This window comes from Rattus norvegicus, chromosome 3 (genome assembly GCF_021556685.1).
Source record: "Rattus norvegicus strain SHRSP/BbbUtx chromosome 3, alternate assembly SHRSP_T2T, whole genome shotgun sequence".
NCBI lineage: Eukaryota > Metazoa > Chordata > Mammalia > Rodentia > Muridae > Rattus > Rattus norvegicus.
The window spans coordinates 84,622,468-84,694,556 of NC_141536.1; positions in this window are offsets into that span (position 1 = coordinate 84,622,468).

Genomic DNA, 72,089 nt, shown 5'->3' on the forward strand with positions numbered 1-72,089 from the left:
GTCATGTTCCATCTATTAGAAAGAATTGACACCTGTACTATGAAAATCTCCCCTTCTAAAATATACTGCACTATTGCTATAGTTTATAGGCTGAATATCTCCAGAGGTCCATAGGTTGAAAACATGCTCATCAGGATGTCCCTATTTGGAAATTGTGGATAATTCAGAAGATGTGGTCTAATGAGAGGTTCCTTGGGCTCATGGGAAGTATCCTTGAAGAGAGTTTGGGAGCCTGGCTTATTTTCTTTTTTGGATTTCCTTCCCATGATGTCAGTGCTTCTGTATATCATATGATCCCAACTTTTGATGATAGCTTGCTGCATGCCTAAATCCAAGGAGACAAACTATTTCAATCTGATACTTAGAAAACTATAATTCAAACAAAATTTCTTTGTACGTTGATCATTTCTTATGTTTTGTTTTAATAGTATAAAGCTGACATTACTACTTCTGTACAAAAATGTGCATAGGCACAAACTTGAACTCTTTCAATATGTTATACTTCATTCTAATTGCAAATTCCTGTTCCCACATTTAAGCTTTTGTTACTGTTTAATATACCTATTATATTCAAGCTCCCCCTCTGAATCTACTATCAAAGTAATTTCCACTTTATCTGCTTCTCAAAAAATTAACACACTAGATTGATTTAAGGTGACATGGTGGCAGATGGCATCAACGTGACCATGGAGACCCTCGGAGGAGCCTGTGAGATCCAGGGTGGTTTCTAGAGGACGTGGCAGGACGAGCTGTCAGTGCTGCAAGTCATGCTGCTACCTTTGCTGGGAAAAGGAGAGTGCAAAACTCCATACTGCCTTAAGGCAGCAAGCATGATTGTCATGAGAAGTGTATAGCACATGAATCCTGACCCTGCCACAGATCACCCCAACTCTGGGCAACAATCAGATATATGAGCCTCATCAATAGTATGGTATTTTAACTAAAACCTTGAGACATACAAATGATTTATTGCAATAACTATCTGTACATAAAACTATTTGGACAAACAATTATATCATGTGACATACATTAGTATCCAATGCCACTTTAATAAATAAATATGTGATAGAGAGGTGGGAAAGATTACAAAATGGAACTTTGGGCACAAGGGAGTGACAGAACTAGAGATGTGGAAATGAAGACAGGTAAAGGGCGCATTGCTGTGACAGACAAAGGAGCATGTGGTTTCTGAGTAGGGAGGGCCGGGAGATAAGCAACAGCCTGGAGCTTGTACAGACAGATACCAGATCACCTTGTATTCTGAGAAACAGCATGTTATCCAAGATGAAAAACTATTCACTTTTTGGATAAAGCCTGCACACACACACACACACACACACACACACACACACACACACACACACGTCAGTGTTAGTGATCCATGCTGCTACTGCAGAATGTGTTGATGCCCATTATCTGTGATGCCACTAGAGGATATGCTGATTTCTGTGGTCCAAGTAGCCATTTTGATGTTCCTGGTATGAACTGCCTACTGAGGCCAGTTGATGTTTGACATCTGTCTTCCTGCTGGAGGCTATGTTGATGTACATGATCAGCATTGTCTGAGGAGACCATGTTGATATCTGATTCTTGCTGGCACTGGAAGCCATGTGAGTGTCCATTGTCTGTACTTCTGCTAAAACCCATGTGGACATCTATGATCTATGTTGCTGTCACTGTTAAAGGCAAAGAAGCTTCTTGTGCAGTCACATTGATGCCTGCAGACTCATAATTGAGAATATGCAACTTTGAAAGGTTTTCTGCCCCAAGAAGAAACATTCTAGACAGGAAGCTATTGAAGAGAGTGCTCAAAAACTGAGACAAAGACACTGAAGTGTAGCTCATCATAGTTGATGGCTTCAGGCAAGGGGTAGTAAAAAACTCAGGTTTTCTAAGGGTCTGGCCACTGGGAGTTTGACCATTCTCCAATGAGTATAAGGGCAACTTAAACTGGACTTCGTCTACTTTCTTTCGTTCCTTCCTTCCTTTTTCCTCCCTCCCTTCCTTCCTTTCATCTTCCTTCCATCCTTCCATCTTTCCTTTTTCCTTCAGAATAGAGGGGACCTGGGAAGAATGGGAAGTAGCAACTGTGATCAGGATTCATGGCTTGAAATTTCCAAATAAACTATAGGGATATTATTACTGTTTTGAAAAAATGAAGAAAAATGAATGACACTTATGTAGCAAATAACACATATACCCATACACACATACATATAAACACATAAACATATACACAAAAACATATGAACACAGACACATGAACAGACACACATAAACAAATAGACATGGATGTGTGCATACACATAAGCAGACATATAGGATACATAAAAACACAGATACAGACACATATATACATCAAGAGACATAGACAGAAAGATAGGCACAGACGCAGATGCACACACACATATACACATACATATATACATACATAAGCAGGTGAACAGACACATACAGAGACACACAGACATGCAAACAAAGACATAGACAGACATAAATGCTCAAACATAGACACAAGTAAGCAGATTAGCAAACACTGACTTGTCTTGGATAAGCAAATGAAGGTTTAATATTTTAACCCAAGGTACATTGTCTTTTGTAGCCAAGAACCAAATTGAACTGGTAGAAGTGTAGGGCTGACTTTGAAGCTGTAGTCACTGTTCATAGTATGAACCAGAAGTATTCTGTTTTTTTAAGATATGGATAATTTTCCCAAAAGGTCTGTGAAAAACCTACTTACTTTTTAACACATCTAATAACTGACCAAAATTATTACCTGTATAAATCATAAAATACAAAAGATATCATATTCATATATCAAGTGTTTATTTTATATATTTCTCTGACATTTCCTTAATGTATATTACTATGATGAGTGATTTGCCACTGTTAGCATATATATATATATATATATATTCATATTTCATAACTCTCATTTACACAGTGTTATATTAAGTATAATACAGGAAGAGACTTGTTGAAATTTTGGAATTAAATTATAAATACAGAGAACTCATAGCAGTCCTTTGAAAAAATGTACATTACTATACATATGATACCTGCAGTATGGACTGGGTTATTTTATAAATTTTGTTGTTTTTTTTTTTCATTGTATTTTAGGAAGAGGAAAAATGCAATTGTTAATATAATATGAAATATTTGTATTTTTGACATTTGAGTATGACATTTTCATCTAAATTTTATTCAAGTAGTATTATATGCTGATTAAAGAGTAACATAGTAAATAACTGAACTGAAGATAAAAACAGCTTGCTCATATTTAGTAACATTGCTTTTGTTTTCTTTTTTCTATTTGATATTTTAAAATTATTTACATTTAAAATGTAATTCCCTTTCCCAGTTTCCTGACCTTAAACTACCAATCCCCCTTCTTCTACTAGCATGCTCCCCCACCTATCCACTTACCCCTGCCTGTCTTCATACCCAGACATTCCCCTATAGTGGGGGGGGTCAAGCCTTGGCAGGACCAAAGTCTTCTCTACCTATTGGTGCCCAAGAAGACCATCCTCTGCTACATATGCAGCTGGAGCCATGGGTTTGTCCATGTTTACTCTTTGGATGGTCATTTAATTCCTGGGAGCTCTGATTGGTTGCTATCATTTCTTATTCCTTTCCCTACTTCTTCATATTTTAAATCTACTTTCCAGATTTAAGTACTATACAATGTAGAGTTAATTTTAAGTGTCAATTTCACTTGACTACAATTCAGTTATCTTGTAACATTATTCTATCTATCTAGAATAAATATGTATTGGTGTATGATATAAGTCATTAAATCAATGACCTTTCAGTTAAGTAAATTGTCTTCCCTAATGTATGAAGGATGTATCTTTTTAATTTGTTGATGGCCCTATTAATGATCTTCCTCAGAAGAAAGGGAATTCTGACCACAGGCTTCCTTTGAACTTGAACTTTCTTTTTGTATTGTCTCTATTCACTGACGGCTTATTCTAGAAAAGTTTCACTTGCCAATGGTCACAACAAGTGAGCTGAATCAATGTATCTATACATCTATCTACCAATTCACCTACTATAATCACTTTCAAAGTCAGAAAGCAAAAGTATAATTCAAGGTTTCTTAATCTCCCATCTAGTAAATAATTTCTTAACAGTCTTTCTAATATACTTATACCAATTTTAAGTCTAAATCTATAGGTTTGAACATGAATTCAATGCTACCTTGCTATTGTAGTACATAATTAACAGTAATTATGCTTTCACTATGACACAGGGAAGACTCCACCTACTAGTAAATGTCACAGTCTGGTTTTTGTTTTCACTTAGAAAGATTATGAGTTAGCATAGTTCCAAATAGGAAGTATTTCAACAATTTCTTACAAAATATTGGACATCAACAAAATAGAGCAGAAATGTCCTTAGACTATTGTGGATTTTCAAAACATCTTTACTGTCAAGTCAGTCATAAAAAGATAAATATATTAGCAATAGAAAAGGACACTTCATATTCATCAAAGAAAAACTCCACCAAGGTGAACTCTCAATCCTAAATATCTATGCTCTAAGTGAAAGGGCACCTAAATTCATAAAAGAAACCTTACTAAAGCTCAAAGCACACATTACACATCACACAATAATAGTAGGAGTTATCAACACGCCACTCTCATTAATGGACAAATCATGGAAACAGAAATTAAACAGAGCTATAGAGAAACTAACAGAAGCTATGAAACAAATGGCCTTAACAGATATTTATAAAACATTTCATCCTAAAACAAAAGGGTATAACTCCTTTTCAGCACCTCCTGGTATTTTCTCCAAGATTGACAATATAATCCACCACAAAACAGATCTCAACAGGTACAGGAGGATAGAAATAATCCCATGAATCCTATCAGATCACAACAGATTAAGGGTGATCTTCAACAGGAACAAAAACGGCCAAAAGCCCACATATACATGGAAGTTGAACAACACTCTACTCAATGATTAGTTGGTCAAGGAAGAAATAAAGAAAAAAATTAAAGGCATCTTGGAATATAATAAAAATGAAAGCACAACATACCCAAACTTATGGAGCATAATGAAAACAGTGCTAAAAGGAAAACTTATATCTCTGAGTGCCTCCAAAAAGAAGCAGAAGACAGGATACATTAGCAGCCTAATAGCACACGAAAAAATTCTAAAACAAATAGAAGCAAATAGACACAAGAGGAATAGAAGGCAGGAAGTAATCAAACTCAGGGCTGAAATCAACCAAGTAGAAACAAAAATGACTATACAAAGAATCAACCAAACCAGGAGCTGGTTCTTTGAGAAAATCAAAAAGATAAATAAACCCTTAGCCAGACTTACCAGAGGGCACAGACAGTGTATCCAAATTAACAAAATCAGAAATGCAAAGGGAGACATAATAACAGAATCAGAGAAAATTTTAAAAAATCATCACATTCTACTACAAAAGCCAATATTCAAAAGAACTGGAAAATCTGGAGGAAATGAACAATTTTCTAGACAAATATGAGGTATCCAAGTTAAATCAGGAACAGATAAACTATCTAATCAACCCATAATTCCTAAAGAAATAGAAGCAGATTTTAAAAGTCTCCCAACCAAAAGGATGCCAAGACCTGATGTGTTTATTGCATCTCAGAAGATGGATAGACCTCCCCTGCTCATGGACTGGCAGGATTGATATAGTAAAAATGTCCATTTTTGTCAAAAGGTATCTACTGTTTCAATGCAATACCAATCAAATTTCCAACTCAACTGTACATAGAGGTAGAAAGAGCAATTTGTAAATTCATTTGGAATAACAAAAAACCCAGGATTGTGAAAACTATTCTCAACAATAAAAGAATGTCTTGGGGAATCACCATCCCTGACTTCAAGCAGTATTAACGAGCCATAGTGATAAAAACTGTATGGTATTAGTACAGAGACAGTCACTTTGATCAGTGGAATAGAATTGAAGACCAAGGAATGTACCCACACACCTGTGGTCACTTGATATTGAAAAGGGAGCAAAACCATGCAATGGAAAAAGAGTATTTTCAATAAATGGTACTGGTTCAACTGGAGGTCAGCATGTAGACGAATGTAATTTAATCCATTCTTATTGCCCTGTACAAAGCTTAATTCCAAGTGGATAAAGGACCTCCACATTAAACAAGATACACTGAAACTAATAGCAGAAAAAGTGGAGAAGTGTCTCAATCATATAGGCACTCTGGAACATTTCCTGAACAAAACACCAGTGACGTATGCTATAAAATCAAGAATCAACAAGTGGGACCTCATAAAACTACAAAGCTTCTGTAAGGCAAAGGAAACTATCATTAAGACAAAATGGCAACCAACAAACTGGGAAAAGATCTTTACCAATCCTACATCAGATAGAGGACTAATATCCAAAGTATACAAAGAACTCAAGAAGGTAGACTCCAGAGAGCCAAATAAAATATGGGGTGCAGAGCTAAACAAAACATTCTCAGCTAGGGAATGTGAAATTCCCAAGAAGTACCTAACGGAATCCTCAACATACTTAGTCATCAGGGAAATGCAAATCAAACAACTCTGAGATTCTACCTCATACCAGTCAGAATGGCTAAGATCAAAAACTCAGGCGACAGCAGATGCTGGCAAGAATGTGGAGAAAGGGGGTTGGGGATTTAGCTCAGTGGTAGAGTGCTTGCCTAGCAAGCGCAAGGCCCTGGGTTCAGTCCCCAGCTCCAAAAAAAAAAAAAAAAAAGAAAGAAAAAGAAAAAAAAGAAAAAGAAAAAGAAAAAGAAACTATGTGGAGAAAGAGGAACACTCCTCCATTGTGGTGGGATTGCAAACTGGTACAACCACTCTGAAAATCAGTCTTGAGGTTTCTCAGAAAATTGGACATTCCACTACTAGGACCCAGGTATACCTCTCCTGGGCATATACCCATAAGATGCTCCAAAATACAACAAAGAAAGACACATGCTCCACTATGTTCATAGCATCCTTATTTATAATAGCCAGAAGCTGGAAAGAACCCACATGCTCTTCAATAGAGGAATGGATACAACGTGGTACATCTACACAATGGAGTACTACTCAGCTATCAAAAACAATGACTTCATGAAATTCACAGGCAAATGGATTGAATTAGAAAATATTAAGCTGAGTGAGATAACCCAATCACAGAAAAACATTATGCTATGAACTCACTGATTAGTGGATATTAGCCAAAAGCTTAAATTACCCAAGATACAATCCTCAGACCACATGAAGCTCAAGAAGAAGAATGACCAAAGTGCAGATGCTTCACTCCTTCTTAAAAGGGGTAACAAAGTATTCATAGGAGGGGATATGGAGGCAAAGTTTGGAGCAAATACTGAAGGGATGGCCATTCAGAGCCGGCCCCATATGTAGCCCATATAATAACTAGATAACATTGACGACGCTAAGAAGTGCATGCTGATAGGATCCAGGTATAGATGTCTCCTGAGAGAGCCAGAGTATGTCAAATGCAGAGGTGAATGCTAGCAGCAAACCATTGAACTGAGAACAGTGTACCCCCTCTGAGGGAATTAGAGGAAGGATCAAAAGAACTGAAGGGGCTTGCAGCCCCATAAGAACAACAATGCCAACCAACCAGAGCTTCTAGGGACTAAATCATTACCCAAAGACTATACATGGACTGACCTATGGCTCCAAGTTCATATGTAGCAGAGGGTGGCCTTGCTGTGCAACCATGGAAAGAGAAGCCCTTGGTCCTGCCAAGATCGGACTCCCAGTGTAGGGGAATGTTGGGGGTGGCAGGAAGGGGGTAGATGTGTAGGGGAACACCTTTATAGAGGAAGGGGAGAGGGATGTGATAGGGGGCTTATGTCTAGGAAAGGGAATAACATTTGAAATGTGAAAAATAAACCAATAAAAGAAAAAATCAAACAAAAATCAAAAATTAAATGCTGAATTTGGGTGCCTTGAACCCTGCAACTTGGGTCCTCAATATCGGGCTAGGAAGGTCGAGGTGAAGAAAGGACAACACACAGCAATGAACATGGCATCGTGTAAAGGTTTCTAGACACCAAAACCAAGAAGCTCTGCTTCTATTAGATACATCACAGGGTGAATGATTAGTTGTTTTTCATAGAATATCGATGTTGGCAAGCAGTATCAGGCAGTAAACATTCAGGAGGATGAAGAATCTGCATTAGTTAGTTCTGAAAAACTAACTAATTATCCATAGTTATAATCTAATTTCTGGAGAAAGTTTTGCAATTTCTCCTGAGCCTGGCCCATATGCATAACAGTTTTGCAAAATTCCTATGGACTTGTTAGTGTTGGGAGTGCTCGACTCTTTTTACTAATTCAAACTATGCATTCACTCAAGACTTCACTCAGTGTTTCCTTCTACATCTGAGTATTCACAATGGACAGAACTTTTAATCTTCTTCATTAATCTATATTAATTTAAAAAACACACATTCATTCATAATGTATCAACATATATTTGTTAAAAGATGAGTCTTTCTGAGGGAATGACCAACTAATGACCAGCTTATCTTAAGACATATTTCATTGGCACACACTAATCTTTCCACTATTAATGATACTCTGATATGCTTACAGAGGAAAGCCTTGTATAACCGTCTTCTGAGAAACTCCATCCAGCAATGGATCTAAACAGATGCATAGACCCACAGACAAATATTGCATAGAGCTGTCAGAGTCCTGTAAAAGAGTTGAGGAAAGGATTTAGTGACCCAGAGAGAATAGATACTTCACAGGAATAGAATACTCCATAGCATCAACTGTCAACTATCCTGGAACTTCAGAGACTTTCAGAGACTCAACAATCATAACAAAGAGCATGCGTGGACTGAACCTAGTCCCCTCCCCTGCAAATATCTAGCAGATGTACAACTCAGTCTTTATGTGGCTCTCTCAACAACTGGAGCAGGAGCTGACCCTAAATCTGTTGCTTGTCTGTGGATCCTGTCCCCCAAACTGGTTTGCCTTCTCTGGACTCAGTGAGAGAAGATGTGCCAAAATTGGGGCCATTCCTTCTTGGAAAAGAAGAAGTTTGGGACGGGAGAAGGGGCTGTGTGAGATAGGCTTGGAGGATATGGTTGGCTGCAATCAGGATGTAAGGGAATAAATAAATAAATAAATAAATAAATAAATAAATAAATGGATAGTGATTTCAAAAACTCCCAAATACACATGAATTAATAAAAATATTAAACACTCATGGTCTCATTTAGGGAATGATATCTACAGAAGGGAAAAAAGAAGTAAGCATACAATTATTTTGTTTGAAAGAATGTGCATCATTCAATATTAATAAATGAGTTTTAATGTATTTCAAATAAAATCCCTGAAAAACATTAGTTCCTGATCATTTACAAACCCTGAATAGATCAGTAACTTGTATGTTGTATTGATCCCTACATATAGAAAATATGTGGAATATCATTTATATGCTATTTAAAATGTATACAAGTTGTTTTCCTTTATCTACTATAATTGAACATACACACATAATACCTTACAGAATACAAATTTGATTAACTTCAGTGATATTTTGAACAGTTGCTGCTTTTTACTAAAGTGAAATTCTAATTATTTTTTTATGTGAAGAGAAATAAAAAAGACCATAATAATACATCATAGATTTTATGTGCATTCATGTTAAATTGTCTAACAGTTCTCTGAGTAGGTGATAATTCATATATATAATATATAAAATCTGAATGAAGTACTAGCATCATGTGGAGATATTATGTGGAGTTCTACAAGTTGAGTGGGTTCTTCGTTACAGATAAAGGGCACACATTTAAAAATAAGGATTGTTGGGGTTGGAGATTTAGCTCAGCGGTAGAGCGCTTACCTAGGGAGCGCAAGTCCCTGGGTTCGGTCCCCAGCTCTGAAAAAAAAATAAGGATTGCCTTGTAAAATGACTGTTGAGCCTACACTTGCAACAGTCAACTCTATTAAAATATTACTGAAGGACAGTGTCAGTTGATAGCAGCTGTTCCTTTCCTGGCCATAAGGGGGTCAAACTAGGTATAAACTCAAAGCTAAGTTTGCATATTACAGTTCATACCATGAACACATTCTACAGACTCACATTTCTTTCCCTTTTATTTAATCATTAATCCTTTTTATTTGTTAAAAAAAGGCTTTCATCCTGCCTGTTTATAAAATGAATTTCCATAGAACCATACTAAATAACAAAGGTGTGTTTAAATTCCGATATTATAATAATGATAATGATGGTCATAATCATGGCAGCAATTACCACAATTAGGATAATTACAAATCAGATAGGATATAATGAATATACTGATTGTGAAAGCAGCCTCAAAGTTTTAAGTGTTTACCTTGTTCATTGTAGAGGATATAAAGAAATCCTTTACTATATCAGATAATTTATAGAAAAATAGCACACACGAGCAGGTATTACAATACCATTTACAATCATTCTTTCTGTACTATCAACATCACTAAGTTCATTATGTAATGAATCATTTGTTCATTCAACTAGGTACTTCTAAGGGATAAGCAAGTTGCTAGAAGAGTTTGGCAAGAATCCACAACATAGCCAACATAGACACATTAATAGAACACATAGAATCTGTTTCTACAAAACTATTAGAAATATATGTGCATTAATACTGTGTCTGAAAGAAGAATGATGCTATAAGTGGTATGAAATGAAATGCTGTAAAAATGAAGACACAAACCACTCATCTGATGTGAAACAAAAGACATTTTGTATTTTTGGCTAACATCCATTTTTCAGTAAGTACATTCTATTCATGTGGTTTTGGACCTGGGTTTCACTGCTAAGGATGTTATTTTCTAGCTCCATCCATTTGCCTGCAGAAAAAAAAAGGATGTCCTCATTTTTCATAGCTGCATAGTTTTCCATTGTGTAAATGAACCACATTTTCTGAATCTAGTCTTCAGTTGAGGGACAACTGGATTGTTTCCAGCTTCTGGCTGTTAGGAATAAGGTTGCTACGAACATAGTACAGCTCATGTCCTTGTGATATGGTGGAAACTCTTTTGGGTATATGCCCAGGAGTGTTATAGCTGGGCTTTCAGGTAGAAATATTTCAAATTTTCTGTGGAACTGCAAGAGTGGTTGTACCAGTTTGCAATTCCATCATAATTAGAGGAATTTTCATCTATCCCTACATCCTTGCCAGTATCTGCAGTTGACTTAGTTTCTAATCTTCGCCATTCTGAATGGTGTATGGTAGAGTCTCAGGTTCATTTTTATTTGAATTTCCCTGATGTTTAAGGATATTGAGTACTTCTTTATGTGCTTCTTACCTATTTAAAATTCCTCTATTGAGATTCTCTGTTTAGCTCTGTACCCATTTTTAATAGAGTTATTTGGATTTGTAGTCTAATTCCTTGAGTTCTTCATATATTTTGCGTATTAGCCCTTCATCTGATATAGGTTTAGTGAAGATCTTTTCCCAATTTATAGGCTGCAGTTTCATCCTCTTTTTTTTTCCGGAGCTGGGGACCGAACCCAGGGTCTTGCGCTTGCTAGGCAAGCGCTCTACCACTGAGCTAAATCCCCAACCCCAGTTTCATCCTCTTAACAGTGCCCTTTGCCTTCCAAAAGCTTTTCAGTTTCATGTGATCCCATTTGTCAGTTGTTGATCTTAGAGCCTGAACCAGGAAACTTTTCCCTCTGCCAATGAGTTTGAGTCCATTTACCACATTCTCTTCTATTAGTTTCAGTGTATATGATTTTATGTTGAGGTCTTTGATGCACTTGGACTTGAAACACTAGGAAAATGATATAGATATGGCTGAAATCCATAGCACATTATGCAGAGAAAGTGGAAGAGATTTACTCCACAGAAAAGAAGAGTGGTAAGTAGAAAGGACAGAAGAAGAGCCATGCACCATGTTAGGAGAAACATGCCTTGGTCAAGTTCAAGTCACTTCAACTAGGAGACTTTCTGAAATATCAGGTGGAAGGAGACATAGTTACTTTCTGACAATCAAAACATATTAATTTCCAAAGGAGGAAGGGGGTTTCAGGATGTAACTCACTTGATACAGTGTATCCCAAGCATCCACAAACAACTGTATTTTATCCTCAGCACCACATAAATCAAATCAGTGTTTGGTGAAAAAGGTGAATCACTGGGAGATGGGGGCAGGAGGACCAGAAGATCAATATCTTAAGGTTCATAGGAAGCTTGAAGCAAGTCTATATTACAGACACTGTCTCAAAAACAGAAATACTAAATAAATAAATAAATAAATAAATAAATAAATAAATAAACAAACAAACACAGCCTTACTTTTATCATTGTCTATGCTATTGCAATAGGATATTAAATTAGAAGAATAAAATTACTTAGTGACAGAATTTGAATAAAATAAACAATGTTAATCGTGTTAACTCTCAGTATGTTATTTTCATGTCTCATTGTTAATTACAGGCTGCAGCCAAATGGGCCAAACTGATTTTGGATGAATGGCCTTTCCTTCCTGCAGTTTGTTACCATTTACCAATTCTTGTCTATCTATCTCTGAGGCCTATCCAAGTGCCCCCATGAGTGCTGAAATTCAAGGATATTTCTATTTTCCTAAGAAGGAGGTTTATCTTGTATGTTTCTACAACACAATGACTTATACAAATTTTCAAATAAATTTCTAGAATTCCTAAATTGCTTTGTGAGGTTTTTACCATATGCATCAATTTTGATTTATTTTAATGATACTTTGGTAATATTCTCTGTGCTTATAAATAAAATATTTTATCATTATATGATCATTAGAAGACATATCCAGTTTGACCTACTACTAAGGATATAAACAAACCTGGAAATCATGGAGATGAGACAGAAAGGAGATCCAGGATAAGAGTTCATTCCACAGAGAAGACATCAGCATAGGATGTTCTGTTAAAATAAAATCCTTCCTGGGTTTAGAAAATGTTATTCATTCAATTACATGCACTTTGATCATACTTCGATCATACTGTAATTGTAAACTTACATAAAGCAGCAGGCAGTAAATTCAAGTACAAAGAAAGCAGAAAAAGTGTGCATAAAGCAACGTTATGCTCCGCCTTAACAAACTTCAGTCAGTTCTCATTGTACTTAGAATAAAATCCACTGTCCTTATTGGTTATAATTATCCATGTACAGAGATGCCAGGGAATCATCCCCATCTACACTTTCTTATCTTATCATTGTATTTCATCTAAACTAAATTTTCTCAACTTTACAAATATAGTCCACTAATTTCTGAATAGAATTCTAGCTGTTTAAAGGTTTTACACTCTAAACCTTTCTTATCATGGAGCCCCAGTGTCTTATTTATGTCTGTGATGAAATATGAACTTCTGAGGATGGTTTATCAAAACTTTCTTCAAAACTGTCTCCAGGGCTGGAGAGATGGCTCAGCAGTTAAGAGGACTGACTACTCTTCCAGAATTCCTGAGTTCGATTCCCAGCAAGGATATGGTGGTTCACATCATAGGATCTGATGCCCTCTTCTGGTGTGTTTGAAAACAGCTATGGTGTACTCACATAAAATAAATAAACAAATCTAAAAAAAGAAAATGAAAACCTTCTCCAAACTCCCAGTCACCATCTATTATCTTATACTTAGTTATACTTCTGTTTCTGTAATAAACTATTATAACCACAGTAAGTTATAGGCAACTCACTATTTTTAATTATATTTTTAACTGTCTTATAATCTGGTAAGAACCAGTAAAGCAGAAAATCTGTCTCTCTGGTTCACTATTCTACTCACAGAAAACAGAATATTACCTCCCATCGTTCAATTACTCAATAGATATTGTAAGATAAGGGAGAGATTGAATGAATATCTAAATCACATCCAGAATAATCAGCCTTCCAAGGCCTCCTCTTTTCCTCTGGGACAAAGCAGCAGCAGACACAAGATTATAGATTCTTTAGTTGACAGAATTCATAATGCTAATATTACTTTTCAACTTTCTATTACAGTTGTCCAGAGACAGCTATGTGAAATTTTATGTCATTACCTGATAAGAAAAAAGAATTAAATAACATGAAATAATAACAATTTTACCACAATGGGACTTAAACCAATATCAATATTTTTCAAGTAAATCTTTTTTCTTTTATTCTTGTAAATAGATTCTTTTTCATACAATACATTTCCACCAGTCTCCTTCCCTTCATTTCTCTCATATCCCTAGCACCTCCCTTTTCCTATGAATCACTTCCATTCTGTGTCCTTTCAGTAAACAACAGACCTCCAAGAGACAGCATTCAAATATAACATACATAATACAATAAGACGAGACAAAAGCTCAAGAAGGCTGGAAAAGGAAATCCAAAACAAGAATATTCCAACTCAGGTAAGTACAGAAGATGCACCCACTCCCAAGCTTGGATTTCCCTCAAAACACCAAGCTAACATCCACAACATATGCACAGCAAACTTGGTATTAATCCCTGCATACCCTGTGCTGCCCACTTTAATGTTTTGTGAACCAATAGGCCTCCTATTTCCTTTATTCATATGTCTTTGTTCTTCTGCTATTCTCCATGTCCCCTGACCCCTATAAAATTTCTGTCTCTTCTTCTATGGGATTTTTCCAGATCCAAGGGGATAGATCCAAGCGAGGCCTCCATTTAGAATCTATGTAATATTTGGTGGTTGGTTAGAGTATACATTATTATCTGCTGGCAGGTGCTCTCTGATGATTACTGGACAAGTTATACATCTCTGAGTATAATAGAATAAAATTATGAACCTTTTCTTTTTTTCATGTGTGTTTGCTTGTTTGTTTGTTTGTTTGTTGTTGTTGTTGTTGTCTTTTAGATCAGTTATGGTTGGTTCTTTACTAGGTAACTGGGCTACCCAGTCTCCAGTTCCCGGACAGTTCCAGCAGTGTCTGGAATGGGAACCCTCTCAGAAAGAGAGCCTCAAGTTAAAGCAGATGTGGGTTGTCAAATACCACAAGGTCTATGCATTGTACCAACACATCTTGCAGAAAGGACTTATTGTGAGTCAAGTTTGGTGGCTAGGTTGGTGTATACCTTTTCCTTTCAGTAGCTTTCAGAATACCTTCTCTCACGAAAGACACAAAAACACAGTGATGAAGGCTGCAGGAAAGTACCAACTCAACTTCATAAAGTTCAGTGTGTCCCGTGGAAATTGTCCTCAGGGATGGTGCTGTGCTGCTGTCAGTTTGAGAACAATTTTATGTATAAGCATCAACCTGATTTCTTTGGTATTCTCCCTGGTATGCCTTAGGCCAGCAACTGAACCAAATGTAACCCAGTTATTTCACTGGAAGGCTTATCTGACTTCAAGAGATGGCCAGTTAATACTATTTATCACCCATTATTATTTATCATCCATGCATGTCCTTCATGCATTTCCCCTACATTTACACACATCTGACATCTGATCTTTTCAAATTCAAAACCCCACTTACACACAGTCTAGCTTCAAAATGTATTATATTGGCTTTCTAGGGAGATCCTTATATTTCCACTGAAGTTCTTCTCTTTATCTAATCTATTTGGGTCCATAAATTGTGGCATTGTTATCATTTACTTAACAGCTAATATCTACTGATAAGTGAATACATAGCATATTTGTCTTCCTGGGTCTGTGTTACTAAGGATTTTTTAATTCTAGTTTCATCCATTTGTTTTCAAACTTCATGATGCCATGTTTTAAGACAACTGAATAATATTCCATATATAACTCATCATATATTCTTTATCCATTTTCTTTGTTGTTGAGGAACATCATAGTGGGTTTCAATTCTGCCTATTATGAAAAAGCCACTTTGAGAATAGTTGAGCAAATAAACTTGTGTTAGGATGCATTGTTTTGGGGCTATACCCAAGAGTGTTTTAGTTGTATCTATAGGAAGAATGATCCCCAATTTTCTGTGGAACCAACATTCTGATTTCTACAGTGGCTGTACACATTTGCTCTCTTACCAGCAATGGAGGAATGTTTCCCTTACTCTATTTCCTCACCTTGATGATCTGTCACTTGTTTTATTGATGTTAGCTATTCTGACAGAATAAGTTTGAATCCTAAAGTGGGTTTCATTTTGCATTTTCATGATGACTAACAATATTTCTTAGGCATTTGAGATTCCTGTATTGAGTATTCAAAGCTTTAGATCTGAACACCATTGATAATTAGATTATTTGGTTTTTTGATATCTAACTTCTTGAGTTCTTTACATATTGGGATATTACTCCTCTATCAGATGTGGAGTTGGCAACATGTATTCTCACTTTGTAGGCTGCCATTTTGTCAGATTGACTGTATTTGTCCTTATCTTTTCAGCTTAATGAGTTCCTATTTATTGTTGATCTTAGTATATATGTTATTATTGGTTTTTGTTCAGAACATTGTCTCCTGTGCCAATTCATTCAAAGCTGCTCACCACTTTAAAAAAAAGAATTAGGGTAAGTGTGTATCATTTTATATTGAGGCCTTTGATTTACTTGAACAGGGTGATAAAAATGTATCTATATACATGCTTCTACATGCATCCAATTAGGCCAGCTCTGCTTGTTGAAAAACTTTCTTTTTCTCAATTGTATTTTTTGCTTCTTTATCAAATACCAGATGTTCATAGGTACATGGAGTTAACTCTCAGTTTTCCTTCAATTCCTTTGATCAGTGTGTCTGTATTTATGGCAATATCATACAGTTTAAATTACTTTGTAGTGCAGCTTGAAATCATGAATGGTTAGAACTCTATCAGTTCTTTTATTGTTCAAGATTGTTTTAGGCATACTTTGTTTTTGAATTCCCATATTCATTTGAAAATTATCCTTTCAAGATTTGTAAGGGACTGTGTTAAATTTTGATAGTGATTTTGGATAGTGATTGCAATGAATCTATAGAATGCTTTTAGTAGGATGGGTAATTTTACCATGTTAAATAAACCAATCCATGAACATAAATTATCTTCCTATTTCTTCTTCAATTCTTTGTCCAAAGACTTAAAGTATTTCATCATACATGTCTTTGACTTGCTTGGTTAAAGTTACTCTAAGATATTATGTTGAGTCTATTGTAGAAGGTATCATTTACGTGATTTGTATCTCAAAGTTATCTAGTAGAATTTTTACGGTCCTTTATTGTATACTACCTACCATTTACTATTACTACTACTACTATTTCTACTACTACTTCTACTACTATTACTACTACTTCTTCTGCTTCTACTACTACTACTACTACTACTACTACTACTAACTACTACTACTACTTCTACTACTACTACTTCTACTACTGCTACTACTACTACTACTACTACTTCTACTACTGCTACTACTACTACTACTGCTACTACTACTACTACCTCTAGTACTACTACTACTACTACTTCTGCTTCTAACTAAAACTTCAAAACTATATCGAATAGATATGGACAGCGTGTAGAACCTTGTCTTGTTCTTAATTTTTGTTTTGAGTTTCTCTTCATTTAACTTGATATAGACATTTATCTTGCTGTTTAAATTTCCTTAATTTTCTTTTGAAATATTCCTTGTGTACCTGATCTCTTCAGGACTTTTATCTTGTAGAGCCGTAATATGATTTCAAAAGTCTTAACTATATCTAAGTAAATTGATCTTTTTTTTTCTTTTAGTTTGTGTGTAAGGTAAATTATCTTCACTGATTTTCCTGTTTTGAAACACCCCTGTATCTCTAGGATGACACATACATGATCATGGTGAATTATCTTTTTGATGTGTTCTTAGATTTGGTGTGCAATTATTTTATTGATTATTTGTGCATGCTCATAAGAGAAATTGATGTGTAATTCTTCCTCTTTCTTTTTGATGACTTTTTACATAGTGTAATTGTGGCCTTAGAAAATAAATAAATGGGATGATGCTTCTTCTGTCAATATTTTGTAGAACTATTTGGGGAATGTTGACTTTAGTTATTCTGAGAATGTCTGGTATAATTCTGTGCTAAATCTTTCTGGTCTTAGGAATTTTGGTTGGGAAATCTTTAAATGATTGTTCAGATTTCAGTGGTAGTTATAGGTCTATTTAAGTTATTCTGCTTACTTTGGTAAAATGTACCAATCTGGAAAATTTGCCCTTTTATATTTTCCAGTTTGTTGGAGGTACAAGATATTGCAGTATATAGTTATAATTCTCTGAATTAACTTGATATCTGTTACATCTACTTTTCATTTCTGATTTAATTAATTTTGATATTTTCTCTCTGTCTTTATGTTAGCTTGGATAAAAATTTGTCTGTCTTTTTGATTTCCTAAAAGAGCCAACTCTTTGTTTCACTGATTCTTTATATTTCTCTCTTTGCCATCATTTTATTGATTTCATCTCTCAGTTTGATTATTTCTTGCCATCTGTTCCTATTGGGTGTGCTTACTTCTTTTTGTTATAGAGATTTTAGGTGTGTCATTAAATTGCTGGAATGAAATCCTTTTTTTTCTTGGTAAGAACTTAGGGCTATGAACTTTCTTCTTAGTACTGCTGTCATTGTTTACATGTATTTGGGTAAGCTGTGTATTCATTTTTATTTATGTCTTTATTTCTGTCTTGACCAATTTATAATTCACTAGATATTTTTCAGTTTCCATGAATTTTGTAAATTTTCTGTTGTTTCATTTGTTGTTGACATCCAGTTTATTCTGTGGTAGGCTAATTGGATTCAGGGAGTTATTTCAATTTTCTTATACCTGTTGAAAAATATGTTCACTTTTAGAGAACATACTATTAGGTGTTTGAAAAAGATATACTCTTTTGTGTTTGGGTGGAATGTTCTTTAAATATGTTAGGTCAATTTGGTTTATAGCATCTGGTTTATTTCTTTGTTTATTGTTTGCCTGAACGAACTGCCCATAGATGAGAATGTGGTATTAAAATCTTCCAGTTCCTCTGTATGAGGGTCAAGAGGTGATTTAAGTTAAGTACAATTTGTTTACAGTAGTGAGTGCTCTTCTGTTTGGACACATATGTTAAGAATTAAGATGATATCTCAGTGGATTTTTCCATTAATGAGTATGTAGTGACCTTCTCCATCTTTTCTGCTTTGTTTCAGTTTGAAATCTATTTTAATGAATACTAAAATGAGTACACCAAATTTCTTCTTAAGTATATTTCTTCTTAATTGGATATTCTTTTTCAATCTTTAACCTGAGTTGTTGCCTATCTTTGATGGTTAGGTGTGATTCTTTTATGATGCAAAAAGATGGAATTTTTATATATTCATGCCATTTTCTTTATGTGTGAATTGAGATGGAAAAATATCAATTATAAATTACAGTTTATTTCCATTATTTTGTTATTGTTGGTGGTGGTGGGAGTGGTTTGTGTGTTTCTTTTTTTTTCAGTTTTCTGGTGGGAGATTATTTATTTCCTTTCTTTTCATTGTGTAGTTTTGGTATGTGGTTTCGATTTTTTCCTTTTTGCACCTTGTATGTGGCTGGATTTGTTAATAGATATTGTTTAAACTTCACTTTATCACAGAATAGCTTCATTATACATCTGTGATTACTGAATGTTTTGCTGGGTATAATATTAGCTGGCTTTTTTTTTTATTTCTTACAATCTGCAACAGATCTGTCCAAGCTCTTGTGGATCTGAGAATCTCCTATTGAGAAGTCAGGTATAATTCTACTATGTCTGCCTTTATATGTTACTCTGTTTTTCTTCCTAATAAATTTCAGTTTTCCTTCTTTATATGTTTAGTGCTTGAGAATACTTTTCTAGTCCAAATGTATTTGGTTATCTGTGAAATTCTCAAACCCCTATTTTCTTCTTCTTTAGGTTAAGGATATTTTCTTCTATCATTTTGCTTAGAATTTTTTTAAATTTTATTTAATCGTTTTTACAGTCCAGATTTTCTCTCCTTCCTAGTCTATCTTACGACTCTTCCATATCCCATATCTCCTCACCCCACTGTTTCAATTAAGATGTCCCCACACACCCACCTCCAATCCCAATCAGACGTCCCCACTCCCTGGGGACTCTAGTCCCTTAGGGTTAGGTGAATCTTCTAAGACTGCATCCAGACCCAGCAATCCTCTGCTGTATATGTGTTGGGGGGCTAATATCAGCTGATGTATGTTGCCTGTGTGGTAGCCCAGTTTCAGAGAGATCTTGGTTAGTTGAGACTGTTGCTCCTCCTACAAGGTCACTCTCCTTCTCACCTTCTTCTAGCTTTTCCTTAATTCAACCACAGGAGTCAGCAGCTTCCATCCATTGGTTGAGTGTAAATATCTGCATCTGATTATTTCAGCTGCTTGTTGGAGCCTTAGAGGGCAGTCATGAAAGTCCCATTTTTGTGAGCATACCCTAGCCTCAGTAATAGTGTCAGGCCTTGGGACCTCCTTGAACTGGATCCCAATTCAGGTCTGTCCCTAGAAATTCTTTTCCTCAGACTCTTTTCCATTTTTGTCCCTGCAGTTCTTTCAGATAGGAATAATTATGGGTCAGAGTTTTTGACTGTGGGATCACAATTCCATCCCTCAATTGATGCCCTGTCTTTCTGCTGTAGGTGGGCTTTCCAAGTTCCCTTTCTCCACTGTAGGGCATCTCATCTAAGGACTCCCCTTTGAATCCTGAGTGTCTCTCCCCTCCAAGTTCACTGGTACATTCTAGACTTTCCCCCATCTCCTATCACTCTAGGGTGCTTGCATCCATTCTTTCTGCTGGCACTCAGGGCTTTAGTCCTATTCCCACCTGATCACAATCCCCTGTTCTCATCTCTGTCCCCTTTCCCACCCAGGTCTTCCCTCTTTCCCCCTTCCTGTGATTGCTTTCTTCTCCCTCCCATGTATCACTGATACATCCTTACTTGGGCCGTTCAGCTTGTTTATCTTTTTGAGTTCTGTGGACTGTATCTTGGATATTCTATACTTTTTTGGGTTAATATTTACTTATTAATGAGTACATAACATGCGTGTCTTTTGGTCCTGATTTACCTTACTCAGGATCCATCCCTTTGACCACAAAACTCAGGATGTCCTTATCCCTTTTTTAAATTTTTTAAATTGGATATTTTATTTATTTTCATTTTAAACGTTATCCACTTTCCTGATTTCCCCTCTGGAAAGTCCTTATTCCACTCCCCTCCCACTGCTTTTAGGAGGGTGTTCCCCCACCCACCCACTCATACCCACCTCCCCTCACTGGCATTTCCCTACACTGGGACATCAAACCTTCCCAAGACCAAAGGCCTCTCCTCCCATTGATGTTCAACAAGGCCATCTTCTATTACATATGCGTCTGGAGCCACTGGTCCCTCCATGTCTACTCTTTGGGTTATAGTTTAATCCCTAGAAGCACTGCAGGATCTGGTTGATTGATATTGTTGTCCTCATTTTTAATAGCTGAACAGTATTTCACTCTGTAAATGAATACACATTTTCTGTATTCATTTTTCTGTTGTGTGACATCTGGGTTGTTTCCAGCTTCTGGTATCACAAACAAGGCACCTATGAAAATAGTGGAACACATGCCTCTGTGGGGCCTCTTTTGGGTATATTCCCAAGAGTGTTATAGCTGGATCTTCAGATAGATCTATTTCGAGTTTTCTGTTGGGCCTATGACATTTTTCTTTTTCTATTCCTATTATTAGATTTGGTCTTTTCATAGTGTCCTGGGTTTCTGGGATGTTTTGTATTGGGATTAAGTTACATTTAACATTTTCTTTGACAGATGTATCAATCTTCTTCTACCTTATATTCAATGACTGAGATTCTCTCTTCTATATCTTTTATTCCATCAGTGAAGGTTGACTTTTTGGTTCCTGTTTGAATTTTTAAGTTTTCATTTCCAGAATTCCCTGAGTTTGTGCTTTCTTTTTTTTTTTCCATTCCCAGGTCATGGACTATTTTAGCCATTTCTTTTAAATGTTTGTCTGTGTTTTCTTTAATTTTTAATTGATTTATCCATCATATTTTTCTTACTATCTTTATATAATTGCTTTTAAGGTCTTTTTCTTGTGTTTTAGCTATGCTGCCTGATTCATTGCTTGCCTGGTTGGACAGCCGTACCCTGGTGGTGATATATCATCCTGGCTCTTACGGACTGAATTTTTATACTGACATCTATCCATTTGTGTTTTGAATGATAATAGATCTAAGTACTGATTTCTCCTTTGCTCTTTTGTGGGTTGGGTGTTTTGTTCTTTGGTTTCTATTTGAAATCTATATATCCAGAAAGTGTGGTGCCTTTTGCTGGCTGGAATGGCCACAGGGAAAGCATGTTGACATTGGAGGTAGGTAAGACAGGCTGGGATGGTCTCTGGGATCCACAAGAGACAACTGAAAAAGAGAGAAGGGATAATACAGCTTCTGTTCTACTCCACTGCTAGTGAGAAATCTGTGAGATTTGGTCTGCAAAAGGAACAGAACAGAGAAGGTGTATAGGCAGGCTACCTGGTTCTCTGGCAGGTATGGCTTGTAGTTGTGTTTATGGTGTCCTTTGGAACTAGGCACTGAGATACAGTGATGAGTAGAGGCTAGGATTCCAGTAGAAGATGATCTGAGGGTATTCACAGAAGGTATGGAAGAGAAGGAAGTGAGTCTGTAGCAGGTGTTCTGTTTCAGTGCCTGGATGGAACCTGAGCTCTTGAAGAAACCTTAACTATTTAATCTATGTCTTTATAGCATTCAATGTTCAGATGAGTTATTTTTAAATAATTGCTTGTGTACCAGAAATTATGAAAGACAAAATATTGATAGACTATAGAACTGAGATACCGGTCAAACTAAATAATGCACTTTTGACTAAGATGTTGTGAAATAAAATAGCGACATGTTTTTATTCAAAAGCCAAATTAAGATAGCATTGGATTATTGTACAAGTTATCTCAAGTTCCAAAAACAGTGAGTGATTTCAAGTAAGCAACCAATATCCACTCACTATTCAATCATTCTTTATTTTTATATTTTTTTAACTAGAAGCAAATGTTTTTACAGGTTTCTATACAATATTTCAAGAACTTCACATTGATTCGTGGATTAAATCTTAACTAAAGCCCTTTTCACTGTGACTATGATTCCTTAATAGCAGATGGGCCTAAGTACACTGCTAAAGGTAGAATTCATCTTAGACAGAAGATGATCTTTTCTTTCTCACTGTATACACCAATCTCTTAACCAGTATGATATACTACTTCTCACATTTTGTGTGTGTCTATGAGAGAGAGAGAGAGAGAGAGAGAGAGAGAGAGAGAGAGAGAGAGAGAATAGAGATAAGCATTCGCAGAATCATGACAAAGTTAACTGGTAGATAAGAGCAATTTTATAGTCAGATGCAAAAAAAAAATCAGAACACAGGAGGCAGAACCAAGAGGAGTTATATAAGATGTTAAATGATTCATAGAACTTCAATTAAATTTCAAATTGATTTTGACTGATTTTTTAACTAATATTTACTGCCACAATTAAGATTAAGGAAAAAATTGTCCAGCTTTGAAAAGCAGATATAATCAGCATAGATAAGTAATCAAATGTCAATTGTGCTATCTGTTCTTTTAGTGAAAATATGTGTTCTTGAAAATTTCTTTCCTTTTAAAGATTATTTAGTGTTCTAATCATGGTAATGAAATTGTAACATGTTACTTAAAATACTTTTATTTATTAAAGAAATATACTAATGCTGAATATAAATTTAAGGTATCACAAATGCATGTACGAAGTCTAGACATGGTTTCCTGTCCTCTCTGTACTACTATAAATAAAAATGATATGAAATGCTTCATCTTCCTTTCTTACCACCTTTTCTATTTATATCAGGTTACAGAATACTTCTGGGGTTTCATGCCTCATTACTGCTTATTTGAGATTTTCAAGGTACCTTTCTTCCCTGAAAACCATCCATTTCCCCTGCTCTCTTTCAAATTTATGGCCTTTTTATTTGTGTGTGTGTGTGTGTGTGTGTGTGTGTGTGTGTGTGTGTAGATATGTTTATGTGAATTTATATGTGTATATACATCTATATTTTTAAATATGATCTGTAGTCTTTGTAATGTTACTTGTATATGTCTTCCACAGCTGAACATTTGAAAGTGTATAATTAATTGGATTGATCTACTATGGAGAAGACAATTTTTCTAGCTTAAAATATTTCTTAGATACTTTTAGTTCTTTGTGAAAGAATAAGACCCATTGGAGTTTTTTTTTTTTTTTTCATCTACCTTGGTATGTCTGTTGATATCATCCTTGTTTACCACATGTTTGGGCAGATGTGTTGATGAGACTATGAGTTTAGCTTCTTGGGCCATTGGAGATAGTCTCACACCAATTCTGTAGTCTTCTGCCTTTTAACAATCACTTTTGCCCTTCTTCTGCAATGTTCCATGAGCCTTAGTTGACGGAGTATTTTGTAGATAGAACCATTGAGACTGGGCTCCACAATATTGTACTTTCATTGGCTGAAGTTTTCTGTAGGGATCTGAAGGGGTGGTTGAATGGTGGGGAAATACTCTCATAGAAGAAGGGAGCAGGGGTATAGGATACAGGGTTTATGGATGGGAAACTTGAAATGGGGATAACATTTACAATGTAAATTAAAAAATCCAATAAGAAAAAAAGATAAGCTTCGATGATAAAAGGTCAAGACTGCAATAATATGTGAGCCTAAAGAGAAATGTTTTGATTGTTGGTAAAAATTAAAATGCTTATAGAGAAAGATAGAAATATTCCCATGCGTCCTATCAGAACACCATGAGCTAAAGCTGGTCTTCAATAACAATAAGGAAATAATGCCCTCATATACATGGAAGTTGAACAATGCTCTAATCAATGATAACCTGGTCAAGGAAGAAATAAAAAAAAAGAAATTAAAGACTTCTAAGAATTTAATGAAAATGAAGGTACAACATACCCAAACTTATGGGACACAATGAAAGCTGTACTAAGAGGAAAACTCAGAGCTCTGAGTGACTACAGAAAGAAACAGCAAAGAGCATACATCAGCAGCTTGACAGCACACCTAAAAGCTCTAGAACAAAAAGAAGCAAATACACCCAGGAGGAGTAGAAGGTAGGAAATAATCAAACTCAGAGCTGAAATCAACCAAGTAGAAACAGAAAGGACCCTACAAAGAATCAACAGAACCAAAAGTTGGTTATTTGAGAAAATCAACAAGATAGATAAACCCTTAGCCAGACTAATGAGAGGACACAGAGAGTGTATCCAAATTAACAAAATCAGAAACGAAAAGGGAGATATAACTACAGAATCAGAGGAAATTCAAAAGATAATCAGTTCCTACTACAAAAGCCTATATTCAACAGAACTTGAAAATTTGCAGGAAATGGACAATTTCCTAGACAGATACCAGGTACCGAAGTTAAATCAGGAACAGATAAACCAATTAAACAACCCCATAACTCCTAAGGAAATAGAAGCAGTCATTAAAGGTCTCCCAACCAAAAAGAGCCCAGGTCCAGACGGGTTTAGTGCAGAATTCTATCAGACCTTCATAGAAGACCTCATACCAACATTATCCAAACTATTCCACAAAATTGAAACAGATGGAGCACTACCGAATTCCTTCTATGAAGCCACAATTACTCTTATACCTAAACCACACAAAGACCCAACAAAGAAAGAGAACTTCAGACCAATTTCCTTTATGAATATCGACGCAAAAATACTCACTAAAATTTTGACAAACTGAATCCAAGAGCACATCAAAACAATCACCACGATCAAGTAGGCTGCATCCCAGGCATGCAGGGATGGTTTAATATAGGGAAAACGATCAATGTAATCCATTATATAAAACAACTGTGAGGACAGAACCACATGATCATTTCAATAGATGCTGAGAAAACGTTTGACAAAATTCAACACCCCTTCATGTTAAAAGCCCTGGAAAGAATAGGAATTCAAGGCCCATACTTAAACATAGTAAAAGCCATATACAGCAAACCAGTTGCTAACATTAAACTAAATGGAGAGAAACTTGAAGCAATCCCACTAAAATCAGGGACTAGCCAAGGCTGCCTACTCTCTCCTTACTTATTCAATATAGTTCTTGAAGTTCTAGCCAGAGCAATCTGACAACAAAAGGAGATAAAGGGGATACAGATTGGAAAAGAAAAAGTCAAAATATCACTATTTGCAGATGGTATGACAGTATATTTAACTGATCCCAACAGTTCCACCAGAGATCTACTAAACCTGATAAACACCTTCAGCAAAGTGGCTGGGTATAGAATTAACTCAAATGAATCAGTAGCCTTCCTCTACACAAAAGAGAAATAAGCCGAGAAAGAAATTAAGGAAAGGACACACTTCATAATAGTCCACAATAATATAAAATACCTCCGTGTGACTTTAACCAAGCAAATGAAAGATCTGTATGATAAGAACTTCAAGCTCCTGAAGAAAGAAATTGAAGAAGACCTCAGAAGATGGAAAGATCTCCCATGCTCATTAATCAGCAGGATTATCATAGTAAAAATGGCCATTTTACCAAAAGCAATCTACAGATTCAATGCAATCCCCATCAAAATACCAATCCAGTTCTTCAGAGAGTTAGACAGAACAATGTGCAAATTCATCTGGAATAACAAAAAACCCAGGATAGCTAAAACAATAAAAGGACTCAACAATAAAAGGACTTCCAGGGGAATCACTATCCCTGAACTCAAGCAGTACTACATAGTATATTGATTAAAAAACTGTATGGTATTGGTACAAAGACAAGCAAATTGACCAGTGGAATAGAATTGAAGACCGAGAAATGAACCCACACACCTATGATCACTTGATTTTTGACAAAGGAGCCAAAACTATCCAATGGAAAAAAATATAGCATTTTCAGCAAATGGTGCTTGTTCAACTGAAAGTCAGCATGTAGAAGAATGATGATTGATCCATGCTTATCACCCTGTACAAAGCTTAAATGCAAGTGGATCAAGAACCTCCACATCAAACCAGATACACTCAAACTAATAGAAGAAAAAGTGCAGAAGCATCTCGAATACATGGACACTGGAGAACATTTCCTGAACAAGACACCAATGACTTATGCTCTAAGATCAATAATCGACAAATGGGATCTAATAAAACTACAAAGCTTCTGCAAGTCAAAGGATACTGTTGTGAAGATAAAACGACAACCAACAGATTGGGAATAGATCTTTACCAATCCTACAACTGATAGAGATCTTATATCCAAAATACACAAAGAACTCAAGAAGTTAGACCACAGGGAGACAAAAAACCCTATTAAAAATGGGTTTCAGAGCTAAACAAAGAAAGACTGAGAAACATCTAAAGAAATGTTCAACATCTTTAGTCATAAGGGAAATGTAAATCAATAACACCCTGAGATAACACCTCACACCACTGAGAATGGCTATGATCAAAAACTCAGGTGACAGCAAATGCTGGCGAGGATGCGGAGAAAGAGGAACACTCCTCCATTGTTGGTAGGATTGCAGACAGGTTCAACCATTCTGGAAATCAGTCTGGAGGTTTCTCAGAAAATTGGACATTGAACTAACTGAGGATCCAGCTATACCTCTCTTGGGCTTATACCCAAAACTTGCCCCAACATATAAAAAAGACACGTGCTCCACTATGTTTATAACAGCCTTATTTATAATTGCCAAGCTGGAAAGAACCCAGATGCCCTTCAACAGAGGAATGGATACAGAAAATGTGACACATCTACACAAAGGAATATTACTCAGCTATCAAAAACAATGAAACTTTATGAAATTCATAGGGAAATGGATGGAAGTGGAAAATATCATCCTGAGTGAGGAAACCCAATCACATAAAAACACAGATGGTATGCACTCATTGATAAATGGATATTATTAGCCCAAATGCTTGAATTCCCTAGATGAATAGAACACATGAAACTCAAGAAGGATGACCAAAATGTGAATGCTTCACTCCTTCTTTAAAAGGGGAACAAGAATAACCTTGTCAGGGAATAGGGAGGCAAAGTTTAGAACAGAGACAGAAGGAACACCCATTCACAGCCTGCCCCATATGTAGCCCATACATATACAGACACTAAACTAGACAAGATGGATGAAGTAAAGGAGTGCAGGCCGACAGGAACCGGATGTACATCTCTCCTGAGAGACACTCCCAGAATACAGCAAATACACAGGCAAATGCCAGCAGCAAACCACTGAACTGAGTATGGGACCCCCATTGAAGGAATCAGAGAAAGGACTGGAAGAGTTTGATGGGGCTTGAGACCCCATATGAACAACAATGCCAACCAACAAGAGCTCCAGGGGTTAAGCCACTACCCAAAGACTATACATGGACTGACCCTGGGCTCCAACCTCATAGGTAGCAATGAATAGCCTAGTGAGCACCAGTGGAAGGGGAAATCCTTGGTCCTGCTAAGACTGAACACCTAGTGAAAGTGATTGTTGGGGGGAGAGTGGTAATGGGGGGAGGGTGGAGAGGGGAACCCCATATAGAAGGGGAGTTGGAGTGGTTACGCGGTTGTTGGCCCGGAAACCGGGAAAGGGAATAACAATCGAAATGTAAATAAGAAACACTCAAGTTAATAAAGATTAAAAAAAAATTAAACTTCTGAAACTGTATACGGCCTCTGGGTTCCCGCAGAGGAGGGCCCAGGAGCAGGAAGACCGCTGCGCCTGAGACACCGCCATAATCTGAAGGAACAGACCGGATAAACACTTCTCTGCACCCAAATCCCGTGGGAGGGAGAGCTAAACCTTCAGAGAGGCAGATACGCCTGGGAAACCAGAAGAGACTGCACTCTGCACACATCTCCGACACCAGAGGAAAACACCAAATGCCATCTGGAACCCTGGTGCACAGAAGCTCCCAGAAAGGGTGGCACAGATCTTCTGGTTGCCACAGAGAGCTCGTGGACAGCACCCTGATAGCGAACTTGAGCCTCGGGACCACAGGTAAGACGAAATTTTCTGCTGCAAGTGACCTGCCTGGTGAACTCAGTACACACAGAGGCAGAATTCCTATAGGACTGGGCACTTCCTGTGTTTACCAGGAGCCCCAAACCCTCGGATCCCGGCCCGCAGCAGCTCTCTGCTCCCAGACCCAATGGGAGAGAGACCTCACCACCTGATAAGGTGGACACGCCTGAGGATGCAGAGCGGAAGAGACCACCAACACTGCCCACCCCTGCCCACATCCCTGGCCCAAGAGGAAAGTGTATATGGCCTCTGGGTTCCCGCAGAAGAGGGCCCAGGAGCAGGAGGACCGCTGCGCTTGAGACACTGCCATAATCTGAAGGAACAGACAGGATAAAAACTTCTCTGCACCCAAATGCCATGGGAAGGAGAGCTAAACCTTCAGAGAGGCAGACACGCCTGGGAAACCAGAAGAGACTGCACTCTGCACACATCTCGGACACCAGAGGAAAACACCAAATGCCATCTGGAAACCTGGTGCACGGAAGCTGCCAGAAAGGGCGGAGCAGATCTTCCTGGTTGCTGCCGCCACAGAGAGCTCATAAGCAACACCCCACGAGCAAACTTGAGCCTCGGAACCACAGAGAAGACCAACTTTTCTGCTACAAGTGAACTGCCTGGTGAACTCAAGACACAGGCCCACAAGAACAGCTAAAGACCTGTAGAGAGGAAAAACTACACGCCCTAAAGCAGAACACTTTGCCCCTATAACTAGCTGAAAGAAAACAGGAAAACAGGTCTACAGCACTCCTAACACAGGCTTATAGGATAGTATAGCCACTGTCAGAAATAGCAGAACAAGGTAACACTAGAGATAATCTGATGGCAGGAGGCAAGCTCAGGAACCCAAGCAACAGAAACCAAGACCACATGGCATCATGGAGCCCAACTCTCCCACCAAAACAAACATGGAATATCCAAACACACCAGAAAAGCAAGATCTAGTTTCAAAATCATATTTGATCATGATGCTGGAAGACTTCAAGAAAGACTTGAAGAACTCCCTTAGAGAACAAGTAGAAGCCTACAGAGAGGAATCACAAAAATTCCTGAAAGAATTCCAGGAAAACACAATCAAACAGTTGAAGGAATTAAAAATGGAAATAGAAGCAATCAAGAAAGAACGCATGGAAACAACCCTGGGTATATAAAACCAAAAGAAGAGACAAGGAGCTGTAGATACAAGCTTCACCAACAGAATACAAGAGATGGAAGAGAGAATCTCAGGAGCAGAAGATTCCATAGAAATCATTGACTCAACTGTCAAAGATAATGTAAAGCAGAAAAAGCTACTGGTCCAAAACATACAGGAAATCCAGGACTCAATGAGAAGATCAAACCTAAGGATAATAGGTAAAGAAGAGAGTGAAGACTCCCAGCTCAAAGGATCAGTAAATATCTTCAATAAAATCATAGAAGAAAACTTCCCTAACCTAAAAAAATGAGATACCCATAGGCATACAAGAAGCCTACAGAACTCCAAATAGACTGGACCAGAAAAGGAACACCTCCCGTCACATAATAGTCAAAACACCAAACGCACAAAATAAAGAAAGAATATTAAAAGCAGTAAGGGAAAAAGGTCAAGTAACATATAAAGGCAGACCTATCAGAATCACACCAGACTTTTCGCTAGAAACTATGAAGGCCAGAAGATCCTGGACAGATGTCGTACAGACCCTAGGAGAACACAAATGCCAGCCCAGGTTACTGTATCCTACAAAACTCTCAATTAACATAGATGGAGAAACCAAGATATTCCATAACAAATCCAAATTTACACAATATCTTTCTACAAATCCAGCACTACAAAGGATAGTAAATGGTAAAGCCCAACATAAGGAGGCAATCTATACCCTAGAACAAGGAAGAAACTAATCGTCTTGGCAACAATACAAAGAGAAGAAAAGCACACAAACATAACCTCACATCCAAATATGAATATAACAGGAAGCAAAAATCACTATTCCTTAATATCTCTCAACATCAATGGCCTCAACTCCCCAATAAAAAGACATAGATTAACAAATTGGATACACAAGGAGGACCCTGCATTCTGCTGCCTACAGGAAACACACCTCAGAGACAAAGACAGATACTACCTCAGAGTGAAAGGCTGGAGAAAACAACTTTCCAAGCAAATGGTCAGAAGAAGCAAGCTGGAGTAGCCATTCTAATATCAAATAAAATCAATTTTCAACTAAAAGTCATCAAAAAAGATAAGGAAGGACACTTCATATTCATCAAAGGAAAAATCCACCAAGATGAACTTTCAATCCTAAATATCTATGCCCCAAATACAACGGCACCGACATACGTAAAAGAAACCTTACTAAAGCTCAAAACACACATTGTACCTCACACAATAATAGTAGGAGATTTCAACACCCCACTCTCATCAATGGACAGATCATGGAAACAGAAATTAAACAGAGACATAGACAGACTAAGAGAAGTCATGAGCCAAATGGACTTAACATATATTTATAGAACATTCTATAAGGATATACCTTCTTCTCAGCTCCTCATGGTACTTTCTCCAAAATTGACCATATAATTGGTCAAAAAACGGGCCTCAACAGGTACAGAAAGATAGAAATTATCCCATGCGTGCTATCAGACCACCACGGCCTAAAACTGGTCTTCAATAACAATAAGGGAAGAATGCCCACATATACATAGAAATTGAACAATGCTCTACTCAATGATAACCTGGTCAAGGAAGAAATAAAGAAAGAAATTAAAGACTTTTTAGAATTTAATGAAAATGAAGGTACAACATACCCAAACTTATGGGACACAATGAAAGCTATGCTAAGAGGAAAACTCATAGCGCTGAGTGCCTGCAGAAAGAAACAGGAAAGAGCATATGTCAGCAGCTTGACAGCACACCTAAAAGCTCTAGAACAAAAAGAAGCAAATACACCCAGGAGGTGTAGAAGGCACGAAAACTCAGAGCTGAAATCAACCAAGTGGAAACAAAAAGGACCCTACAAAGAATCAACAGAACCAAAAGTTGGTTCTTTGAGAAAATCAACATGATAGATAAACCCTTAGCCAGAGTAATGAGAGGACACAGAGAGTGTGTCCAAATTAACAAAATCAGAAATGAAAAGGGAGACATAACTACAGATTCAGAGGAAATTCAAAAAATCATCAAATCTTACTATAAAACCCTATATTCAACAAAACTTGAAAATCTGAAGGAAATGGACAATTTCCTAGACAGATACCAGGTACCGAAGTTAAATCAGGAACAGATAAACCAGTTAAACAACCCCATAAATCCTAAGGAAATAGAAGTAGTCATTAAAGGTCTCCCAACCAAAAAGAGCCCAGGTCCAGATGGGTTTAGTGCAGAATTCTATCACACCTTCATAGAAGACCTCATACCAATATTATCCAAACTATTCCACAAAATTGAAACAGATGGAGCACTACCGAATTCCTTCTATGAAGCTACAATTACTCTTATACCTAAACCACACAAAGACCCAACAAAGAAAGAGAACTTCAGACCAATTTCCCTTATGAATATCGACGCAAAAATACTCAATAAAATGCTGGCAAACCGAATTCAAGAGCACATCAAAACAATCATCCTCCATGATCAAGTAGGCTTCATCCCAGGCATGCAAGGATGGTTTAATATATGGAAAACCATCAACGTGTTCCATTATATAAACAAACTGAAAGAACAAAACCACATGATCATTTCATTAGATGCTGAGAAAGCATTTGACAAAATTCAACACCCCTTCATGATAAAAGTCCTGGAAAGAATAGGAATTCAAGGCCCATACCTAAACATACTAAAAGCCATATACAGCAAACCAGTTGCTAACATAAAACTAAATGGAGAGAAACTTGAAGCAATCCCACTAAAATCAGGGACTAGACAAGGCTGCCCACTCTCTCCCTACTTATTCAATATAGTTCTTGAAGTTCTAGCCAGAGCCAGACAACAAAAGGAGGTCAAGGGGATACAGATCAGAAAAGAAGAAGTCAAAATATCACTATTTGCAGATGATATGATAGTATATTTAAGTGATCCCAAAAGTTCCACCAGAGAACTACTAAACCTGATAAACAACTTCAGCAAAGTGGCTGGGTATAAAATTAACTCAAATAAATCAGTAGCCTTCCTCTACACAAAAGAGAAACAAGCCGAGAAAGAAATTAGGGAAACGACACCCTTCATAATAGACCCAAATAATATAATGTACCTCGGTGTGACTTTAACCAAGCATGTAAAAGATTTGTACAATAAGAACTTCAAGACACTGAAGAAAGAAATTGAAGAAGACCTCAGAAAATGGAAAGATATCCCATGCTCATGGATTGGCAGGATTAATATAGTAAAAATGGCCATTTTACCAAAAGCGATCCACAGATTCAATGCAATCCCCATCAAAATACCAATCCAATTCTTCAAAGAGTTAGACAGAACAATTTGCAAATTCATCTGGAATAACAAAAAACCCAGGATAGCTAAAACTATCCTCAACAATAACAGGACTTCAGGGGGAATCACTATCCCTGAACTCCAGCAGTGTTACAGAGCAATAGTGATAAAACTGCATGGTATTGGTACAGAGACAGACAGATAGACCAATGGAATAGAATTGAAGACCCAGAAATGAACCCACACACCTATGGTTACTTGATTTTTTACAAAGGAGCCAAAACCATCCAATGGAAAAAAGATAGCATTTTCAGCAAATGATGCTGGTTCAACTGGAGGTCAACATATAGAAGAATGCAGATCGATCCATGCTTATCACCCTGTACAAAGCTTAAGTCCAAGTGGATCAAAGACCTCCACATCAAACCAGACACACTCAAACTAATAGAAGAAAAACTAGGGGAGCTTCTGGAAACATGGGCACTGGAAATAATTTCCTGAACAAAACAGCAATGGCTTATGCTCTAAGATCAAGAATCAACAAATGGGATCTCATAAAACTACAAAGCTTCTGTAAGGCAAAGGACACTGTGGTTAGGACAAAACGGCAACCAACAGATTGGGAAAAGATCTTTACCAATCCTACAACAGATAGAGGCCTTATATCCAAAATATACAAAGAACTCAAGAAGTTACACCGCAGGGAGATAAATAACCCTATTAAAAATTGGGGTACAGAGCTAAACAAAGAATTCACAGCTGAGGAATGCCGAATGGCTGAGAAACACCTAAAGAAATGTTCAACATCTTTAGTCATAAGGGAAATGCAAATCGAAACAACCCTGAGATTTCACCTCACACCAGTGAGAATGGCTAAGATCAAAAACTCAGGTGACAGCAGATGCTGGAGAGAATGTGGAGAAAGAGGAACACTCCTCCATTGTTGGTGGGGTTGTAGACTGATACAACCATTCTGGAAATCAGTCTGGAGGTTCCTCAGAAAATTGGACATTGAACTGCCTGAGGATCCAGATATACATCTCTTGGGCATATACCCAAAAGATGCCCCAACATATAAAAAAGACACGTGCTCCACTATGTTCATCGCAGCCTTATTTATAATAGCCAGAAGCTGGAAAGAACCCAGATGCCCTTCAACAGAGGTATGGATACAGAAAATGTGGTAAATCTACACAATGGAATATTACTCAGCTATCAAAAACAATGACTTTATGAAATTCGTAGGCAAATGTTTGGAACTGGAAAATATCATCCTGAGTGAGCTAACCCAATCACAGAAAGACACATATGGTATGCACTCATTGATAAGTGGCTATTAGCCCCAATGCTTGAATTACCCTAGATGCCTAGAGCAAATGAAGCTCAAGACGGATGATCAAAATGTGAATGCTTCACTCCTTCTTTAAAAGGGGAACAAGAATACCCTTGGCAGGGAATAGAGAGGCAAAGAGTAAAACAGACACAGAAGGAACACCTTCAGAGCCTGCCCCACATGTGGCCCATACATATACAGCCACCCAATTAGACAAGATGGATGAAGCAAAGAAGTGCAGGCCGACAGGAGCCGGATGTAGATCGCTCCTGAGAGACACAGCCAGAATACAGCAAATACAGAGGCGAATGCCAGCAGCAAACCACTAAACTGAGAATAGGACCCCTGTTGAAGGAATCAGAGAAAGAACTGGAAGAGCTTGAAGGGGCTCGAGACCCCATATGTACAACAATACCAAGTAACTAGAACTTCCAGGGACTAAGCCACTACCTAAAGACTATACATGGACTGACCCTGGACTCTGACCTAATAGGTAGCAATGAATATCCTAGTAAGAGCACCAGTGGAAGGGGAAGCCCTGGGTCCTGCTAAGACTGAACCCCCAGTGAACTAGACTGTTGGGGGGAGGGCGGCAATGGGGGGAGGCTGGGGAGGGGAACACCCATAAGGAAGGGGAGGGGGGAGGGGGATGTTTGCCCGGAAACCAACCGGGAAAGGGAATAACACTCGAAATGTATATAAGAAATACTCAAGTTAATAAAAATAATTAAACTTCTTAACTAAATTGGTGGTTATAAGTTTGCCTGCAGTATCCATATCTTCACTGAATATTGATATAGTTTTCTAGTAGGAGTCATAGTTTTCCCCCTTGTTTATCATGTCTTAAGTACAATTAGAGAGCTGGTGATTATTGTTAAAATATGCATACTATTACATCCTTGAGGATTTTGTGCCATGGTGGTCATTAATATTGTTTATAGGAATCATAGATAGGTAGGATTGCTAGTTGCCCTTGTGCTTGGTGTGCATGAGTGTTGCTCTTAGATATCAGGATGACAAATTTTCAGCGATGTGTTATTCAGTTCATTTCATGTTCATATACCACGGGGCCCTGTTTTGATGTGTATAGTATCTTCAGCCATTGATACCTACCTTTTACTTCTGGGGAATATCCAAGGCCAATAGCAGTAGGCTGTGTGCTTAGGGAGTCTTGAGAATATCTCTCTCCAATAGCTCAATTATGTCTTCTCAGGTCTGGTATTTGGCTTTTTGTTGTATGGTCTCTGGCTCTTAAAGGGAGTATGGTCCAGTTGAAAAAAGTCATTACAAGAATGTGTTTATATATAGGCTCATCTTATTAAAGTTTCTTTTTTGGTAAAGTTAAATTGTCAAAAATATAAGCCCTTATAACCTACAGCTTAACAGTTAATTTACCTTCCCCTTAAGTGAATAATATACTTACTTCCTCTTAACTGAAGAATCATCTTTCCCTTTTCCCTGATCAGACCAAGTATTATGCTACAAACTTTCAATCACTCATAACACCCAACCCCCCCTTACCTCCTATCTTGCAATGGTACCATTTTACACTTTTTGTTTTTGTTGTCATCAAAGGCTATGTATTCCTTTTTCTCCACATTTTTATTGGATATTTCTTTATTTACATTTCAAATATTATTTCCTTTCCCAATTTCCTGTCCATAAGTCCCCAATTCCGCTCTGCCCTTCATCTGTAAGGGTGTTTCCCTCACCATTCTTACAGCCCTGAACAAAGATTAAGTCCAAGTGGATCAAGGACCTCTATATCAAACCAGATACATTCAAAGTAACAGAAAAAATGTGGGGAAGAATCTCGAACACGTGTCCACTGGGGAAAATTTCCTGAACAAAACACACATGGCCTATGCTCTAAGATAAAGAATCAACAAAAGGAACCTCATAAAACAGTAAGGCTGTGTATTCTTATCTGAGCATTTGAAGTTGTAAACTACAATGAAAGATAAAGTGAAGAATTAATTTTTCTAGGTTTGAGTTACATATGTCAATAGGATCTTTTCTTACTTCATCCATTTACTTGAATGTTTAGGATTTAATTTTTCTTTACAATTGAGTAGAGTTCCTATTGAAGATATATATATATATATATATATGTATATATATATATATATATATACATATATATATATATATATATCACATTGTCATTGTCCATTGTAAGTTGGAGAACATTTAGGTTATTTATTTTACTTAATCTATTATTGTAAATAATTTTATAATAAAGCAACTGAGAGAGTAGTAATAGAAACTACTCTTCAATTTTAATGATGCCTCTAATCACATCACCCTCTTGCTTAATATAAATCAGTCTTTAATTATTAATGCTTTCTCAAGTATGAGTCAAGCTAGGAGAATTTTATAGTAGTACAGGGTATGTGGGAAGCCTCATGTTGCTGATAATTAAGCATTCTAGTATGTCTGGAACAAATTCATTCCCCAAATATTAGAATTTGAGCAATGATTTCCTAAAATTAAACAAATCAAACAATCAGGATTACTTTCTAACTATTACTGTCAGAGAATAAAAAAAATGACACAGTAAATTTTTCCTGTCCTAATGAGCTTACTTACAAAACTTATGAATGTAAGTTTTGTTCATATACGTTTCAGGGCTGTTATTTATATATTGTGAACATTCTGATAATTTTTATGTTGAAATGAAAATTTTGACTTTATGATCTGTGATGGTTAATCATGACTAATTTTGATGGATCTGATATTAACTAATACATAAGCATTATAGAAAACTTTAATGGATTTTCTTGATCAGGTAATTTAATATAGAAAAAAAACATATTAAATGTAGGTGGTGCTTTCTGATACCTGTTAGATTAATGTATGTCCAAAGGAGGAGACTTTTCTTTTTTCATTTTTTTTTTTACTCCCCTGATTCGTGAGCCAGCTACCATGCCACTTCTAAGGATGCAGCTGCTGCATTCATCAGTGTGTGTAACTCAGCTTCTTTAGTCTTCCACAGATGATTGGAGATCATTGGCTCTCTGTTCATCATCCATGTCTTAAGCATAATATATTAGACATATATAATATTGACTCTTGTGAGCTTAGTAGCTACTGAGTACTTGACCCCTCTAATGTGAAGACAACCACTGCTGCATTACTCAAAACATATTTTATAATCAAATCTAATACATTTCATTTTAATATTTGTTCACTTATTTCCCTATTCATTTATGGAGTGCTGACTGTTACAGCTACATTTGTTTAAAAGAAATACAAATTTCAAACTTCAAAATACTGCGTGTGTCCAGTGTGTGTGTGTGTGTGTGTGTGTGTGTGTGTGTGTGTGTGTGTGCGCGCGCGCGCGCATGTGCGCACGCTTGTGCTTGGCTTCATGTTACAATACGCATATAGTGGTCTGAGAACAAATTGCCAATTAGCTTTATAATATATTCTTGTCATGCTTGTTACACTAACTATTAAATAAATGTTCCAAGGTGAAATGAACAGATAAAATATTGAAGTATTCAAAAATCTTTCTGACTCTTTTTAACTAAAACATAAAGAAAAAATGGTACTGAATGATGCAACATTTATCCATAAATCTATGATAATCACATGTTAAAATGATCCTGTATCAGAGAATACATCTGTTAATGTTTGTAAATGTAATATTTGCCATGTATTTAATATTTAATAATCAGTATACTTATCTAGGAACTAAGAATTCTATGTACAATGTTACTTCTTTCTTCCTAAACTTGAATTCATCATTCCTATGAAATCGAGATTTAAGCTTCCTTTTTGGCATTCAGAAAACTGTATAAAGAGATTTGAGGGTTCTAATGTTTTATAAGGTATAGTGAATTAGCACCATTAAATGCTGCCATGAAGTAGGTGAGCAAACATTAATCACAGAAACACACTCCTAGAGGTAAACTCCAAAGGTCACATGGTTAATTCTCCTGACTACAAGTAGACTTTCTTGAAATTAGCCTAGACTGATGGGTGTCTGTCAAATCTTGTACAGTTCAAACTGTATCAAAAATGTGTGAACATCAATACCCAAGTGGAATGTGAAGTAGTAATTTATGTAATTCAAATGCAAGGTCATCAAAGTGGTGAACCACCGGAATATATGAAGAAATCAATTTCACTGGAGAGTAGTACAAGAGGGAACTGGAACCATAAATCTTGTACAAGAAAGTTTTGTGAAAATGAGAGTTTGCATATAGAATTTCTTTTTTTTGGTTATCTACTTCTGTGTAACCAGCCAACACACACTTCAAAACAAAATAAAAATTAAATTAGTTTTTATATCCCTCTTATGGTGTGTGTGTGTGTGTGTGTGTGTGTGTGTGTGTGTGTGTGTGTGTGTGTGTGTATGGAGTATTGAATATGGTTGGCTTATATGGAAGGATACTGTTAGGAGGCATGGCTTTGTTGGAGGAGGTGTGTCACTGTGTGACTGAGTTTGTAGAAGCTTTTAGCCATGTGTGAACCAGTCTTATCCTATTTAACTTTGGATCAAGATATAGAAATCTCAGCTCCTCCAGTGCCATCCTGCCTGGATGCTGCCATATGCTCTGCCATAATGATAAAGAACTGAATCTCAAAACCTGTAAGCTAGACCCAATTAAATGTTGTTCCTTATAAGAGTTCCATTTGACATGGTGTCTCTTCACAGCAATAGACACTCTATGAAGAAATGTGTCTGTCTTTGTAATTACCAGGGTTTGCCTGCTGTGCCATCTTGAGAAACCCAAACAACATTTTTAAAAGATCTTAAAATCACTTAAAAGAATAGCAGTTCATCTGTTCACTTGGCACTGTACGTAAACTAGAATTGAAAAGAAAGAGTTACTCTGTGGGGCAGCAGTTCCTCTGTTACATGCTGATTTCACTGATGGAAAAGAAAATAACTTTATTCCCAGTATATATTATACAAAAACCAAAGGCATTCTTAGTAACCATCTTCTGAATAACAAATTACAATGGCATGTGCCAGTGTAATTGGTGATATGCAATCTATATAAAACATCCCAATTTTACCTAAAGCCCACAAAGACCCTATAAAGAAAGAGAACTTCAAAACAATTTATCTCATAAAATCCTGTGCAAAAATACTCAATAAACTTTTTTTCAAACTAAATCCAAGACTACATTAAAATGATCATCTACCATGATCAAGTAGAATTCATCCCAGGGATGTAAGGATGGTTCAGTATACAGAAATCCATCATTGCAATCCTCTATATAAACAAACTCAAGGGAAAAAACCACATGATCATCTAGTTAGATGGTGAGAAAGCATTTGATGAAATTCAACACACCTACATGATAAAAGTCTTGGAAATATCAGGAATTCAAGGCCCATAACTAACTATACGAAAAGCAAAGTACAGCAAACCAGTACCCAACATCAAACTAAATGGACACAAAGTTGAAGCAATCCCACTAAAATCAGGGACTACACAAGGTTGCCCACTATCTTTCTACCTATTCAATATAGTACTTGAAGTCCTAGGTAGAGCAATTAGAAAAAAATGGTCGAAGAGATATAAATTTGAAAGAAAGAAGTCAAAATATCACTATGCGCAGATGATATGATGGTATTAATTAAGTGGCATCCAAATTTCCACCAGAGAACTCATAAACTGGACAAACAACTTCAGCAAAGTGTCTATATAAAAAATTAACTCAAATAAATGAGTAATCTTCCCCTACTCAAAGGCTAAACAGGCTAGAAAAAGAAATTAGGGACATGATACCTTTTACAATAGTCACAAAGAATGTAAAATACCTGGATATGACTCTAACCAAGCAAGTGAAAGATCTGTATGACAAGATCTTACAGTCTCTGAAGGAAGAAACTGAAGAAGATCTCAGAAGATGGAAATATCTCTCATGTTCATGGACTGGCAGGATTAATATAGTAAAATGGCCATCTTGCTGAAAACAATCAACAGATTCATTGCAATACCCATCAAAATTCCAACTCAATTCTTCATATAGTTAGAAAGAGCAATTTGCAAATTCATTTGGAATAACTAAACGAAACAGAAAAAGGATAGCAAAAACTATTCTCAACATTAAAAAAAACCTTTCAGGGGAATCACCATACCTGACCTCAAGCTGTATTACAGAACAATTGTCATAAAAACTGCATGGTATTAGTAGGCAGACTAGCAGGTAGATGAACAAAATAGAATTGAAGATGCAGGATGGACCCACACTCTTATGGTCACTTGAAGTTTGACAAAGGAGCTAAAACTATCCAATGAAAAAATGACAGCAATTTCAACAAATGGTGCTGGTTCAACTAGAGGTCAGTGTGAGAAAGAGTGCAAATTGACCCATTCTTATCTCCTTGTACAAACCTCAAGTCCAAGTGGATCAAAGACCTCCCCATAAAACCAGATACACTGATACTAATAGAAGAGAAAGTGGGGAAGAGCCTCAAATATACAGGCACAAGGAAAAATTTTTTGAACAGAACACCAATGGTTTATACTCTAAGATCAAGAATTGACAAATGGAACCACATGAAATTGAAAAGCTTCTGTAAGGCAAAGAACACTGCCAATAGGACCAAACAGCAACCAACAGATTGGGGAAAGATCTTTACCAACCCTACACCTGATAGAGGGCTAATACCTAATACAGACAAAGAATTCAAGATGTTAGACTCAAGAGAATGCTGCCCCACATGTGGCCCATACATATACAGCCACCAAACTAGATAAGATGAATGAAGTAAAGAAGTTCAAGCTGACAGAAACCGGATGTAGACCTCTCCTGAGAAACACAGCCAGAATATGGCAAATACATAGGCAAATGCCAGCAGCAAACCACTGAACTGAGAACGGGACCCCCGTTGAAGGATTCAGAGAAAGGACTGAAAGAGCTTGAAGCAGCTCAAGACACCATATGAACAATGCCAACCAACCAGAGCTTACAGGGACTAAGCCAGTACCCAAAGACTATACATAGACTGACCCTGGGGTCCAACTGCATAGGTAGCAATGAATAACCTAGTAAGGGCACCAGTGGAAGGGGAAGCCCTTGGTCCTGCCAAGACTGAAGTCCCAGTGAGTGGGATTGTTGCGGGGGAGGGCAGTAATAGGGGAAGGATGGGGAGGTGAACACCCACATAGAAGGGGAAGGGTAGGGGTTATGGGGATTTTTGTCTGGAAACTGGGAAAAGGAATAGCAATTGAAATGTAAATAAGAAGTAACCAATTTAATAAAGATGGAGAAAAAAAATGGAGCACAGCTAGACAAAGAATTCTCAAATGAGGAATCCCAAATGTCTGAGAAGCACCTAAGTCAATGTTCAACATCCTCAGTCATCAGGGAAATGCAAATCAAAACAACCATAAGATACCACCTCACACCAGACAGAATGGCTAAAATCCAAAATCACCTGACAATAGATGCTGATGAGGGTATGGAGAAATAAGGATACTCCTCTACTGTTTGTGGGATTGCAAATTTGTATAAACACTTTGGAAATCAGGCTTACAGTTCCTCAACATTGAATATAGTACTACCAGAGGATTCAGCTATACTATTCCTGGCATAAGTTCAAAAAATGCTCCACCTATAACAAGGGCACATGCTCCACTGTATTCATAGCAGACTTATTTATAATAGCCAGAAGCTAGATACAACCCAGATGTCTTCAGCAGAAGATTGGATACAGAAAATGTGATATATTTACACTATGGAGTACTACTCAACTAATAAAAACGATGACTCCATGAAATTCTTAGGCAAATGGATTAAACTAGAAAATATCTTCCTGAGTGAGGTAATGCAGTCACAAAAGAACAAACAGGGTATGTACTTACTGATAAGTGCGTGTTAGCCCAAAAGCTCAGAATACCCAAAACCAGTTCACAGATCATATGAAGCTCAGGAAGAAGAAAGACCAAAATGTGGATGCTTCAGTCCTTCTTAGAAGGGAGAACAAAATATTCATAGGAGGAAATACAGGGACAAAGATTGGAGCAGGGACTGAAAAAAAGGTCATCTAGAGACTGCCCTACCTGGAGATCCACGCATACACGCATATGCAGCCAACAAACCCCAGTCACTATTGCTGGTGCCAAGAAGTGCTTGCTGAGAGTAGCCTGCTACAGATGTCTCCTGAGAAGCTCTGCTAGACCCCCTACTGTTACAGATGAGGATGGTTGCAGCAATATTTGAATAAGCACAGGATCCCCATTGGAAGAGTTAGAGAAAAGACTGAAGAGGCTGAAGGAATTTGCAATCACATAGGAAGAACAACAATATCAACCAACCAAACCCCACAGAGTTGCCAGGGACTAAACCACCAACCAGTGAGTACATGGAAGGACCTCTTGGTCTAGCAGAATATGTAGCAGAGGCTGTCATCATCAAGCATCAATAGGAGGAAAAGACCTTCATCCTTTGAAGTCTTGTTTGAAAGTCTTGAAAAGCCCAATGTAAGGGAATAACATGGCCTTGAGGTGGGAGTTGGTGGGTGGGAGCCAGTGCATACTCACTGAAACAGGGGGATGGGGGATGGGAGAGAGGGGAAAGGGAATATCATTTGAAGTGTAAATACATAAGATATCTAAGTAAATACAATTAAAAACACATGCCAATTTTCTTTTTCTCAACTAGAATATAAATTAATCCTTTTTTCATTTTTCATTTTATTTTTATTATACTAGGGCATCTTATTAATCATGAATCAACTTGTTCCTTAGATGATTAAATAGAGCTTAAGATCTCTGCATTTCAGCCAGTAATTTGTTTTAGAACCAACTTAATTCATCCTTTATAACAGTGGGATCCAGCAATTAAAAATATTTACATGAGAACATGACAACATTGATATATCAGACACGAAACATTTATTTTCTTCTGTATTTTAACTTCAGGTATATCCTTTTAAATACTTTGATATATTTAATTAATACTAATTTAGAAAATAATAAATTTTCTTTTAATTTACTTACATAGATGTGGAATACACTTGAAAACTTCTGTTTCAAGCCAAGCAATTGCTTCAATGTCAAGTACTTTTAAGATATCAAGAAATATGAAATAAGATATTTAAACATGATAATGAAGTACAGACTAAAAGAAATCAAAGCATGGAGTGTTGCTGAATCCTGGTGTTCAACCAAGCTAAGATGGTAATAAAGTTGGTGGAGTAGATTAGATATTTCAACTTTAAGCAAAAGAAAGTAAATGTATTCTAAGCATAGTAATGGATACCAGGGCCAAAGTGAGTACACAACTTTTCATCTAAAATTTAATGAAGAAAATAAAGCTGACAACATTTGTTTTGAGGAAAAATATTTTTAAAAAGTTTGTTCACTTTGTCAAAATATAAGAAGAGAGTAAGGTATAAAAAATTAAAATTGCCTCACTGTATGGGTGTTTCTGAAGTGTCAAACCTGCCTCTCTAGAGACATATTGCTGTTTGTGGCCCATGTGACCACGGAGGTCCATCTGTATATCCATGATCTATACTGCAGCCTAAAGCTATGTTGCTGTCTGTAGGTGGGCCATGTTACCCCCAGGGGCCATACTGATCTTAGTGGCTTGCAATGCCACCTGAGGCCATTTGATATCAAAGATTTGGGCAGGCATAGGCAGTGTTCATGGTTCCAGCTGTCAGCAGAGGCCATCTGGAGGGCTCTAATGTATGCTCCCACTAAAGATGCTTTTGCTGTGCTATTGATGACTACAGGCATGACTCAGTGGGAAGAACATGGACAGTTTCTGTTACAACCCCTACCTCTATGAGAAACCAACCGCCTGCCAAAACAAACAAACAAACAACAGCCTAGACAGGAAGCCACTAAAGAGAATTCTTAAGAAGTGTTATGGGGAGACCCTGTGAGAGAGAGACCCAACCGCCTGGTCAGGTGGGCACTCCTGAGGCTGCAGAGCGGAAGAGACCACCAACACTGCTCACCCCTGCCCACATCCCTGGCCCAAGAGGAAACTATATAAGGCCTCTGGGCTCCCGTGGGGGAAGGCCCAGGAGCGGCAGGACCCCTGCCAGAGACACCGCCGGACCCTGAAGGAAACAGACCAGATAAACAGTTCTCTGCACCCAAATCCCGTGGGAGGGAGAGCTAAACCTTCAGAGAGGCAGACAAGCCTGGGAAACCAGAAGAGACTGCTCTCTGCACACACATCTCGGACGCCAGAGGAAAAAGCCAAAGACCATCTGGAACCCTGATGCACTGAAGCTCCCGGAAGGGGCGGCACAGGTCTTCCTGGTTGCTGCCGCTGCGGAGAGCCCGTGGGCAGCACCCCACGAGCGAACTTGAGCCTCGGGACCACAGGTAAGACCAACTTTTCTGCTGCAAGAAAGCTGCCTGGTGAACTAAAGACACAGGCCCACAGGAACAGCTGAAGACCTGTAGAGAGGAAAAACTACACGCCCGAAAGCAGAACACTCTGTTCCCATAACTGGCTGAAAGAAAACAGGAAAACAGGTCTACAGCACTCCTGACACACAGGCTTATAGGACAGTCTAGCCACTGTCAGAAATAGCAGAACAAAGTAACACTAGAGATAATCTGATGGCGAGAGGCAAGCGCAGGAACCCAAGCAACAGAAACCAAGACTACTTGGCATCATCTGAGCCCAATTCTCCCACCAAAACAAACATGGAATATCCAAACACACCAGAAAAGCAGGATCTAGTTTCAAAATCATATTTGATCATGATGCTGGAGGACTTCAAGAAAGATGTGAAGAACTCCCTTAGGGAAACATAGGAAAACATTAATAAACAAGTAGAAGCCTACAGAGAGGAATCGCAAAAATCCCTGAAAGAATTCCAGGAAAACACAATCAAACAGTTGAAGGAATTAAAAATGGTAATAGAAGCAATCAAGAAAGAACACATGGAAACAACCCTGGATATAGAAAACCAAAAGAAGAGACAAGGAGTTGTAGATACAAGCTTCACCAACAGAATACAAGAGATGGAAGAGAGAATATCAGGAGCAGAAGATTCCATAGAAATCATTGACTCAACTGTCAAAGATAATGTAAAGCAGAAAAAGCTACTGGTCCAAAACATACAGGAAATCCAGGACTCAATGAGAAGATCAAACCTAAGGATAATAGATATAGAAGAGAGTGAAGACTCCCATCTCAAAGGACCAGTAAATATCTTCAACAAAATCATAGAAGAAAACTTCCCTAATCTAAAAAAAGAGATACCCATAGGCATAAAAGAAGCCTACAGAACTCCAAATAGATTGGACCAGAAAAGAAACACCTCCCATCACATAATAGTCAAAACACCAAACGCACAAAATAAAGAAAGAATATTAAAAGCAGTAAGGGAAAAAGGTCAAGTAACATATAAAGGCAGACCTATCAGAATCACACCAGACTTCTCGCCAGAAACTATGAAGGCCAGAAGATCCTGGACTGATGTCATACAGACCCTAAGAGAACACAAATGCCAGCCCAGGTTACTGTATCCTGCAAAACTCTCAATTAACATAGATGGAGAAACCAAGATATTCCATGACAAAACCAAATTTACACAATATCTTTCTACAAATACAGCACTACAAAGGATAATAAATGGTAAAGCCCAACATAAGGAGGCAAGCTATAACCTAGAAGAAGCAAGAAACTAATCGTCTTGGCAACAAAACAAAGAGAATGAAAGCACACAAACATAACCTCACATCCAAATATGAATACAACGGGAAACAATAATCACTATTCCTTAATATCTCTCAACATCAATGGCCTCAACTCCCCAATAAAAAGACATAGATTAACAAACTGGATACGCAACGAGGACCCTGCATTCTGCTGCCTACAGGAAACACACCTCAGAGACAAAGACAGACATTACCTCAGAGTGAAAGGCTGGAAAACAACTTTCCAAGCAAATGGTCAGAAGAAGCAAGCTGGAGTAGCCATTCTAATATCAAATAAAATCAATTTTCAATTAAAAGTCATCAAAAAAGATAAGGAAGGACACTTCATATTCATCAAAGGAAAAATCCACCAAGATGAACTCTCAATCCTAAATATCTATGCCCCAAATACAAGGGCATCTACATACATAAAAGAAACCTTACTAAAGCTCAAAACACACATTGCACCTCACACAATAATAGTGGGAGATTTCAACACCCCACTCTCATCAATGGACAGATCATGGAAACAGAAATTGAACAGAGATGTAGACAGACTAAGAGAAGTCATGAGCCAAATGGACTTAACGGATATTTATAGAACATTCTATCCTAAAGCAAAAGGATATACCTTCTTCTCAGCTCCTCATGGTACTTTCTCCAAAATTGACCATATAATTGGTCAAAAAACGGGCCTCAACAGGTACAGAAAGATAGAAATAATCCCATGCGTGCTATCGGACCACCACGGCCTAAAACTGGTCTTCAATAACAATCAAGGAAGAATGCCCACATATACTTGGAAATTGAACAATGCTCTACTCAATGATAACCTGGTCAAGGAAGAAATAAAGAAAGAAATTAAAAACTTTTTAGAATTTAATGAAAATGAAGGAACAACATACCCAAACTTATGGGACACAATGAAAGCTGTGCTAAGAGGAAAACTCATAGCGCTGAGTGCCTGCAGAAAGAAACAGGAAAGAGCATATGTCAGCAGCTTGACAGCACACCTAAAAGCGCTAGAACAAAAAGAAGCACATACACCCAGGAGGAGTAGAAGGCAGGAAATAATCAAACTCAGAGCGGAAATCAATCAAGTAGAAACAAAAAGGACCATAGAAAGAATCAACAGAACCAAAAGTTGGTTCTTTGAGAAAATCGACAAGATAGATAAACCCCTAGCCAGACTAACAAGAGGACACAGAGAGTGCGTCCAAATTAACAAAATCAGAAATGAAAAGGGAGACATAACTACAGATTCAGAGGAAATTCAAAAAATCATCAGATCTTACTATAAAAACCTATATTCAACAAAACTTGAAAATCTTCAGGAAATGGATAATTTCCTAGACAGATACCAGGTACCGAAGTTAAATCAGGAACAGATAAACCAGTTAAACAACCCCATAACTCCTAAGGAAATAGAAGCAGTCATTAAAGGTCTCCCAACCAAAAAGAGCACAGGTCCAGATGGGTTTAGTGCAGAATTCTACCAAACCTTCATAGAAGACCTCATACCAATATTATCCAAACTATTCCACAAAATTGAAACAGATGGATCACTAATGAATACCTTCTAAGAAGCCACATTTACTCTTATACCTAAACCACACAAAGACACAACAAAGAAAGAGAACTTCAGACCAATTTCCCTTATGAATATCGACGCAAAAATACTCAACAAAATTCTGGCAAACCGAATCCAAGAGCACATCAAAACAATCATCCACCATGACCAAGTAGGCTTCATCCCAGGCATGCAGGGATGGTTTAATATACGGAAAACCATCAACGTGATCCATTATATAAACAAACTGAAAGAACAAAACCACATGATCATTTCATTAGACGCTGAGAAAGCATTTGACAAAATTCAACACCCCTTCATGATAAAAGTCCTGGAGAGAATAGGAATTCAAGGCCTATACCTGAACATAGTAAAAGCCATATACAGCAAACCAGTTGCTAACATTAAACTAAATGGAGAGAAACTCGAAGCAATCCCACTAAAATCAGGGACTAGACAAGGCTGCCCACTCTCTCCCTACTTATTCAATATAGTTCTTGAAGTTCTAGCCAGAGCAATCAGACAACAAAAGGAGGTCAAGGGGATACAGATCGGAAAAGAAGAAGTCAAAATATCACTGTTTGCAGATGATATGATAGTGTATTTAAGTGATCACAAAAGTTCCACCAGAGAACTACTAAAGCTGATAAACAACTTCAGCAAAGTGGCTGGGTATAAAATTAACTCAAATAAATCAGCAGCCTTCCTCTACACAAAAGAGAAACAAGCCGAGAAAGAAATTAGGGAAATGACACCCTTCATAATAGTCCCAAATAATATAAAGTACCTCGGTGTGACTTTAACTAAGCAAGTAGAAGATCTGTACAATAAGAACTTCAAGACACTGAGGAAAGAAGTTGAAGAAGACCTCAGAAGATGGAAAGATCTCCCATGCTCATGGATTGGCAGGATTAATATAGTAAAAATGGCCATTTTACCAAAAGCAATCTACAGATTCAATGCAATCCCCATCAAAATACCAATCCAATTCTTCAAAGAGTTAGACAGAACAATTTGCAAATTCATCTGGAATAACAAAAAACCCAGGATAGCTAAAGCTATCCTCTACAATAAAAGGACTTCAGGGGGAATCACTATCCCTGAACTCAAGCAGTATTACAGAGCAATAGTGATAAAAACTGCATGGTATTGGTACAGAGACAGACAGATAGACCAATGGAATAGAATTGAAGACCCAGAAATGAACCCACACACCTATGGTCACTTGATTTTTGACAAAGGAGCCAAAACCATCCAATGGAAAAAAGATAGCATTTTCAGCAAATGGTGCTGGTTCAACTGGAGGGCAACATGTAGAAGAATGCAGATCGATCCATGCTTATCACCCTGTACAAAGCTTAAGTCCAAGTGGACCAAGGACTTCCACATCAAACCAGACACACTCAAACTAATAGAAGAAAAACTAGGGAAGCATCTGGAACACATGGGCACTGGAAAAATTTTCCTAAACAAAACACCAATGGCTTACGCTCTAAGATCAAGAATCGACAAATGGGATCTCATAAAACTACAAAGCTTCTGTAAGGCAAAGGACACGGTGGTTAGGACAAAACGGCAACCAACAGATTGGGAAAAGATCTTTACCAATCCTGCAACAGATAGAGGCCTTATATCCAAAATATACAAAGAACTCAAGAAGTTAGACCACAGGGAAACAAATAACCCTATTAAAAAATGGGGTTCAGAGCTAAACAAAGAATTCACAGCTGAGGAATGCCGAATGGCTGAGAAACACCTAAAGAAATGTTCAACATCTTTAGTCATAAGGGAAATGCAAATCAAAACAACCCTGAGATTTCACCTCACACCAGTGAGAATGGCTAAGATCAAAAACTCAGGGGACAACAGATGCTGGCGAGGATGTGGAGGAAGAGGAACATTCCTCCATTGTTGGTGGGATTGCAAACTGGTACAACCATTCTGGAAATTATTCTGGAGAATCCTCAGAAAATTGGACATTGAACTGCCTGAGGATCCAGCTATACCTCTCTTGGGCATATACCCAAAAGATGCCCCAACATATAAAAAAGACACGTGCTCCACTATGTTCATTGCAGCCTTATTTATAATAGCCAGAAGCTGGAAAGAACCCAGATGCCCTTCAACAGAAGAATGGATACAGAAAATGTGGTACATCTACACAATGGAATATTACTCAGCTATCGAAAACAACAAATTTATGAAATTCGTAGGCAAATGGTTGGAACTGGAAAACATCATCCTGAGTGAGCTAACCCAATCACAGAAAGACATACATGGTATGCACTCATTGATAAGTGGCTATTAGCCCAAATGCTTGAATCACCCTAGATGCCTAGAGCAAATGAAACTCAAGACGGATGATCAAAATGTGAATGCTTCACTCCTTCTTTAAAAGGGGAACAAGAATACCCTTGGCAGGGAAGAGAGAGGCAAAGATTAAAACAGAGACTGAAGGAACACCCATTCAGAGTCTGCCCCACATGTGGCCCATACATATATAGCCACCCAATTAGACAAGATGGATGAAGCAAAGAAGTGCAGACCGACAGGAGCCGGATGTAGATCACTCCTAAGAGACACAGCCAGAATACAGCAAATACAGAGGCGAATGCCAGCAGCAAACCACTGAACTGAGAATAGGACCCCCGTTGAAGGAATCAGAGAAAGAACTGGAAGAGCTTGAAGGGGCTCGAGACCCCATATGTACAACAATGCCAAGCAACCAGAGCTTCCAGGGACTGAGCCACTACCTAAAGACTATACATGGACTGACCCTGGACTCTGACCTCATAGGTAGCTGTGAATATCCTAGTAAGAGCACCAGTGGAAGGGGAAGCCCTGGGTCCTGCTAAGACTGAACCCCAGTGAACTAGACTATGGGGGGAGGGCGGCAATGGGGGGAGGGTTGGGAGGGGAACACCCATAAGGAAGGGGAGGGGGAAGGGGGATGTTTGCCCGGATACCGGGAAAGGGAATAACACTTGAAATGTATATAAGAAATACTCAAGTTAATAAAAAAATATAGAAATATATATATATATAAAAAGAAGTGTTATGGGGATGTTAAAGTATGGCTCTCTGGAATTGATGGCTTCTGGCAAGAGTGCATAGTACACCAGTACTATTGGGCCAGGGCCCTGAGAGTATGGTCATGCTCCAGTGACTATACAGATAATAATTTAAAACTATTTTTATTTTATTTTACTTTCTGCTTTGGGAGTCACATTGGTTGGAGCTCAGACATGGAAGAAATGGGAAGGGAGTACGATCAGGATGCTAGATGTGAAACTCTCAGAGAATCAACAAAATGTTAGGTATAACAAAAGGAACAAAAGTAAAATACCTTAAGTTTTTAAACAAAACAAGAGATAAATTTGCATCTGTGCAATTCCTAGTAGTTATTCACTGGCTCGATGGTAAAGATATCCTCAAATATAAATTGTAGTCAGAGATAGCGAGCTATACATATAACTTTTGCATTTGAGGACTTGTACAGGATGCTAGCTGCTATTTGGAGGCCAACTTGGGCTAAAATGTGAGTTCTAGTCCAGCATGGTCTAAAATGTAAGAAATATACCTGTAAACCCACCACCTGCGAGACTTATAATGAAAGTCCACAAGTTTGTTTTAGGCAGATGATATATGTACCAAACTGAAAGCAACCCTGCCCTACATTACAAGGTTCTGCTTCTAAAAACAAAACGTGAAAAAGAAAGATCTGATAATTGAAATAAAGCAAGTTTTTAATAGACATAAGTCAATGTCTGTGTGTAGATGTAAGGTGTAAGGTTTTTGTTTGTTCTTTTTTTTTATCTAATTAAGTTCTCCACATGTAGAGAAATAAATTCTTCCTGATCTAGGAACAATATCGTTCAAGAGGACTCAGGTTTGTGGTCCAAAGTTGATAGTGCACTGATGTGAAGATATTTTCTAAGAATGCTTTTCTCTAAGGAAATGAATACTAATTTATAACATTAATTTCAGATATGGGGAACTCATCTTTATTCTTTTCTTTCCAGCGACTTTTTTACTTTTAAATATTATTTCCTTTTCTTTATTATTATAACATAATTATAGTATAAATGTATCATAATTAGATCAAATCCCACTTTTTTCCTTACTTAACTTTCCTTTATACAACTCTTTGCTTTATTTTAAATTCAAGACTTATTTTTTTCCTTAATTGTTATACAAGCACACACACAAACACATAAACACATAAAACATACACACACACACACACACACACACACACACACACACACTGCTCAGCTGGAACAATGTCACTTATAATTATGTTTCTCACGCTTTTTGTGTCTTTGCTTTGCACTGTAACAATTCTCACACACAGGTAATTTACCCAACTGTAGGCCTGAAACATGATTATGAGACAATAGTGTCAGCAGTCATTTTCTAATAGAAGCAGTTTGATAAAAGCTGAGTCTAAGGAAGTAATCAGCATATTTTCTACATGTTAGAATGCTTTTGAGGCAGGGAGTATTTGGATTTTCATTTATACATTTGTTTTTTTTTAAACCTGCTTCCTTTCCTCACAACAAGCAATGCCTATATCACTCATTTCTATAAATATACACTGTCTTCTGACTTGTCAGGTGAATAAAATATACTTAAGGTGATACATGCATGGCTTCATTTTAAAATACACATTAGTTCTATTTAAATTTCTGTGGAGCTTATATGTAAAAATATTCAGTCTTTTAAACAGTCTCAATCTGCTTTTAATAATCCAGCATTCAAAAATTACTGGGTAAGATATTGTTTAGAAATTTTCAGAAACAAATTATTTTCATTTACAGTTATATTCAGATATATATACACACCTGTGAAAGGTATGCATGAGGCATTAAGGAGTTGCCTGATGTGGGTGCCAGTACCTATATTTGGGTCTTTAAAAGACACACTGTAACCACTGATTTATTGTCCCAGTCCTTTGAACATATATTTTGAAATTTTAAAAGCTACTTGATCCTTTTATGGCATACTATTTTGCGATATCAAGTTCACTTTGAAGAGTAATGAGATGTGATAGAACCTGTGATAGTAAAGTTTTTTAATCAAGGTTTTTGTTTTGTTTTGTTTTGGGTTTTTTGTTATCCTTTCAGATCCTCCCCACCTTCCACCTTCCCATATCCCCAATTCTATGGCATTTTCTCTCTTTTTTTGTTAAAATAAAGACGCAAGAGAGGTGAAAAAGCAAGAAGCACTCACAGAAACCCCTAATATAGAAATCAGTATATAAAATAGAAAAACCAATAAGAAAAGCAATGTCCAAACAAGGCAACAAGAGACAAAAAGCCTACAAAACACTATTGGGTTTATTTTGCTTTGGTCAACTACTCTTGAGCATGGACTGTACCCAGAAGTGTGTCTAGTATACCCAGTGATACTCCATTGGATAAAAACTATTTTTGTTCAAGTGGATATCTATGGCACCTATCTCTTTAATCAGAGATTGGAACTCATATCCATTCTACCACACTCTTCTCTTAGCTGTAGGACCCTGTCTGGCTTGAAAATGTCAAGGTATGTTCTCTGTGGATGCTGTCACAGTCACTATGAGTTCATATTCACAACAGTACTGTTATTTCTGGAGTAGACTTTCTCCGTGAAATAATCCATAACCTCTGTGAATTATACTTTTTCTCCCCTTCCACACAGATCCCTGAACCCTAAGAGGAGGGCTTTGAAGAAGACATGTCATAAAAATTAATTTGTGAAAGGTATATTTTAAGCTTGAATGTTTATTATAATTTGTAATGGAGAGTGATTTGATTATTTTGGAGGTGGCTCTGTTCTCACTCCTATATCTTTATCTACTTAGATGTAGGGAATTGAATTTAACAATGTGAATTTTCGTACATTCTTCCTACTCCTTTTTAAACCATTAGTTATACATCCTTGCCATTTGGCAATGATACTCATGTGAGAGGTCCTCATCTGCATAAGGATATAGGTGAAAAGATACACTGAGTATGTTTTATATAGATATGGGTAACATATGCAGGTAAGATCCAATTTAAGGTGATATTGAAAGGTCTGCTTGACTTTTCTCTTTCCTAGCAGCTATCTTAGGGTAAAAAAGAAATAATTTCTGGATATGAATACTCAGGAGTATTGACATCTTATTCTTTTTGTGTCAGACCTCAGGGAATGAGTTTAAAAGCCACTGGCAGTACCAACAGTTAGGAAACAGTCAGGCTGACAGATTGGCAGCGACAAAAGGAGGTCTCCACACCGTGTCAGTAGTTGTGGCAGTAAATGGTTTGTGCAGGGTAGCCTTTACCAGAAAAGAAGTGGGTGATGAGAGGAGTCACTTTTATCTTTTGGAGACATAGAGGCATTTCAGAAAGTCCTTTCAAAGTGCTTTGTGTTGGCAATACTGAGAAAGAGTACATGAAAATATGTTTTCAAGAATGAGTATGGAGTTCTCCTCTGCTCAGCAAAAGCCTCTCGGGCTGCAGTAAAGAGGTGTATGTTTTTCTCATGTTCTCACTTACTTCACTCAGTTTGCACACTGGTTCTCAGATTGAAGAGGGAATGGAAGGGAGTAAAAGGCACAAGCATAGTGTTAAGGGCCCAGTGGAGTATTCAGAGAATCCAATTCAAGTGCATAGATCAGAAGTGGCTTAGAAAGGTTATAATAGTAGAGTAGTTGAGGTGAATGCAGAGCCAGGTGTGAAAGGACAATCATGTAGAGTTGAGGTGAGATAAAGAAGGAGCTTCAGTTATGTAGTTCCAGTGATAGAAGTTTCAAAATCTGATCCCCGTATTCATGTGAGCGCTATGCTAAGCTGTGCAGGAGAGAATCTATCTATGAGCTGAGGGCATTATTTTGCATTTACATGTGAGTGCACTGTTTTCATGCATTTCCACATTTACATAGGAAGATGTGTATGCTGCTATACATACATGTGTGTGGGTACATGAAAATACAGATCCAAGGTTGACATTGAATGTCTTCTCCAATTGTTTACCACTCATAGTTAAAGCAGATTATCTAACTGAACTTATAGGTCACCATTTAAGCTAGTCTATCTATCCAACATTTTCTGAGAATCTCCTGTCTCTGACTTTCATGCTCTGGAATTGCAGGGCAGATGTAGTCCACCTGGATTTTATGTTGGTACTGGAGGACCTGAACTCTGGTGTTCATGCTTATGCGATGATTACTTGACTGGGTTAAAAATCTACCCACCGCAAAGAACTGAAACCTTTTTGCATGAGCACTTACTCCAGGAACTAAAAATGATTCTTTATTAAAAGGCATCCTTTCTTAAGATTAGTGTTTTTTTTTTTTTGTTCTTTTTTTTCGGAGCTGGGGACCGAACCCAGGGCCTTGTGCTTCCTAGGCAAGCGTTCTACCACTGCGCTAAATCCCCAACCCCAAGATTAGTGTTTTAATGCAGATTCTGTTCAGCTTTTATTGGATGACTTGAATACTACTGGTGGAGTGAAAGTTGTCAAATGGTCTGTGATGAAATAAAAAATTGGCTGAGTTTTCTGTTAGATCTCCATCAAAATATCATCCTTTGCCCTAGAATATAGACATAAAGGTAGTGATAGGCTCTCTTCAGATTCTATACGAATCAGGGAAGCCTAGAGTTTGAAAAGCTTCACATTGATGAATTTTTTTCTTTTTTTTCTACTTGTTGTATACTAATATCTCAATATACCTAAATCCAGATGAAGTGAATTATGATGTAAAGATCAGCATATTTTGATTTTTTCCACTTATAATCTAGTGGATAACACTATAGTAAAAAATTCACAGGATACACAATAAAGAATATGTCTATGTAAATATTAATATTTTTATTTAAAGGCATTTCATTTGCTCCTAAAATATAACTTTTTATACTTATTTTTCTAAGAAAAGTATTACAAAGTTTTATTGATTTAGTGAAATTACCCTAAAAAGTTCAGAATGTCTAAGGTGTGTCCTAAGAGTATTAAACTATAATGAATAAACCTGTACACAAGCATGTCTACAAACACATGTGTCTATAATTTCAAAAATGATATAGCTTAAAAGGCAAAACTTTAGTGGTGGAAGGCATTTTCCAAGAGAGATAAAATTATGTGTGTTTATGTGTGTGCATGTGTGTGCATGTGTGTGTGTATGTGTGTGTGTGTGTGTGTGTGAGAGAGAGAGAGAGAGAGAGAGAGAGAGAGAGAAAGAGAGAGAGAGCCTCCTTATTGTGAACTTGCAGCCATGTCAATATTTGCCTAAAACATTATATTTTTCATAAAATCACATTAATTAAAGTAAACCTAACTTTTATTCACCTGAAATGATTGTCTCAAAGGCTTACTGCTGAATATGCTCACCTGTTCTTGTTGTTTCTGAACATTTTCTAATGGTTTCAAACCAGCTTTTCTGGCCCAAACTCCTCTCTGAGCTGTTTGAATCAATCTGGCTTCTCCTAGCTTCTCAGTCAATTGCTCTGCTTAGGCTCAAACTAATTCTAGCAATGTGTTCAAATCGTCTGGCTCCTCATTGGTTGTGGTTCAGGAAAGTACCACTCAAACCATATGTATATCATCTCAGTTAAGCAAGAATAATTTATTGAATGCACACCATAATACTGGACATACAAAACTGCGAAAAGGACTGTGGTTATAGTCTGCTCTCAGAGTAGGTGTTTATAAGAAAATCCAGGTTCAAAAATTTAAAGGGGAAGGAGAAGAGCAGTTGGATTACTAGGCAAAGTATTATCAGTAACATTTAAGCTCATTTGTCCTGAGTAAGGTGAGGGTAGGGTAACATGGGTGGTGAACAGGGAATTTCAGAGGAATGAGATAAGAGAACCTGAGTATTATAATGAACTTTTGTCATATTATTTATATTCTTCAGTGTCAAAACTCACAGTGAGCTCATATACAGGTGCTGGAAGAGCTGCCCTGTGGTCAGCTCTGACTCAAGCCATCTTACACACAACAGTTCTTATTGACCTTCGATTTTATGGTCCCTATGAAATGATTTGTAGAATTTCTTAAGATTAGAAAACCTCATACAGAACATTCAGAAGCGTGCTATATGGTGACCATGCCCTTGATCCAAGTAATTTTTTTCTGTCTGTGACTGGCAAGCATGGAACAAAATGCTTACAGTTATTCTGGGGGTAGGGCGAGCTGTCCAGTCATAACATTCTTATTCTCTGCTTTGAACTGCCTCTGCTCACCTGCAATGAACTGCATGAACTCCCAAACAAACTTGACTGTACTACTTGAACTTTACCAAATGAATTGATTCCTCACTGATTGACTAAACTAACGGGGTTACCCACACAGGATGATATTTTCTAGTTCCATCCATTTGCCTAAGAATTTCACAAAGTCATTGTTTTTGATAGCTGAGTAGTACTCCATTGTGTAAATGTACCACATTTTCTGTATCCATTCCTCTGTTGAAGGACATGTGGGTTCTTTCCAGCTTCTGGCTATTATAAATAAGGCTGCTATGAACATAGTAGAGCATGTGTTTTTGTTATATGACGGAACATGATTTGAGTATATGTCCAGGAGTGTTGTGGATGGGTTCTCAGGTAGCGCTATGTCCAGATTTCTGAGGAACTGCCAGGCTGATTTCCCAAGTGGATATACCAGTATTCAATCCCCAACAATGGAGGAGTGTCCTTCTTTTTCCACACTCTTTCCAGCATTTGTTGTAACCTGAGTTTTTATCTTCATCATTCTTCCTGGTGTGAGGTAGGATCTCAGGGTTATCTTGATTTGCATTTCCCCTATGACTTAGGACATTAAATATTTCTTTAGGTGCTTCTCAGCCATTCATTATTCCTCAGTTGAGAATTCTTTCTTTTGCTCTGTACCTGATTTTTTAAATTCGATTATTTGGCTCTCTAGATTCTAATTTCTTGAGTTCTTTGTACATATTGGATATTAGTCCTCTATCAGATATAGGATTGGTAAAGATCTTTTCCAAGTCTGTTATTTGCTGTTTTGTCCTACTGACAGTATCTTTTGCTTTACAAAAGCTTTGCAATTTAGTGAGATCCAATTTGTCTATTGTTGGTCTTTGAGCATAAGCCAACGGTATTCTGTTTAAGAAAGTTTTTCCTGTGCCCATGAGTTCAAGACTCTTCCCCACTTTTTTAACTATTAGTGTCAGTGTATCTGGATTTACATGGAGGTTCTTGATCCACTTGAACTTGAGCTTTGTGCTACGTAATAAGGAATGAAGGAGCTGAAGGCGTTTGCAAACCCATAGGAAGAAAAACAATATCAAACAAATCGATGCCCTAGAGCTCCCAGGGACTAAACTACCAACCAATGAATACACATGGAGGGACCCATGTCTACAGCCACATATGTAGCAGAGGATAATATTGTCTCGATCAATAGGAGAAGTCCTTGGTCCTGTGAAGGCTCATTTCCCCAGTGTAGGTGAATGCCAGGTTGTTGAGGTAGGAGTGGGAGCATCTTCATAGAAGCAGGAAAGGGAGGAGGGGGATAGAAGAGTGGGGAAAGAGGATAACACTTGAAATGTAAATGCATAAAATATCAAAAAACTACAAAAATAAAACAAAAACACTGGATTGATTTGCATTCTTCTATTTACTGTTCTCCAGTTGAACCAGCACCATTGTGAAAAATGTTATAGCTTTTCCACTAGATGGTTTAAGCTCATTTGTCAAAGATCACATGAACGTAGGTGTGTGTTGGTATCAGGACTTACTTTTAGCAGTGACACCAGTTGGTCACTGTTGCCATGGCAATGGCAATACATTCCCAAAAGACCTTTTAGCTCAATTTGCACCTCCACCTGGGAACCTTTACTTCATATTCCAAATAAAAGGTAGACTCCCTGCACCCTCGCCCTCTTTTCTCTTCTTTCTCTTGCCCCTTCCCCTTTTCTCCTTCCCCCATAAAATCTCACCACATGAAACCGTGTTGGTGTTGGTTTGGTGTGCTCTTTTCCCACAGATGATATTATTAACAACTGATATCTGATATTAATAACAACAATGTGGGTTCATTTCTGGATCTTCAATTCTGTTACACTTATCTACCTATCTGTCTCTGTATCAATGCCATGCAGCTTTTACCACAATTGCTCTTGAGGTCAGAGATAGTGATTCTCCCAGAAGTTTTTATTATGTAGAATTGTTTTGCTATCCTGTTCTTCTTATTCGACATGAATTTGCCTATTGTTCTTTCTTTTTTCTTTTTTCTTTTTTTATTTTTATTAGATATATTTCTTTACTTACATTTCAAATGTTATTCCCCTTCCCGGTTTCCTGTCCAGAAGCCCCCACCTCCTTCCTTCCTTTCTAACTTTATGAAGAATTGAGTTGTAAATTTGATGTAGATTTCATTGAATCTATACATTACTTTCAGCACAATGGCCACTTTTACTACATTAATCCTGCCAATATATGAGCATGGGAGATCTTTCAATCTTCTGAGATCTTTGATTTCTTTCTTCAGAAACTTGAAGATCTTGTCACAGAGATCTTTCTCTTGCTTGGTTCTCCAGGGTATTTTATATTGTTTTTGACCTTGTGAAGGGTAACATTTTCCTAACTTCTTTCTCAGCCTGTTTGTCCTTTGTATATAGGAAGGCTACTGATGAGTTTGAGTTAATTTTATATCTGGCCACTTTGCTGAAGTTGCTTATCAGCTGCAGGAGTTCTCTGTTGAAATTTTTGGGATCCCTTAAGTATACTATCATATCATATGCATATAGTTTTTTCTACTTCTTTTCCAACTTGTATACCTTTGACTTCCTTTTGTTGTCTAATGACCCTGACTAGGACTTCGAGTACTATATTGAATAGTTAGAAAGAGAGTGAGCAGCCTTGTCTAGTCCCTAATTTTAGCGGGATTTCTTCCAGTTTCTCTCCATTGGGTTTGATATTGGCTACTGGTTTGCTATATATTGTTTTTACTATCTTTAAGTATGGGCCATGCATTCCTTATACTTCCAAGTCTTTTATCATGAAGGGGTATTAAATTTTGTCAAATGCTTTTTCAGCACTTAATGAAATGATCTTTGGTTTTTCTTTGAATTTGCTTATATAATGGATTGTGTTGATAGATTTCTGCATATTCATCCATCCCTGGATCACTGGGATGAAGCCTACATGATCATGATGAATGATCATTTTAATATGTTCTTGGATTCAGTTTGCAAAAAATTTATTGCATATTTTGCATGAATATTCGTAAGAGAAAATAGTCTGAAGTTCTCTTTCTTTGTTGGGCCTTTGTGTGGTTTAGGTATAAGCATGGTTGTGGCAAAATAGTATGAATTGGGTAGTGTTCCTTTTGTTTCTATTTTGTGGAATAGTTTGGAGAGTATTGGTATTAGGCCTTCTCTGAAGGTCTGGTAGAATTCTGCACTGAACCCATCTGGTCTTGTGCTATTTTGATTGGGATATTTTAATGACTGCCTCTATTTATTTAGTAATTATGGGACTGTATAGTTGATTTATCTGATCCTAATTTAACTTTGCTAACTGATATTTGTCCAGAAAATTGTTCATTTCATCCAGATTTTCCAGTTTTATTGAATGTAGTCTTTTGTAATAGGATCTAATGATTTTTTTTGAATTTCCTCAGTTTCTGCTCTTATGTCTTCCTTTTCATTTCTGACTTTGTTAATTTAGATATAATCTCTGTGCCTTCTAGTTAGTCTGACTAAGGTTTATGTATCTTGGTGATTTTCTCAAAGTACTAGCTCCTGGTGTTCTTGATTCTTTGTATAGTTCTTTTTCTTTTTCCCTCGTTAATTTTAGCCCTTAGTTTGATTATTTACTGCCGTCTACTCCTCTTGGGCAATTTGCTTCTTTTTACCTAGAGCTTACAAATACACTGTCAAGCTGTTAGTGTATGTGCTTTCCAGTTCCTTTATACAGTCACTCAGAGCTATGAGTTTCCTGCTTTCATTGTGTCCCATAAGTTTGTGTATGTTGTGTTTTCCTTTTCATTACATTCTAAAAAGTGTTTAGTTTTTTATTTTTCCTTAACCAATATGTTATTGAGCAGAACATTGTTTAGCTTCCATGTTTATGGTGTTTTTGTTGTTATTGATGACCAGCCTTAGTACTTGGTGATCTGATAGGATGCATGAGATTAATTTGATCTTCTTATATCTGTTTATGCTCATTTTGTGACTGATTATATAGTTAATTTTGGAAAAGATACATTGAGGTGCTGATAAGAAGTTATAATCTTTTATTTTAGGATCATATATTCTATAGATATCTATTAAACCCATTTGGTTCATACTTTCTGGTAGTTTTACTGTGTCTCTCTGTAGTTTTTGTTTCCATGACCTGTCCATTGAAGAGAGTAGGTGTTGAAGTCTCCCACTATTATTGTGTGAGGTACAACATGTGCTTTGAGCTTTAGTAAAGTTTTTTTTTTTTGAATATGGGTGCCCATTCATTTGAAGCATAGTTGTTTAGAACTGAGAGTTCATCTTGCTAGAATTTTTTTCCTTTGCTGAATATGAAGTGTCCTTCCTTAGCTTTATTGAAAACTTTGTTTGAATATTGATTTTATTCTATATTACAATGGCTCCTCCAGCATTTTTCTTGGCACCATTTTCTTAGAAAAAAATTTCCAGTCTTTTAGTCTAAGATACTGTCTGTCTTTGTAACTGAGGTACATTTTCTGTATGCAGCAAAGTGTTGGGTCCTGATTGCATAACCAGCCGCATTTTCTATGTCATTTTATTGGAAAATTGATGACTGATGTTTAGAGACATTAAGAAAAAGTCATTGTTCTTCCTGTTATTTTTGTTGTTAGAGGTGGAATTATGTTTGTGTGGCTTTCTTCTTTGTGTTAGTTGAAAGAAGATTACTTTCTTGATTTTGCTAGTGTACAGTTTCCCTCATTTTGTTGGAGTTTTCCCCTATATCTTCGTTTTTGATTGTTTTTTGATTCGCTGCTATTATTCTTTTAAAGCTGGCTTTGTGGAAAGATATTGTATAAATCTGGTTTTGTCATGGAGCATCTTGGTTTCTCCATCTATGTTAATTGAGAATTTTGCTCAGTATCACATGCTATAATGGCATTTGTATATTCATACGGTTATTGTTACATGTGCCTAAGATCTTCTGGCATTTAGAGACTTTCGTGAGTCTGGTGTAATGATGATAGTTCTGCCATTATATGTTATCTGACCTTATTTCTTTACTGTTTCTAATAGTGTTTCTTTTTTCATGCATTTGATGTTTTAATTATTATGTGACAGAAGGAATTTTTTTTGATCTAGTCTATTTGGAGTTCTATAGGTTTCTTGTATGTTTATAGGCATCTCTTTCTTTAAGTTAGGGAAGTTTTCTTCTATAAATTTGTTGAAGATATTTACTGGCCCTTTAAGTGGAGAATCTTTGCTCTCTTCTATACCTATTATCCTTAGGTTTGATCTTCTCATTGTGTCCTGAATTTCCTGTATGTTTTGGGCTAGGAGCTTTTTGCATTTTACATTATCTTTGATGTTTGTGTCAATGTTTTCTTTTATTTTTTCTTCCATCTTTATTAACTTGAGTATTTCTTGTTTACATTTCAATTGTTATTCCCCTTCCTGGTTTCCCAGCCAACATCCCCCCAACCCCACCCTCCCCCTTCTCTATAGGTGTTCCCCTCCCCATCCTCCCCCCATTACCGCCCTCCTGCCAACAATCACATTCATTGGGGGTTCAATCTTGGCAGGACCAAGGGCTTCCCCTTCCACTGGTGCTCTTACTAGGCTATTCATTGCTACCTATGAGGTCAGAGTCCAGGGTCAGTCCATGTATAGTCCTTAGGTAGTGACTTAGTCCCTGGAAGCTCAGGTTGGTTGGCATTGTTGTTCATATGGGGTTTCGAGCCCCTTCAAGCTCTTTAAGTCCTTTCTAAGATTCCTTCAACAGAGTTCCCATTATCAGTTCAGTGGTTTAATGATGGCATTTGCTATGTATTTGCTGTATTCTGGGTGTGGCTCTCAGGAGAGATCTACATCTGGTTCCTGTCAGCCTGCATTTCTTTGCTTCATCCATCTTATCTTATTGGGTGGCTGTATATGTATGGGCCACACGTGGGGCAGGCTATGAATGGGTGTTCCTTCTGCCTCTGTTCTAAACTTTGCCTCCCCATTTCCTTGTTATTCTTGTTCCCCTTTTAAAGAGGGAGTGAAGCATTCGCATTTTGGTCATGCTTCTTGGGTTTTATGTGTTCTGTACATCTAGGGTAATTCAAGCATTAGGGCTAATATCCACTTATCAATGAGTGCATACCATGTGTGTTTTTCTGTGATTGGGTTACCTCACTCAGGATGATATTTTCCAGATCCATCCATTTGCCTATGAATTTCATAAAGTCATTGTTTTTGATAGCTGTGTAATATTCCATTATGTAGATGTACCACATTTTCTGTATCCATTTCTCTGTTGAAGGGCATCTGGGTTCTTTCCAGCTTCTGGCTATTATAAATAGGCTTCTATGAACATAGTGGAACACGGGTCTTTGTTATATGTTGGGGCATCTTTTGGGTATATGCCCAAGAAAGGTATAGCTGGGTCCTCAGGTAGTTCAATGTCCAATTTTCTGAGGAACCTCCAGACTGATTTCCAGAATGGTTGTACCAGTCTGCAATCCCACCAACAATTGAGGAGTGTTCCTCATTCTCCACATCCTCGCCAGCATTTGCTGTCACCTGAGATTCTGATCTTAGCCATTCTCACTGGTGTGAGGTGAAATCTCAGGGTTGTTTTGATTTGCATTTCCCTTATGACTAAAGATGTTGATCATTTCTTTAGGTGCTTCTCAGCCATTCAGCATTCCTCAGTTGTGAATTCTTTGTTTAACTCTGAACACCATTTTTAAATAGGGTTTTTTGTCTCCCTGCGGTCTAACTTCTTGAGGTCTTTGTATATTTTGGATATAAGCCCTCTATTAATTGTAGGATTGGTAAAGATCTTTTCCCAATCTTCTGGTTGTCGTTTTGTCCTAACAACAGTGTCCTTTGCCTTACAGAAGCTTTGCAGTTTTATGAGATCCCATTTGTCGATTCTTGATCTTAGAGCATAAGCCATTGATGTTTTGTTCAAGAAATTTTCTCTGGTGCCCACGTGTTCGAGATGCTTCCCCACTTTTTCTTCTGTGTCAATGTTTTCTATGGTATCTTCTGTCCCTGAGATTCTCTCTTCTATCTCTTGTATTCTCTTGGTGACTCTCGCATCTATGACTCCTGATCATTTTCCTAGGTTTTCTATCTCCAGGTTTGTCTCTCTCTGTGATTACTTTATTATTTTTCTTATATTTGTATATCCTGGATGGTGTTGTTAAATTCCTTCACTTGTTTGGTTGTGTTTTCTTGTAATTCTTTAAATGAATTTTGTGTTTCCTCTTTAAGGGCTTCTATGTGTTTACTTATGTTTTCCTGTATTTCTTTAAGGGAATTATTTATGACCATTTTAAAGTCATTTATTATCACCATATGATGTGATTTTTAAGCTGAATCTTGCTTTTCCAATGTGTTGGGGTATCCAGAATGTTCTCTCTTGGGAGGACCGGAATCTGATATAGCCATGTAACCTTGTTTTCTTTTGGTAGGTTCTTGTGCTTGCCTCTTGCAATCTAGTATCTCTAGTGTTAGTTGGCCTTGCTGTTTCTTACTGGTGCCTATCCTTCCCATGAGCCTGTGAGCCTATGGTCTTAGGTTTGTAAGCACTCCTTGGAGATCAGTTCTCTCAGGGCAGGATTTGGGTCCAGAGAGCTGTGCCACTGGGTTCAATTCTTTGTGCAGATGGAGACTCGAAGGATCGAGTCCCCAGTTTCTCTGCATTTCCTGAGCCCTGTGGTCTCCTAGAAGATCCCTCTTTGGCTAGTTATTGGGGCAAAAATGTTCTTCTCATTTGTGGACTTAGATGTAACAACACTTCTGGGAGACCAGCTCTTTGTGGGGGGACTCTTCTTCATTTTTGATGTTAGTAATTGATTTTTTAATTTCCTGGGCTTTTAAATCAACTCTTTTTTTTTATAATTTTAGCTTTCATGTTTATCTCCTAGGATTTCCAATTTCCTTTAAAAAACAATGCTTTCATATATAAAATTGCCTTGGTAAAGTATATTTTTCCTTCATGTCTAGTTTTGGCCTTTCATAATTTTAATTAATTTTATCATTAGACAATTAATATTTACAAAAGTCACATTTGTAACAATCTTTTTACATATAATTTCAAAGGACTTTTCAATACCGCTGTATTTAATGTTTGTTGTTTTGTAATTAAAAATTGGAGATTAATTTTGTAAGGATACGATTCTTATCTTCCTTTTCATATTCTTAGAGAATCTCTAATGGGATTACTGGTGAATGCTCCAATAGTATTCTTTATTTTCACTTTGCATGAATATGATTTATTAAGCCTTGTAAATCAAATGTTCTTATGTATTCTGAACATATGTATATTAAATAATTGATTGTGGACATGTCTGAAATGAATGGAGTAGTACAGTCTTGAAGTCAAATATCATATGCACTTGACAATGATATGTGTACTGCTCACATCCTGGACATGGGTCTATTCTTCCTCACTTTGAATATGTACCTATGGTCTTTATTTTCTTGTAATTAATGTATTATTGCTAGAATGTTTTTTTAAGTTAATAAAAATAACATTTAAGGAAAAACTAATTCAGTAATGAACTACCAGCAATAATATCCATGCAATAGGGTTTGACACTAGAGAGAGCTGATTATGATGTAATGTTAGACTGGCTAAATATTGGCTTTGCATCAATGTTTCTTATATGCATCTTACTTTCATCAGTGATATACATCCATGTTAAACTACAAATTATAATCAGTAACATAAAATTATGTCCTTAGTAAATGTAAAAATCACCAGTCATCACATAACATAACATGTGCACATCGTAACATAAACAGGTGACATGTTTGGAGATATTTACACTATATAACTTCCATAGACTGTAAACAAATCACTTCTATGGTATTTTAACTATTAGTGTATGTTTCTTTGTATTAATATTTTTAAGTAACACCTAAGGTTTTGTTCTAAATCCAGGAGATTTCATCTATGAACAATGATGAAAATAAAGAAAGTAAAGAAACACAAGTGCCAAACACTATGATTTTTAAAGAAAAAAAAAAAGAAACAGGGCAATTTAGGTTCACGAAATCATTATACATGACACCTACCAAGTGACAATTTATTGGGATAATTATACCACTTTTATTTATTTCTTTGTCTTGTTTCCATGTTCAGTTATATTACATCATTTATTAACTATTAGAGAATTTCACAAAATGCAATATGATGATAAATTACAACTCCTCAAAGATCCATGTTCTATTTTCTATATGTTCAACTCCTGTCCCTCTCTTTACTTTAGAAATATGGAATATAATATTTGTTCTCATATACTCTCAGGTTTTTGGCATCCCCATAAACTCCCCAGGGAGCAAACCCTTGAAGAATTTAAACCTCCATCTGTATTTTAAAATCATATGATACTAACTTTGATTTTATGCTATACACATACTTATGAAAAAAGAATGTTTTATACATTTAAGTAAATATATACAATGATACATTCAATGATATAGGTACTATTCGTATATTTCGCAGTTTGTTGAAAGTGAATAAATTTTTTAAAAATATTTGCACTTCACCTCACCCAAAGTATTGAAAAATAAAAAGCTATTTACAGAAGGATTGAGAATCTGAGCTCTTTAGATATATTCTTTACTGGAACTCATTTTAAATTCAAGTCAGAAAAGCTAGTGTAATATTGGAATTGAAAAGAGCAATGGTGTTTTGACAATGTATATCTTGGCATAAACCTTGTCTCACTCACCATATGAGATGTCATGAAACTCCAGTAAACTTAACATAAAATCAGACATCCTAAAAGTGGTCACAAAGGAAACACCCAGGTGTCTGAGGTGTTGAGCACCCAGTAATGCAAAAGATTTGACACATTACTATCAATCCACTTGTCATTTAGCATTTACTGTAAACTGGGCATGTGCCAAGAAGTGTTTTAAAGACACAAAAAACTAATAAATATGTGATTTAGATGAGAGATATAGTTCAGATAAGAAAATACTAATCTACTATCCTTAGAGCTCTGAACTCAAACCCACACGGCACAAACACTGTCCATGGTGGTCATACCCAGTCCAATAGTACATGGAAGGTAAGGACAGGACAATGAAAAATGCAATGGTCATCCTTTGCTTTTTGGAAATTAGAGGTTAGAGTGGATTACTGGAGACCCCCACAAAAAAAGCATTATTTCCCACAAAAGAGTAATCTAACAACTAGGATTTGATGACGATGTAAATTAAAGCAGTTTATATGCTTCACTTTTGCCTATATTAACCTTAGGAATGTATATATTCTTAGTCAGGGTTTGCATTCCTGCTCAAACACCATGACCACTTAATAGGCTGTGAAGGAAAGGGTTTATTTGGCTTCCACTTCCACATTGCTGTTTTTCACCACAGGAAGCCAGGACGGGAACTCACCCAGGATAGGAACTTGTAGTTAGGAGATAGTGCAGAGGCCATGGAAGCATGCTGCTTATTGGCTTGCTTCCACTGGCTACTCAGCTTGCTTTCTTATAGAACCCAAGAAAACTACGCAAGGAATGGTACTACCCACAAAGGACTAGGCCCTCCCCATCTTGATCACTAATTGGGAAAATACATTATAGCTGGATCTTATAGAAGCATTTCCTCAAGAAGCTTCCTTTCTTTGAGATAACTCCATCTTGGTCAAGTTAACACACAAAATCAGCCAGTACACATACACACACACACACACACACACACACACACACACACCACAGGGCACCAAGTTACTGGATGGACTTCCCAAAAAGATAGAAAGTTTTGTGGTTAGGAAAAGGCAGTTTGTAACTGTAAGTGTGGGGAGTGGAAATGAAAAGAATTAAAGTGTACTGTGCAGAATTCTCAAAAAAAAGATAATGCCAAAATTATGAAACACATTATCTGTATGATAATAAATACATATATTTTTAAAATATAGACAGGAGAACTTTTTATTTAATATTATCAGTGAGTATACAAAATAGCTAAATATAAATTTCAAATGTTTTACAATTTTAGTTATAATGTTTTTGCACTATCTCCTCTGAAGGAAACCAATTTGGCCCTAGATTTGAGAGATGTGTCAACAATTAAGACATTGATATTGTTGCAGAGGACCTAGGGTCTGTTCCAGTACACACTTCCAACTCTAGCTTTAGGTCAAAAGTATGAAGTATGTCTTCTACCAGTAAGAGTAGATCTAAGTTTCTTTCCAAGCCTCTGCAGGAACCTGTATCTATGTGACAACCACACACACACACACACACACACACACACACACCACATACACATGCACACGCACATACACACACACACACATGCACACGCACACACAATTTAGAATAACTAAAAAATTTATTGCTAGATTTCCCTTTGTATTACTCAATGCAAATTACATGGCAAAAGAAAGAAGTGTAGGTTAAGTTCCCTCCTTTGTTGACGTTGTCTCCTATTTGTTTGCCTGTGCTAATGCTCATGAAGAACAGATTCATATCTTAATTGTTTAACCACACCTCATGATAAAGAAACATTGAGAAGAATATTACAATGAATTAGAAAAAAAATAAACACTGATAGGCACGCAATCACAACAGAGTCATGACATTGAGAGACTAAACAAGGCCAGGCTAGAAGATCATATTTAAAATTAAGAAAAAAATGGCTTGCCATTCCAAATCCAATGTGTTAAATATTATTTTACCTCTATAATCTGTTTGAATTATATTAAGGGTCTTGAAATTGAACCTGGGCCCTCTGGAAATCCAGCCTTATCCCCTGATGCAGATCCACACTGTGTGTGCTGTTTTTCTGTCCCGCATGTTTCATAGACTTTCCTGTAACTCCAACCCCATTAGTAGCTGACATAGGTGGAAGCTATGTAAAAAAGGCACTCTTGTTTTTGTGCCCTAAGTTTTTAAATAGGAGATAGTGTCAGAAAGAGCTTGGGGAAGAAGAGGCATATTACAGGCAGAGCATGTGGACTGTGCCACCAGGCAGAAGAACTGGTAAGGGTGAGTGAGTTCAAATCCTGTGGATCTCAAAATTGAGAATGGTAGGAGTGGGGCCTACTCCCTGCCTACTCTATCTGCTCTATGACACCCCTGGAGAGGATCGTGGCAAAAGTCATGAATAGAGCATCAGCAGCATCTCAAACACAACCACTGTGAAACACCTATCACTGGATCCCACCCTACTCCACCATGATTTTGAAGTCCCTACCCATGTGGAATAAAATGCACAAATTATTTTACCAAGAATTATCAAAGACTGACTGTTTTACTGAGCTGTAACTCTCTAGAGGAGAGTTTTCTCTCCCAGAGCATTTCTTGCTGGACCTTCGACCTTCTGGGCCACCTGGAACCTCCAACTACCTGTTCTGGCACAGATTGCACTTTGGCTGGTTCTTGCTGTGCCAGAGACCCATTAAACCAATTGGTCACGATTCTGTGGAGGAGAACAACTACATACACTGAAATATTATACGTGATGTTAGGGTTAATACCTAGGGAAAATGACTGAGGTTTTTCTTTTTTTGTTTTGTTTTGTTTTTGGTTTTGTTTCTTATGCTGTGGATTAAACCCAGCTATTCATACATGTTAAGCAGGTGGCTGAAGTGTTCGTTTAACATATCAAAGCAAATCATGACTTTCAGATTCTCCCTACACCCCTCAGTCCATGTCTATTACAGGGCCCTCCTGGCTGTCATACCCTCTTCCCTACCCTGAATTTCTTCAGCCCAGGAGCTGGGATTCTTCCTATATAATCAAATTATTTTGATTATCCATGTTTTGGAGCTACTGGCTGCTGCTCCTAGACTCCCTGACTCTCCTCTCTCTTTCCTTTCCCCTCTCCTTACATGGCATAGCTCAGTCTGCTTGTGTCCACACTGGACATGTTTCCCCATGTATTTATAATAAACCTTTTCCTCAACGTTACCTAGAAATAATCATTATCTTCCCATTTTATTTCTTTTTCATCATTCATTTGATGCTGAAACCCAGGACCAGTCATGTTCTTTTCCTTTTTTTTTTATTTCACACACACACACACACACACACACACACACACACACACACACACACACACACACACATATTCCTTTTGTTTTGGGGAGTATAATATATTCTCATTATTTTCTCCCTCTTGCCTCCCCCTACACTTCATATAGTATTTGAGGTTTAACTTGTACAGGAAGAGAGATGTCATTTATCTTTTTAATTCTAAGCAAGTGATTCAAAACAGCGCCATCATTCCTTGAGTAAACAATGTCACAGAGGCAGGTTTAGGGACTGACTATTATTATCGGTTCTTGTTTTCTCAGTAGCAATCACTTCACAGTTAATTCATCTCCTAGCCCATACTTCAAACTTTATTCAAATTTCTCTGGAGCTGGATTTCTAATTATTAAGACATGTTAATATTGACACATTACATTTCTATTTTTATACCATTCCCTTGTTTCTAATGTTGCACGAGATGAATTTATTTGTATATTTGCTTTCATTATAATATTGTCTCTCATTTATTGAAAAGATTTTTTTTTGTATTTTCTTATATTAAAGTTTTGTAATTTTGTTCTTTTCTTCAATATTTGGATATTAAATCATTTCTATGTCAGTGACACTAGGAAATTTTTCACAAACATGCAAATTCATATTTTCAAATCTGTAGGGAAAAACTTGTAGGAAAATAAATACTGATCAAGTGCTTACAAGAAATACTATGACTTTCATGTGTTCATGCATCTGTTTTACACCTTCTGTGTATTAATTTCAATTCTTAAATTAATAACTGGCTTTTTAGAGTGCTGTGGATTGATCTCAAAGGCTAGCATGCCAGGCACATTCACTACCACTGAGCTACCTCTGTGGAGTTGTTTGACTAGGTTTGACCTCTATAGACTCATGTGTTTGGATGCTTGACATACAGGGAATAGCCCTCGTAGAAGGTATGTCTTTGTTGGAATGGGTGTGGCCTTGTTGAAGGAAGTACGTCACTGTGGAGATAGGCTTTGAGGTTCTAAGGTCAAGCTCCACGCAGTGAGGAAACAACAGTCTTCTCCTGGTTACCTTCTAAATAAGAGATGAAACTCTCAGCTCCTTCTCTAGCATTGTGACTGCATGGACACTGCCTTGCTTCTAGCCATGATGATAATGTATTGAATCTCTGTTACTATAAGCCAGCTCCAAATAATGTTTGCCTTTATAATAGTTTCTTTGGTCATGGTGTTTTTCACAATAATGGAAAACCTAATTTAGATACTCTACAACCCTTACGTCGCATCTATTGCAAGAATAAATTATATATACTTAATGTACATCAAAGAAGATCTATTTCTATGATTTAGTGATTGTTAAATATATTTAGAATATGTAGATATTCATATATAAACATGTATATGAAAATTATATAGTAGAGAAGAATATAATAAAAGAAGTAAGTATCTACAGCAAACTTTTATGAAGCAGGAAAAAATACATACACCATCATTACTTGTACATTGCTAATGTTTGCTTCTTAGTTACTGCCCAAACAGAAATATTTTGTACATGAACATATATAAGTGATGTGTCTAAACACATGAGTATCATCATAGTATTGTGATTGTGTATATTTAGTGAGTGCTTTTAAAAATCTATGAATGGAGTATATATATATATATACATAAATATATATACATATATATAGACACTCACACACATATATATATATTTATATATATATATAATTTTGCAACTCTCTATATTCATTATGCTCCATGTAGTAACCGCCTAACACGCATACAAAATTGACTCATTTTAGAGATGTATAAAATGTTTAAATCACTTTTAATTTTATATCCAATTTTATTTAGGTCTTTTTGCAGGAAGAACACAAAGCTTTTATATTATTATCCATAGAAATATATTTAAATGGCTAAGAATGTAACTGTTTAACTTGAGAAGTTAATAATTAATGATTGTATAATTCAATTTAACAGACTATTAATAATTTTCCCAGATATTAAGGATGTTTTCACTGGAAATGTTCCTAAATGTCTCCTCTAAGATGACCTTTGGTTTTACTATATGATAATGACATTAAAATTATATTCCCATTGAAACAAACTTGCATTCATGTAATTGTAATTA